The sequence below is a fragment of the Drosophila willistoni genome, chromosome 3R (assembly GCF_018902025.1).
Source record: "Drosophila willistoni isolate 14030-0811.24 chromosome 3R, UCI_dwil_1.1, whole genome shotgun sequence".
NCBI classification, from domain to species: domain Eukaryota; kingdom Metazoa; phylum Arthropoda; class Insecta; order Diptera; family Drosophilidae; genus Drosophila; species Drosophila willistoni.
The window spans coordinates 14726814-14798086 of NC_061086.1; the positions used below are offsets into that span (position 1 = coordinate 14726814).

Sequence of the window (71273 nt, forward strand, 5' to 3'; positions counted from 1 at the left end):
TACAAGGCAAAAGGAATACGCAGTTAAGATTTCTTCTGGGTATTGACTGATGGGGAGAGGGGAGTAACTAGGATTGTGCGTAGCAAGGATAAGCAGAGAGATGACAATCGAAAATAGAGAATGCGTAATTATTATTTTTTCGTCTTGGGGTTGCGCGGTTTTTCCTCGGTCTATAGAAATTGAGCTCGAGGACAAGAACTCACAGTGAATGAAGGTATGTTACCCAGGTAGGAGGAATGAGGACGGCTGCATGCCAGGACATGATTGTCTAAAGTGAAAGAAAGTGGAACACACACACACACACCGAGAAAGAGACACACACATTCCCAAACAAGAGGGGTGAAATTATGAAATAATAATCAAGTAAGCACATAATAATAATGCCATAACCTTGAGGCAAAGTAAACAATAATTTAAAAAAAAACTAGGGCTAGGCCAATGCCTAGGGAGTGGTGGATAGCTATCCATATCCTGATCACCGATCACGTGTTGCTTCAACAAAAGCCAGAGACGGGATGCTTGGGTTGAGCTAATCTGCTGACGCATTCGATGTTCGGGACATTTGTTAAATTGCTGGCAGCTGTGACTTAAGGGCAGCTGCTGGAATAACTTTGTCGATTTTCAAGTCCTCGTTTCTTGTCGTTAAACACACGTGCCAAGGTGAGTCAGCAGCAAAAGCTGTGGCCAAAGCTATTATCCTTTTTAAGAAGTAAACACATTTTGCAGGCATCTTAACCCATTGAAGTATTGACGATCTATAGATCTAGTCCCCAAGACAAACGTGAAGTAAATAAATTAAAAAATGTATAAAATTATCAATATTCATGTTAAATTTTTTAATATCTGATGAATTCTAGACTCTAACTGAGCCAGAATCTTAGTTTGATCGTTTAATATTATTAAATGCCATTAAAAACTTGGCAACACAGTTTTGGCACCATTTTTGGAAACTTTTCAGTTGAGTTTTCTAGAGTTAAATGACAATATATAGTTCATTAATTGGGAAGAAAGTTTAGACATGGCTTTAGAAAAACTTAAAAAAAATTTACGAAATTAGAGACTCGCAAAGCTGAGGTTTTAAATAACATTTTGTTGGCTCAAATTAAAATCTTTATATCAACATGATCTTGTTATTTCGAAGTTTACCAAACTCATAAGGTAATAATTGGTATATTGTTAATTTTAGAATAATATGTTAGTATTTTTTATTGTAAGAATTGTTTCATTTGTTAAATGATAAAAAGACAAGGCTAATTTGTTTATATTTTGACCCCTTAGTGTCACATGGGTTAAGTTAAAAAAGAGGTTTAAAGGATGAAGAGGAGCAGCAGCTGCAGTGCCATGCCTTGATCATGACATTTATCTGTGCGGTTGGTTGGCCAGGAATGGAAGCAGAAGCCATCAACCATCAGCCTATCACTACAGGACAATTGGATGTGGACAGGCAACCAGTTTGCGCCCTAAGCTTCGAGTCCTTTTCTTTTGGCTGTTGCTGGTGTTGTTGTTCCTGTGTCGAGTCCTTTCAAGAAAGCTGCCAAACAACAGATGTGTTTTTATTTCATCTTGTTTCGTTTTGTGTTATTTGAAATTTTTTCTCTGCATGCCGCAACGTAGAGAACGTGTTTCCGAACATGATTTATGGCTCGGCTACTACTCCTCAGTTCCTCCAGCTTAGAGACACCAGAGGGAGACAGAGACACGGGGAGAGAGAGAGAGAGAGAGCAAAAGAAAAAGAAAGAGCCAAGATCATTGTTAACCATTGACCAGCTGCCGACAACTCAGAACTGAAGCAAACCCAAAAACCCAAACCCAAAACCAACCGAGGGCAGGGCGTCGTCGTCTTAGATCCAGGAGAAACAGAACCGGTCCCATATCTTTTGCTTTTGTGTCGTTTTTATGGCGTGTTATGATTTCGTATTACAATTAGGCCGGCACAAAAGGCACGTTGTCAATTGTTTGCCATCTATGAGGGAAATATATATAATAAAATAGATATGCGGAACGACAGGGGGCAACGGGGCAAGGGCAGGATCAACATAAAGTAAATTCCTTTTTCTTTTTTTTGTCGAAGCATTAAACTTGTCAAAATTGTGCAGTTAAGTAGACATTAGTTGCCTTTTTTTCGAGTGCTGACCACTTTATTAGGCCTGCGTTCCTCCCTCCAGGTGCTTATTGCGTACATATCTCCACAAACGAATCTCCATCAGAATTGGAACACCTCCCGGCAGCACTTTAGACAAATAACTTACACACCTATCGACAGACAGCAGCAGCAGCAGCAGTTCATTCCTGTCTTCCAGACGCATTTTCAATTAGTTTTAAATCAGAACTAATTGAATTCATTTATGATGATCGGCAGGAGCTTCGGCATCGGCAATCGCCATCGCCATCGACAGCGTCATCGCCATCTAGGCAATCTTATCTAAAACAGTTATGACGTCCAGCTCCAGCTTCAGTTCCTGTTCCCTAGCTTGGGCATGTTTTGGCATTGCCAGCCGAAAATTTATTGACAAAAATTTGCAACACAGATTGCTGAAGATGCAGAAGCAAAAGCCTGCATGACCAGTAGCCCAGTCGCCATCGGCATCCAAAAGCATGTAAGCGAAAATCTATGATATGAGCTCCCTCTACTGTCCATAAATAAATGGAGCACACGACTCAATGGCAGCAACGGCTTATGCAAAAAAAAAAATAAAACTATAGAAATATGAATAAAAAAAATGAAGCTGAATTCTAAAAGACAGGCGAAAGGCAATGCCTAGAACAAGTGGCGCTGCCTCTTAATACCAAGAAGTTAAAAAAAAAAAAACTGCAAGCAGACACAACTTTAATGGCTATAAGGAAGTTCATTCGACATTTGTGACTTTTTATTATCTCGAAAAGGAAATTATTTATTCGTCTAGATCATATTTACTCTGGTTGTAATAAGCGTGTGTTCAATAGCTGGTTATTTATCTCTTTAATATTCATGGTGATCCTCCCCCTTTAAACTAATCACCCTAAAGAAAAATCCTTGAAGCTTTTCTTATATATCTGGCGATTTGTTTTAGTTATGTGGTTTTCCCAAACTCCATTGCTTTTCTAGATATCTAAAAAATAAACAAAAAATCCTGTTGAATACTTAATTCACTTAAAACATGCAAAATATTTAGAAATATTTCAAATCCTGACATATAAAAGAAATCTTTTTATTGTTTTATTTTCAATTGCCTTCAGTTTAAATTCAAATATTGCCGCCAAGACTGATTGACGAAATCGTTATCGTTCAATGTCGATTAATTTCGATGATAAGTTATTGTTATCGCCCTTAAGTAAAAATTCTTGAGGGTAGAGTATTCATCAGGAAGTTTGACTATTTGAGGCAATTATTATTATTAATATTATTATTTATTATTATTATCATTTAGTACAATGACTATTTTTTAGGCGACAACTTCAGACATGCCCTGGCTGCGATTTGAAGATTGCTTAGCCTCTTTTGTTATTATCTTACCATGTAATTAGGTAATTGCTTATTTAGTTTCTTAACTAAATATTGAGTGTCAGGTTCTTCTTCGTCTGCCATATGTCGGCCCAACAAAAAAATATTACTCCAAATATGTGGTGTGGTACGCGTGTGTGTGGGAAACGGAAGAGTATCCAGCAGTCACTAATGGACGCAGCTACGTAGTTCTCCTGATTGTTACGTATTTATTTACGTGCGTGTGGGTCTTTACGTATTTGCAGGGATGGTGGAGGCGTAACGGGTACTTTATTAAAATCAATTAAAATCAATCAAACGGCACCAAGCCAATTCTTGAGGAAAATACTTGACGCGGAACAGGTGATAACGAATTCAGCTGTGTCAGTGATAACAGCTTTTGCGAAATCATTGAAAAGGAGGCATAGCATCAACATTGGAAAATTACGCGCGGCTTAAAAGGGATAAGAATTTTAGCGGTGTCATTTGTGAGATAAGGATTTTGAGAATACTATAAAACAAAATGTGGCGAACGGTGCGACTCAGTGCACAAATAACCATGTCCAGCATAAGGAACTTTTCCGCCTTAGTGCAAAACAAGGCACTCATAAATGGCAGTTGGGTGGACTCCAGCACCTGCGCCACATTCGACGTTAAGAATCCAGCCAGCGGGGAGGTGATTACAAGCGTTCCCGACATGACTGTGGAGGATGCACAAAAGGCTATCAAAGCGGCCAAAGATGCCTTTGAGTCCAAAGAGTGGCGCTCATTGACAGGCAAGGATAGATCCAATTTGCTTAAGGTGAGAGAGACTTCAAATTTAAAGCGAGGGCTGTTTTCTTTTTTTGCTGAAATAAATACCCTATCATCATGTTAGACTAACAAAACAGTGCTCGTACTCTTCTTTATCTATATATATGAATATAAACATACAAATATTTTTTTCAGAAATGGCACAAACTAATCGAGCAACACACAGAAGAGATAGCTGAGATAATGACCGCCGAATCCGGCAAACCAATCGCCGAGTCCAAAGGCGAAATTATCTATGGCAATTCGTTTGTTGAGTGGTTCGCCGAGGAGGCTCGACGCATATACGGCGAAGTGATACCCAGTGCTGTGAATAATCGTGAGATTATTGTGATGAAACAGCCCATTGGAGTGGCTGCATTGATTACGCCATGGAATTTCCCTTTGGCCATGGTAACACGCAAGGCGGCATCTGCTTTGGCCGCAGGATGCACTGTGGTGGTGAAGCCATCTGAAGATACCCCACTGACTGCATTGGCAGTGGCCAAATTGGCTGAGGATGCTGGCATTCCGAAGGGTGTTATCAATGTGGTGACCACTGCTAAAGCAGCCCCCATTGGCGATCTCCTGTGCAAGAGTCCTGATGTACGAGGCATCTCCTTTACGGGCTCCACAGAAGTAGGAAAACTTCTGTTTCGCAACTCTGCCGATGGAATCAAACGAGTGGGCCTTGAGCTGGGCGGAAATGCTCCATTTATTGTCTTCGATTCGGCAAACATTGAAAAGGCCATAGATGGGGCAATGGCATCCAAATTCCGTAATTGTGGACAGACATGTGTGTCGGCGAATCGTTTCTTTGTCCAGGAAGGCGTCTACGATAAATTCGTTAGCCAATTGAAGCAGCGTGTTGAATCCTTGAAGATTGGCAACGGCAAGTCGTGTGATGTACAAATTGGACCACTGATCAATGAGATGCAGTTCAATAAGGTCAGCGGATTCGTCGAGGATGCACGCAGCAAGAATGCCAACATTGTTACCGGAGGCAAAGGGTTATCCTCTTTGGGTTCCCTCTTCTATGCTCCCACAATTGTTACAGATGTTCCACCCACGGCTAAAATCTATACCGAGGAGGTGTTTGGACCCGTTGCCTCCATTATCAAATTTAAAGACGAAGCGGAGGCTGTGCAAAAAGCCAATGATACGCGTCGGGGCTTGGCTGGCTATTTCTACAGCGAGAATTTGCAACAAGTATTCCGAGTGGCCAAGCGTTTGGAAGTAGGTATGGTTGGAGTAAATGAGGGCATCATCTCAGCGGCCGAGGCTCCATTTGGCGGCGTCAAAGAGTCGGGAGTCGGTCGTGAAGGTTCACATCATGGAATCGATGAATATGTGGACATTAAATATATTTGCATGGGCAATCTCAAATACGATTGAATAGCACCTAAGATTAGCCCAATGCCGCAATTGCTTTCCTTGCAAGTCTTCCACTAGTTAAAGTAAAAAGTATATTTATGTTGTTTGTTGTTTAATATGTAAAAAAAAAGTCAGTCACGCGCTGCTTTAGAATAATAAATGTGCACAAATATTAAAAGCAGTTTAAATTTGGCGCCTACTTTTGATTGTGGTAGTTTACAAAATCGATAAAAGTCGATAATTATCGTGTGTAATATTCCCATCACTAATTCTTGTTTCTTCTGATGGATTTTTCGGAATAACAACATCTGGCAACATTAGCGCTGTGCAAGTAAGACACATAATTATAGCCGCAATGCCCATGTCTGATAAAATTGTAAGTAATTTGTTAATAATAGTGAAATGTGTTAATCTGTGAAACGCGTAGTAAGCCCAAGACGTTGCCCAGTGTGTGTGTAATGGGGCCATTTGTGTATGTTAATTGATCGAGTTGAAAAGCCGGCAACAAACTTTCACGTCCCATGTTGTTGTTGTTTCTATAGTAGGACAGACCACTGTCTATTTGGGGTCTATTTCAGCTAATATAATGAGTTTGTGGTAATGTTTTTTACCATTTGATAATCAGACATCAACAATAAAGAGCCACGGAACGATATGTTGCCAAAGGCAACCCAAACAAGAGAGCCAAAAGGCGGAAAACAAAATAGAAATTCAGCAATGACTTGTAGATTTTTGTGAAGAGACAGAGCGAGAGCGAGGGCGGGAAAGCAGCGAGAGAGCAAACGTACTTATAGATGAGAGCGTGTTCGTGAAAATCGGAATATTTACAAGAGTCGGGAGCAGGGTAAGAAAAGAGGGGTCTGAAAACTGAACCGTTATCAATGGATGCACCGATTAGTCAAAGATGCTAATAGGAAAATGTGCCCTATAACTGCGTGACATGTCCATTTTCCTGTTGGATTTTGTCCTGGACTCTTTGTTTCAAAAAAAGTAAACAATCTTGCATTGATTATGTCTGTGTCATGTTTTTGGAATTCAAACTGATATGCAATTTTCTAAGATTATTTATTTATTACATGCATACATTTATTCTGCCTAATGCTCCAACCCTAAAAAAGAGAGGTTATACTGCGATGGAATCATTAGTTGTCTTCCTTCTCAATTTGGCACAAATTCTAATTACAATTAATGTAATTGTATTTTGCTTATTTTTTAAGCGTTGCCAAAAACGTGGGTTTTTTGTTTTCAAATTTACAGTCAATTTTGTGTCCTCATGTGGTACAGTTGGAAACGCTAAATCTCTTACCAACATCAAGCCTTTACGGCTTTTAAATAGCTAGCTTATTCTAAGCTACGCTAAAAACATCCAACATCCTTATAAGCAGCACAAACAACATCCAAGATTATGGCCAGCGCTCCATTGCTGCTAGAGAACATCATTTACAAGAAGCGCAATTATGTATTTGCCTTTGTGCGCCATCGTCTCTTTGTGTTATGCAAACAATCGGTAGAAATAAATACACATATACATATTTGTTTATATTTAATTGTAAATAACACTTAATAAATGTACATTTTATTATTTATTTCTCAGCTTGTACGCGTTCAATCTGCGGAGGGCATAAAACGTATTGAGATCTCGCCAAAATCCAATCTGAAGCAGCTGTATGATAGCGTGCAGACAACTCTAAGAGTTGATGGTTTTGGCCTCTTTAAAGACCGCACTTTTCTCACAGAACTCCATGCCAATGGGTCTCAATTGGTGGGCACAACATTGAAACATGGCGATATGATCTACTTAAAACAAATGGCTGGCACGTCAACACGCGTGAGTGCATTTCTAGAAACTTCCAAACCAATTAATATAAACCATTCTCTATTGCAGCGAACTAGTACCACGGTTTTGGAGAATCCGGCATTCAGTAAGGCTGTATCCATTGATGATCACAGTAATAGCAGTAGCTCTGCCGCCCGTCCATCACAGGAAGTCGTCGAGGATGCGGTCGATCAACTGTTGGCCAAAGCAGATGGTAGCATCAAGCGGGAACGGGATACTAAGCTGTAAGTCTTTAAAATATGTGGTATTAGGAAAGATTTTAGTTGGGATTATCGTTTCGATTTTGCAGTTGTCATCATAATGCCAATGGACGTTGTGTTCACTGCTCAGCATTGGAACCATACGATGAATCTTATCTAAAAGAGCACAATATCAAACACTTGTCATTTCATTCGTATATACGAAAACAAACATCGGGCATGAGTCAGGGGAAATATTTCGTATTCGATGACATCAATTGCCGTATTCGTCCCGGTTGCCGTGAGCATCCGCCATGGCCCAAAGGAATCTGTTCCAAATGCCAGCCATCGGCTATAACGCTAAATCGTCAAACCTATCGACATGTGGATAATGTCATGTTTGAGAATACCAAAATTGTGGAACGTTTTCTAAATTATTGGCGGACCACAGGACACCAACGTATGGGCTATTTGTATGGCACTTATGAACAGCATACAGACGTACCGCTTGGCATAAGAGCCAGAGTTGCTGCTATTTATGAACCGCCACAGGAATCGTCACGAGATTCGCTTAATATATTGCCGGATGAGGGGTCTGCCGATGTAGAAGCTGTGGCAGCTGCTTTAGGGCTGAAAAAAGTAAGATATATTAAATTCCATCTGTGATACTTGCTAAATGATTTGTATTGATTGCAGATTGGTTGGATTTTCACGGATCTAATAACGGCCGATGCCACCGTTGGCACTGTAAAACAAATTCGTGGCATTGATACCCATTTTCTGACCGCCCAGGAATGCATAACGGCTGGTGAGCTTCAAAATCGTCATCCCAATCCATGCAAATATGCCACAAATGGCGTTTTTGGATCAAAATTTGTGACTATTTGTGTAACAGGTGAGTACTTTTCTCTCATAGCAATATGGATTAATCTATTGCAATTGGAATTTATATTGTGCAGGCGATCAAACGAAACAAGTTCATATGGAAGGTTATGCTGTCTCTGCTCAATGCATGGCTCTGGTCCGTGATAATTGCCTTTTACCCACCAAGGATGCTCCCGAATTAGGCTATGTACGTGAATCGACGGACAAACAATATGTTCCAGATGTTTTCTATAAGGTAAGTAGCAGTTTTTTTTTTTTTTCTTGGCTTAGTGCCAACATTTATTGAAATCTCATCACATTTAATACAGATAAATTGTAAATAGACATGAATATGCAACATGGTTAATTTTAGACAAATATATATATATAGACACTAATTATTGGAATTTAATTCACAATCTGTTTGACATTAAGATTTTTAATATCAACTAAATTTTAAATCATGTGATCTCTATTTCTAGTCATTCAAATTTCTTTAACCCACTTTCGACCAACTTAAAGTTCAATCTATGCTTGCTTCTTAAAACGATTTAATGTCACAGTTTATCCAATTAGGGTTAATTAATAAATGGGTTGGTTGAATTTAAGAGTTAGGTTAAATATTTCTGTTTTTGGGTTATTTTTTTCTTCTATTTTGTACTAATTTATATCATTGTTTTGATATATTAGTTACTTGTGTAAATATTGACGAAAGTTTTATGGTATATAATATATTTTGGTATCTTATATGCACATAAATATTAATTTTAATATTAATTTCACCTCTTTTTTCACTTTGTTGTTGTAGTTTGTTTGATCTTAAAAGGGCTTCCGCTTAATTTAAGAGTTACACAGTATAGTATAGATTTTGAGTATAGATTTTTAGTTTCCTTAGCTTTCAGCAGGATTTAGAAAAGAATTTTAGATTTATGTCTAAGTTTCTTAACCTATTTTATTCTCCAGGTAACTTGTAGCGCCATTTTAACACTGAATTAAAACAGTGTCAAAACAAAAAAAAAAAACAACAACAAACAGAACATACTAATTATTGTTCTAAGGGTTAACCAAAATAAAGAGTTTCTTAAATACTGATCTCATATAATATGTATTAGAAATTATAATTTGGATTACATTTGGACGTTTGTTTCATTTTGTTGTTTGTTAGGTATAATTAATTTGTAATTTTTTCTTTTGGTTGTTGTAGAGTATATAAATTATGTTTCTCCAAAAATAAACAGCCTCCAAAAAGGTGGTGTAAAAAAAGTCTATCAAAAAGTTCTCAAGAAACGGGTGAGAAATGCAAGAAATTTTGACTCAGTACAATTAATTTAGATTTAACATGTATGTTTTTCGCTCTATTTGACGACAAAGATTCACTGCGGTCGATATATTCCACAATTTTTGATAATAGATCGTACCACTGGGCGTCCATGGGCATCTCCGGTTGCGGCAAGTCGTTCAACCAATTCGATTCCAGATATAACGCGACCAAATATGGCCGTAAATGGACAATATTCATTTAGGATCAAACGAAATTGACTTCCCACAAAACTGTTGTTATCGTATACCCTATGTCCACGTCGCATGCCAACTGCCCCACGCTGTGGTGCCAATTGTGTGTTGTCCGGCAAAAAGAATTGATCTTCCACGAGAGCAGCATGACCTCCGCGTCCATTGTGCCATTCAAAATCGCCCGTGCTAATACCCTTATTGGACCAGGCCTGAAATATGGAACAACCTCGGTAGCCATAGCCACGTTCATGTAGAATGAGTTTATGGAAATTCTCGGCCATGCGTGGAGCCACATCGTTTCGCACCTCAATCAAAATGCGTCCAGCAGGATTTCTAGCGATTTCTATATCTAAAAAGTATATAGGAAAGCGTTGAGCAGTAGTAGGATTTGAAGGGATAGAGGGAAGGATGGTCAGATTTTCGATGGCTGAAGCAGTAGCCTCATCATCAGAAACCTCAACATCAGCAACATCAGCAACAGCAGCAGGAGCAACAAGGGTCGAGTTGGGGGTTTCTTCTTCAGCCTGTGGGTTTGGGTCCAGAACGGTATTCAATGACTGTTGGACAAAAAAACCCCAATAGGGTGATGTCAAAACTTCATATGGAATGCTGCCTCGCTGTGGCAATTGCTGATCCAAGTTTAAGCAATTATAACTGTTATCCTCGAACAATTGAGCTGCTGGATTCGTGCAAGTAGACGAGGATGTTGTAGAAGCACATGGACTGCCTCGGCCGTTGCTGCTTCCGCCACTGCCATGCGATATCTGATCTGTATTGAAGTCCTCCCAATATGTATAGTAACGTGTGTGCTGTTGCAATTGACGCTCAATGTATTGTTGCTCCTGCGCCATTTGACGCATAGCCTCGCGTTCTCGTTGACGTTGGTTGAAGTTTGGCAGGACCACAGCCTGACGATATTGAGGAACTAGTTCCGTATTCATTCGATTGATTCGTGTAGTTGGTGGTGTAAATTGGGATTGCAATTCCTTCCAATACGAGTAGATGCAATAATTCGTCAAGACCAGAGCCGGCGGCGGTTCAACGCCCAAGGTTATGTCATTCATTTGGTTTTGTGGTTGTCGCAATTCCAAAACGCGTTGATTCAGTTGCTTAAAATCCAATATGTCCAAGCCATTGTCATAGAGCAAAGCCTTTAGTTGGCATTGAAATTGTATTTCATTTAATTGATCTTGAAATGTTGCCTTCTGTTCATTCAGTTGTCTCAAAAGCCGTAACATTTCCGTGGTACCCAGCTGAGCATCGCCAACTACGAGATCACGTTCCGTTCTCTGACGCCAGCCACGCATCTGGCAGGCAATAAGAGTCGGCTTATGCTCCAGAATCTCACGCTTAATATGCAACTGCACCAGGGAGCAAGTCTCGCAAAGTTGATGCCAGATACTTATCTCACGGGTGGCAAACTGGTTTGTCTTATCGCATATTTTGTCAATTTTGGCCAACTCATTGGAGAAGAGTTGCCGCAACAGTTCATCAAAGTCCAATTGACGAGTGAGACGATGCCCAGTATGATATTGCAACTCTGCACACGCTCGACATATAATAATCTGGCAATTGTGACACCAAATCGTATGGGGCATAGCATGGATGGGGCAATGTTCACTGCCGCTTCGCATTAGGAAATTCTCAACAGAGACCTCATCTATCCAATTGGTGGGCCGCGAATTACTGTCTCTGCGCCCGCTACTTACTCTTAGAGATCTCCTCCCACTGCTGGAGGGCTGACTACTACGACTAGACGGCGGCTGAGACGTCCTCTCTTCAGCGGCGGTATTGTTCATCAGCATGGCTCTGCCCAATTTGAGGGCTGGCATTTGTGCCAATAGAAACATCAAAGACTCCGGTTGTTGCCCCATTCTAGAGTGTTTCTCACAGATTGGACAGATCACATGATCCATCGATTGAGTTCTCACCAATCTCCCCTCAGTGCAATCAACACAAAACACATGTTTGCACTCCAACATTTTGGGCAATAAACGCAACAAGTCATAGTCCCGTCCACACAGGCTGCAGCTCAGCAGCGTCTTTAGCTCTTGGGGCGTATCCATTTCGTCTAGCTCGGGACTATCAAAAAGAAATAATAGAAATTTTATTATAAGTAAATATTCAGCGAGTGGGCAAACAACTGAAAATTGGAATGGAAACTCAAAGTAATTAGATGAGACAGAGAGAGAGAGAATGAAAACAAAAACCAAATATTGCCTTTTCAACTAACTTTCACGACAAATCAAACAGATTCTAATACCTTAATAAGCGAGTTCCTCAAACCATAAATAGTTTTAAAATTACCTCGTTATATTTAAATCCGCTTCCATTGCAAAAATATGTACACAACTGCCAACTTTAAAAAACACAATCCGTTTAAGAAATAATTTTTCTTGGTAAGAATAATAAAAAAAAAAACAAAAATCGGTTGCTGCTACACTTCTCAATATTATTCTCTAGAATCGTTTGCTTTTCTTTTAAAGTAGAATGTCTACCAATTGTGACATTTTTCTCAATCGCATTCTATCTCTCAGTCCTTTTTGTTTGTCTCATTCAAGTCAAAGGTGTGTCCATGACAGCCGGATCTAAGGAAGCTAGAAAGTACACATCAAACATCAACAAGGGCATTTCAGTCTACAAAAATAAACATTGAAGCTGAATTTAAATTACACAGGCAAAGGACATTTATCTATTGGGCCAAAAAATCACACACTTTGAACGTAAAGGGAAAACAATAAATAATGTTCTAGTTCTTTGTCGATTTTAATCCATGATCTTGTGCTTGTTGGTCCTTTTAAGCAATTCAAACAAAATTAAAGATGTTTCACAAGACTAGAAGTTGGTATATCTTTTGAATTTACTTGGCCATGACCAGAAATGTCAGAAAAACAAATGACTAAATTTTAATTCATATTAGAGTTTTTTGTAAGCCATTTGCTTCCTTTTGTAGTATGTTCTTTAATGCGTTGCGTTTTCGTGTTGTTTTATGCAAATGTTTTGGGAATTATTCAATTTTGGCAGCAATTATCTGAAAACTTTATGCATGCTCTTGCAAATGGAAATTCTGTGGCACAGCCAAAAAAAGCTTAAAATACACACACATATACACACATACATGTGTCCTTGTTGCAATGCAGCACCCATTTCAAGTTTTGTGTCTATTTTTAAAAATGAGAGATATTTTCAGAAGATATTACTTCATATAATTTGTGTTTTATTTAAAATTTATAAGTGACTTTATGATTGCGAGGTTATAAGATTTTCAATGATAAGATTTCTGGGTGAATATTGAATTTTCCAAACATAAATTCAGATTTATGTCTGTGATTTTTGAGTCAGCTGTTTTGTTTTGTTTGAGCTTGTTATACCAATTCGATTTTCAATTTTTCATTAACTTTTCGTTTACTGGAGATAATAAATTATCAGATTGTAGGCAGTCAGCATTATTTAACCCACACAGATGCCGTGCCTCCCACACACACACACACATACACATAACCACAAATGCGCCTACATCGAACCACACATAAACACGCACACGCATACACACCTGTGAAATTTACCAAATGCCATTGCATACATTTGGGATTACCTTTTGCTTTTGTCGGCATTTTGATTTGGTTTGTTTCTTTGTTTAATTGTTGCGTACATGCCTGCATATTAATTAGCAGGACATTTTCATCTACATCTACACTGACATAGGTCAGATAACACATATTTAACAAGTTATCTAGAAACTTGTTGCACGTGCCCCACGCAGTAATTGCAAAGCGCAAATAAGCTCTGATAATTATCTTTCAACAGTGTGGAAACTTTTGATTGATATGAAATGTGCTGCGGAAGCTCCTGTATATTTCCGTTTATATCTTCTCAACCAACCTCTAATCCTTCTTAGTGTTGTTAGCTCTAGTTTTCCTAGTTCCTAGGACACTTGATGGAATTCAATCTCTTGAATGTGCAATGCAAAGATGACTAACATCATTGACATGGCTTATATTTTTTTTTAAAGCGCAAATCATTAGCACAAAAAAAGGATAAAAAGTGGATTTACAGCATGGGCCACTTGTTGAATGTACAAACGATGATAGCTAACCGGGCTATGGTATTTTTGTTTATGATTTTTCTCGAATTCGATTTTTTAAATGAATAGAAACTTTTATTCTTAAATACTTAATCAAATCTGTAGCCATTCAGCTAATAAAATATGTATCTGTCTACTGAGTCATGGTGACGTTGATCTCGTCCTTTGCTTGATATACAAAAAGATGACCTACTTTTGCTTAACTTTCAATGTCCTTGCTGCAGGGAACAGTTATTGCTGGGACTTATTTTATGAGTGAAGCAATAAAACCACAAATTTATTAACCATGTGTCTCATCTCACGAGACCATGCAAACAAATTGGGGAAAAATAAAATATATTTGAATTACTATGGAAAAGTGCAACGAATCTTTGGCCCGAAACCGCAAAACCAAAATAGTTATCTCCTGTATGTGACAACTTTCGTTGAAGGCAAAATTATAGTTTTAATTAACTCCGCAAAACACACACACACACACATCACACTCTCCCCACCTGGAGAGAGAGACAGAGAGTTAGCCGGTTTGGCAAAAATATTAACAGAAATGCTAATCAAGACAAACATCCCTTCAAATTTAAATGACATAACGAATTCATCCGTCTTGTAAAATCTGCAATATTTTTGACATATTGAAATTTAATTTGCATTATTTGTTGGTGTAGTCAAGCAGCTTTAAGCCAGGCATCAATCATAAAAGGCAAACTGCCCGCAAAAGTATGCTAATTATTTTACACTTCACGCATCCAACTGATCACCTTTTACTGTAGGGTATACAGCTCTTTTATAAGCACTTGGGTTGATTTTTAAAAGTATATAAAATCGAATTATAGATAAAATATCAAAGCACATATTTTGTTTTTTCAATTTCTTTAACACTGGGAAGATAAACTGTGTTGAAAAACAATAATGGGAACAAATAGGAAATTGCTTCCGTGAAAAACATTAAAACTTTAAAAACCAAACGTAAAACAGAATCAAATAAATCTCACTATGTGCTGGTAGATTTGTTTTGTAAAAATTCTAGATGTGTGTCTTAAATTTTGTATAAGACTAAAAAATAGACCTCTACGACTTAATAGAAAAAATAGACCTCTACGACTTAATAGAATAATCAAGTATTTGTTAAATATTAAAGACCCAAGCTGCACATATGTGCACTTTTTTTTTAATTGGTCTTTTAGCCACATAGCCTCATTTTCCTTAGTAAAGCTTAAGAATATGAAGGTATTTCTAAAAGGTGCGGGCGCAAGTGGTGGAGAGTGATCCAGGTGTTTTGGATGCGGAATTTTAAGAGAATAGTCGTCAGTTTTTGTTTTTTTTCTAAATTGCACAAAAATGTATAGATCCGATTTGAATCATTTTAAGGTTAAATGGAAGCTGGCCAGTTCCAACGGTAATTTGGAAAAACTTCAATGATAAATAACCCGATTTCTGCATTCACGGAGAAGCATATAAGAAAACAAGGTCGGCTATTTAAAGCGGTGAGGAATCATATACAGTTGCTAGCAGCTACAGAGATCCGCCAAGAAAAACAGTAGAATCACTCATTTGTAAGACACATCTTCCGTATGAAAATGGAAGCTTAGATCCATTGAATTGATCCATTTGAGCCTAGCGAAATACATTAAAAAGCAATTGTCGAATTTTATGGCCGATGTAAGCAAGTTGCCTGCTTTAAGTGTCTATATTACAAATGATGATGCTAAAATGGGCTAATTTTAGGAACATTTTCTAGATATTTTTTCATAAATCTTAACCTTTTAATTAAAAAAAGTATCAAACATCGCAACGATTGTATAAAAAGTACTATGTATGACGTAATTTAGCATACTTATTTGGGCAAAATACGATTTTCCGAAAGTGAGGGCGAAAAACATTTGCAAAATATATTTATTACTTTACGAAGTACAATGAGAGAAAAAATTAATGTTAAAACTGTTTTTTTTTTTAAATGCTCACAAAATGGCTGCACACCCCATAGTGACCTTTAAAGAAGTGAAATTTTTGTTTTCACGGGAATTTTGCTACTACATCATTAATTATTTTTTTTTTTTAAATGAATTCAGCACCATTTGCATTTTAATTTGCAGTTGACATTGACATTCAAATGGGTTAGTCAGTTAGTGTGCAAGAAATTTAGATTTTCTAGTCAAGCACAGAAATGGCAACAGTTCACAAAACATTTATTTGTTTTATTGAAATGAATTTGATTTCACATTTGCTAGACCCCCACACAAAAGTACTTAGTATAAAATTCTTACCGTTTCTTATTGTAATTCGAAAAACGTTTCACTTAATACTCTTAAGTTTTTGTTTGTTTAATTTATGAATTATTGTTTTTTTTTGATTTTGTTTGTTTATTTGTTTTTCTTTGTGTCTCTTTTTTATTATTTTTATTTTTATTTTGTTCAGCTGTGCTCTAGTTTAACTCTTTTTGCTCTCTCTGTGTGCATTTGCATGAGGTAAAAGCTTTCAATATTTTACTTTCACTTTTTGGACTGATTTTCTTTTTATTGTTATTGAGGGGCTTTTGTTTTTGTTCTTTCTTCTTGTCGTCGACACCAATATTATCCACTTGGTGCTGGTGTTGGTGCTGGTGCTGGTTCTGATGATGAATATGGTGATGGAGATGATGATGCTCCTCGTCTACTTGCTCCAACTCCATTTGCATTTGCAATTGGAATTGCTGCTTTTGCTGACGCGTTTTAAATGCTGCATGGCTAATCTGCCAGCTGTTTGTTTTGGCCAACGTTGAGGAGCGTGGGAACGGTTTAATATGCTGCTGCTGATAGTTGGGCGACGCACTGGCCATGGCCGCTGCATGCTCGGAGCCAGCAGCTGATGTTGAAGCTAACGTGGATGATGCGACTGCCGTCCAAAACATTGTGATTTGAGTTATTTAAAATACTGCAAGTACTGCTATTGCTACTGCAACTATAATGATGATTTCCACTTGTTTGATGCTTGAAATTAACTAATGTTTTTCTTCGGCTAACCATGGTTTTTTTTTTTTTTTTTGTTTTTTGTTATTGCCTACAGTTTGATTTTCGATTAAATTATATTTTGAAAATGAAATTCAAGCGCGTGCTGCGTAGCCTTTTCGAGTTCCGTGTTGCAAATGCAACCTGAGGCCAAAGCGACTCAGGCTTTTTATACGCATCCTGCAAGAGAGTGAGACAGAGAGCATTTGTACATTGCATGGAGCTTTTTTAGAAAGCTTTTACTCTCTTTAGCTAGTTAACTAGCAATGTCAATGTCGGAGAATTCCCTTCTAGCAGTTCTATTTACGTTTGGTTGAAAGGAAATTTGATAACCACAAATTGCGGTTCCGCAAATAGGCCCCAAAGAAGTTAATTTACGAACGGAACAGCGAAAATCACACAGAATTTATAGACAAGTTGAACAAGTTTAAGGTTCTAGAATCCTTTTTCTGTATTATTTTAAGTTAAACCTTTCCTTACTCCAATAAAGATTTTACATAAATCTAATAATCTTTGTTAATGTTTTAAGGAACCATTTGTCTTTGCTTAAGTTAAGTTATACCCTTGCGAAAAGGGTATATAAATATTGATCAAAAGTGTTCAAGGCATAGAAGGAAGCATCCCTGACCCTTTAAAGTATATATATTCTTGATTATTAACGTGATCGTAATTTAAGTTACTATTTGACAGCTTGATATGTATTTTAAATGCTCCAAATTTACATAGTTACATGTGCCGGCGTAAAATTGCCTAAATCGACGCGGCCTAAGTTAGCCCCGGCCCTCTGATGTTTTTTACTTTCAAGAGCCTATTATACATATGATATACCTACCATATTTCGACATTTGCTAAGTCAATTTGTACCATAATTGTAATTGTAAGAGCTTATATAGCTTTTACAAAGATTTCATTATACCTTACCTCTCTTAAAATATATATATTTTGGTGAATTTTGCTTCAAATGAACAAACATTTATCTATATAAGGTTCACATATCCTTTGATGTTATATTACCTGGAAAACATAAGCCATTAAGGCATCGCATCACATTCAGTGGTGTGTCGGTTGCCATGCCTTTAGTCCTTTTTGATATTCTTTTGGTCGCACAATGCACTTAATTGCACGTTGTTTATTATGTTTGTGCAAGCCATTGATTAAGTTCAACAGGTTGCCGCCCTAAAACCAAACGGATTTTATGAAACCGTGTGGCTGTCGCCCCCACATCCATTTTGTGACTCACAAAAACCCCTTTGTATTAAAAGGGACACTCGAAAAGTTTTAAGGGATTGAAATTGAATTATTTTAGCCAATTGTTGACTGCGTCAATGAAAGTCAAGCTATATATTTTTATCAGGTAATTTGATTATGCGAGGAGTAGCCTATCGTTGGCTGTGTGCGCTTTTATGGCTGACCAGAATTCAATTATTTGGCACAGACAAAGTTGCCTAATGCAAGCGGCGCATCCTTGCTGGCCATTGCACAAACCAAAGAGCGCGCACAGTATAACCATATCGCGCGCTCATATTTGTTTTGTGTGTGTGCCTTAATCCCCCGTGCGAAATACTCTTTATTGTTCGAGACTATTGGTGACGTAGGCAAGATAGAAACTGGGTGACTTTGACCTAGTAACCGTGACATCCATATTCCGTCAGAACCCCTGCGCACCCCCAATGACAAATGTCTGTCTGATGGCTTAAAGAAGGCCAAACAAAGAATTAAATGTTTGTCTGTGCTTTATTTGTGTTGGTTAAGAATGAAATTAATGACAATATATACATTTAATTTTGATTTGTTTGCAGGAGAAAGACCAATACGGCAATGAGGTACAGCGTCTGGGACGTCCGCTGCCCGTAGAGTATCTTCTGGTGGATGTGCCCGCCTCAACGCCGCTGCAGCCGCAATACACTTTCACCAAGTACGACCAGCGTCAACCATTCCCTGTTGAGAATCGCTACATCGATGGCCATCTGCAGGATTTTAATGCCCTGAGCAATTATCTATCCGCCTGGGGCGATGAAGAGTTCCTCGAAGCTATTTCGGACTTCCATTTGCTGATCTTTTTGTACAAAATGGACATGTTGCCACTGCGCCAGCACATGGCTCCCCTTATGGAGGCAGTGCGCACTAAGAATCCAAATCAGGCGGCCGAATTCAAGGGTACAGAAGTCTGGAAACTACTGGAGTCCCTGATCCAGGCCAGCTCTGGCAGCACTGGGTACGTACTGGTTGGCCCTCAATCCATCTAAACTCTAAATTTAACAAATATTTATATTCTTGCAGTGGTACAACCAATTATTCCAGTGACATTGGACCGACTGCCAATGCTGGTGGCTCATCTGGCTCAGAAGCCATGGATCTGGATGCAAATACCTGGACATGTAATCACTGCACCTTCATCAATCGCGGCGAACTTACTTCCTGTGAAATATGCTCATTGCCCAGATAAGAGAGTCAAACGAGCGGGGGGAATCACAGCTAAGCAAAAGATAGATATATATACATATATAAATAAATAAACCATTCAAAATTCTGGTGTGAACGAAACTAAAGATTCAATCATAACACTAAATATAACGAACAGCATCAGCAGCAGCAGCAGCGCGACACTCGTTCGATAGCTTCAATAGGAAATATGTCGAGCGTTCTCTACATAAGATGAGTACATGTGAACACATTGTGTAAGAATTTTATAAAATAAACAAAAAAAAAAAAACAAAACAAAAGAAAAAAATAATAATTTATTTTTAAATAAATTAAAAATTGTTGAGTATACAAAAGGCAGCAGAGACATTTGTGTTTTAATGCTACAAGAAAAATACATTTCTTTTTTAAAGTCAATTTATGTATCTAGAAAAACTAAAGCAACCCTATTCAAAATCAAATTTATTCCGCCTATACTCCCAGTATACATCTTTTCTTGGAATGTCCTTGACGATCTTTTACGAATCACTTCAGAAAAAGTATCATATCGCATAGATCCTTTTTCAAAAGGATAGTTTCTAAAATTTCTGGTATTAGTAGTAAGGCCATTAACATATTTTTTTATGGGAAACAACCAAAACCTTAAAATTTGACTCCAGATCGATAGTTCTGATCTTGGAGGAACCAAAAAAAGTATGTTCTGCTCCGAGTAAATCAAAGATTTGAATCCTGCCAAAGGACAGCCAAATTGTCCTTAACTTGAACTTGTAAATTTCTTCATTTTGACTTGTAATTTTCTTTCAAATCGAACCAAGTGGCCATAAAAAAAAAGAAAATCATAAAAGCCTGCTCATCTCGACTCTCTACTGGACTATAGAACCAAAGATGGTTCTTGATGATTAGAGTTTTTCGATCCCACTCTCGTTTTGAACCTTCAAAAGGCCCGTGGAATATTTCTCTAAATGAAAACGACAAGCTGATCGTCCTTAAAAATGGCTGAGTTATAAAGAAGACATTCATTTTATTTTGCTACTTTTTCAACATTTTTCTGACCCTTTTATTTTTACTTAGGATATTATAATTCCTTGATTGCAGATCGATTGTCTTTATCCTGGAGTATCGAAATAATACGTCCTGCGGCGAAGTAACCTAAAGAAATTTATTCTTTTGTTGTTTCTATGCTCAAAGATATATGTCCTTAACGATCTCTAAAGATTGACATTAAAAAAGGTGATGGTAAATTAAATCAATGCGTACTAATCAGATTAAAAAATTCTATATATGTATGTACATATATCTAGTCAGTTTTCCGAATGACTTCAACATTATATGTAGTTCAAAAATAAACATCCTGGCTCTGTTTAAAATTTAACACACATTTTGTTGTATTTAAATTTCGGAATATTTTGGAAATTGTAGGCAAAATTAAAGTTTCTCGAACAAACAATGGCATTATCTATACTGGTTGGAGCTTTAAAGACACCTGCGATTCTACAACCCATTAAAAAGGTTTGACTAGCTACAAATTTGAAACATTTTTTCCAATTCTAATAGATCATCTTGACCAATATTTAGACCATATTGACACGTCGTACACCAATTCGTAATGGCTGCATTTTTTGTAGTAAGTTATTGTCGCCTATTAATCGCAATAAGGATTTTAACCAATTATTTATATCTAGGACCGGTTGTCGACTTTCTGGAAAAACCAAGTGTCATATTCTCGAAAGATGCCATTTCTCATCATTGGGGGGTAAGTCTTCAAGTGTTCGTAGTAGCTTTAGTTTCCCTTTCAATAGTTATAAATATTTACAATTCTAATTACTTTGGTTTAGAAATGAGTGAGGTGATTAGAAGCTACAATGTTCAGTTTATCCATGATATATATATAGCCGTAGTATTTAATTTACGTTGCGTGCGCTGAGAGACGTTTCTAAAACTATAGATCAATCAAAAATTTACTGTGTTTTTAGGTGTATATAGAAATAAATTATACATATACATACATAGAGAAGTATGTGTGATAGTATGTGTCTTAAGTCTAGCTACAAAACTAAAGAAATAAATAAATAAAAATTTATTTATACAAATGTAAATGCATAGAAAAAGGAAAAAGAAAAAAGTAAGAGATAGTTCACTTTCAAAAACTACAGTAAAAATATTTTATGTGAAACATTTATTGTGATATATATATATATATACTAAATATATATATATATACATATGTATATATATTATTTATAATTATTACACTGCGACAATTAAGATGATTTCTGGGGGATTCTGTTCTGTTTACACAATACCAACATATTCTATTTATTAATGTTGTTCTAAATGAGTGTGTCTGTGTGTGTGTGTACTAATTACTTTCTAATTATCTATGAATACTTTTATATAATTTGTATATATATATATATATGGGTCAATGTGTATAATATAATTAAGTATAAGAAGCTATAATAAGTTAACCAACTGTTGAACCATTTTTATCAATTATTTCAAATTATTTTCAAAGGTTCATTTGTTTGTTTCATTTGCAACTAACAGTTTTCATTACTGCTGCTTTTGGTTATTTATAATGAAAAGGTAGAGAGAGTATAATTATATATGCAACGGAAAACTACAATAATCATATTTCAATGTTATTATAATACTTTTTTTATATGTATGTATATGCGATATAAGTATATATGTTTATCAATATATGTAATGGGCTGTTGTTCCAACATAACTACACACAAAATTTGTGAACAACTCTATGGATATATATATATATATATATTTGTGTGTGTACATACTATATTTAGTATATATTTAATATAATTAGATTCTCATTTTAACGTTTTTACCAAATACATATAGAGTAATCTATGCATGTTGTATGTGTATTTGTGTGTGAGTGTGTGTGTGTGTGTGTATTAAATTGGTTCATCTTTCAACACATTGCACTTAAAATACTAATGTTAGCTTTTCGTTTTCATTTTCATTTCCATTGCCTTTTCTCTTTGTTTTGTCAAATTCATGCAATCAATTTTTTGTTTTCTTTATCGTCAATATATGTTGTATATATATATAGATATCTGTATATTGCTTAAATGTTCTTTAGTTCCATTTCTCTTTTATACCATATGGTTATATCTTTCGATTCGTAACACACGCAATTAGAGTTAGAGGGTATTGTCCACATAGTTGTTGTTATATATTTGTTATATAATTCATTCAGTTGGAAAATACATAATTGTAATCTGCAATGTTGTTTGAACCAAGCGTAAAATATATATAGCAGCTGATGTCTATAATCAAAAAATATATAAAATTCGTAAAATCAAGGCAAACTAGAAAAAAATAATTGTATTTTTGGACTATATCTATATGTTACAATAGAAAAAAAGGAGAGAGAGATGACAAAATGAAAGAGGAAATAATACTAAATCAGGTTCTATATAGATTGTTAAGATGTGCTACCAAAATTATTAAATTAACCCTTTGTGGTGTTGTTGTTGGGCTTTTACTTGTTACCGAATGTGTGTTTAATTGGGTTTATAGGATTATACATTATAAATATATTCTATATACCAGAGAATGTGAGATTTTACTCTTATTAATACCAAAAGTACAATACATTTTACAAAGTCTAAAATGACGGTGGTTTCTAGGTCAGCTATGAACTATGTATTTACATATATATATACATATATATATATATATATATATATGTATTATGTACTTAATTCTTTATTTATACTAAATGTTTAATTTCATCTGCCGACTGTGTGTGTGAATTTCTGTGTGTTTGTGTGTGTCTGTGTGAAAACTGATATTCAAACAAATATAAATTATAATTTTAGGTATTTTGGCGTGCATTACTATTATTTACTTTATAATTACTGTTTGCTGGAATTCTAATTAATTAATTTTTACAATTTGAAATTGAAATCAAATGCCATTTTTTTTATTTTTGCAAATTCATTTTCATTTTGCTTTTCACATTTCACTTTTTATTTAATTCAATTCAAAAATGTTCTGCCAAGAGTTAACCTCGATCGAAAAGTTAGCCAAGTTTCACAAATTCTTGTATTTGTTGGGATCAAGGGTAGGTAGAGGGGGAGTATTATATATTTGTGTAGGGGGGTCGTCTTAGCTAAAAGAGTATATCAGGATTACATAACTCTCTTTTCATTTCTTTTCTCTTGTATATATAGAAAGAGTTGTTGTTGTTGTTGTATATATATTGTGTATAAGCTTGTTCTAAACATCGCTACAAGTATAGAGCGAAAAGTATATATGTATATATATATGTAGAGAGAGCCAGCGACTGTTACAATTACAATTACAGAGAGAGAGGGGAGTGTCATTTGTTGTGTATATATCTTCTATATAAGTTCTTGTTACAATGCTAAATAAATAATAACCATTTCTTCATACATACACACGTTTCTTGTGTATATATATGTGTGTGTTGGCTGACAAATTTTACAATAAATATAAATATATGTATATATATAGATGTATCCAATATATATACGAATACGAGCCATTATATATAATATATACTCTCCAAAAAAAGTAACTAAAAGGCAAAACAATATATCGTCTAATAAATAAGGAATCAATTCAACTGGTTTTATACGATTTTTGGTTTGCTTATGGCCTAATAAATATATATATATATACGTGAAAACTTATTTCTAAAAACTTGTCAATCTGTTTTTTTTTCTTTTTTGTTTTTGTTTTATGTTTCTTACATTTACTTTTCGTTTTCTCTCAATATAATGCACTTGCTTATCATTAAGATAGTTTTTTTTTTTTTGCTTATCATTAAGATAGTTTTTTTTTTTTTGAGAAACTAATTTACAACATTAAGTAGGTTTTTCTTTTTTTTATCGTTAAACCTTTTGTTTTTAGCCAAAGATAGTAGAGAGGGGGAGAAGTAAAAGGACAAAACTATGTAGAAACATTTTCAACACAACTAAAACAAAAAAAATAAAAACTTTCTAACAATTATTTCAAACATTATGTATGTGTGTGTGTGTTCTCTTTATTAAAAAGAGATTTTGAAAATTCCTCGTTGCAAAAATTGTACTTGTTAATTGGGGGATTCACATGTCATTTAAATGTCTTTCTAACAACAATTTGTTAATTCAACTCTTTTACTTTTATAACTCACTCTATGAGCGCAAATAAATTAAAAAAGGTAAACCAAAGACTTAAGGAAAATTATACACCTTTTAAAGAATTTTCATCATGTCAATTAGTTGCTGGAAGACGACGAGTCTAAGTTATGTTTTTTTTTGTATGTTTGAAAAGTCATTGTGTAGACTTTCCTTGTATCCTTTTTATATATCCTTGCAGTTGAATATACATTTTTGTCTAGATAGTAGTAGAAAGAAGAAAATGAAGTCTCAAATTCATAATCCTTTTTTTTATCGGCTTCAATTCAACTTCAAAAATAAACAGTTTTCACTTGAACTCTTAAAATTTTGATACCACTGGGATGTGAAATGCAAAAAAGAAAAGTTTCCTTCTGAAGTTTTCGAAATTTTTTTGTTTTGTAAAATAAAAAAAGAACTCTTGAAAAGATTTACCAAAAGATCTATTTTTAACAATAAATTCTATGGGCATCTTTAGGATTTTAAATTTTACATCCCTCAATGAATTGACTGCAAGACTTTCTGTTGCCTACATCTAGGCGCTCCAATTACTGCAAGGCTATAGAAAAATTTGGCTAGCCAAAGTTAATTGTCAGTTGTTTAGCTCTGCTGCTGTTTAATTTACTCACCTCTTACAGTGTCAGGGTTTCATTTTCAATTATTTGTTTACAATTCTTTTTGAAATTTTCCTTTAATGCATAAAAATTGAACTTGCTGTTTGAATTCGTTCGATTCTTTTTTTTTTGTGTTATGATAAGTGTGTAATACATACATTTATAGCTCACAATCAGTATAATTGATATGTTACGAGAGCTATTTTATTTGAAAGACGAAAACATGTGTGTGTTTCTCCATTTAATTTTCATCATGATGCGTATATAGTTTTCATATATATATATTAATATTTCTTAACACTTAAATTAGTTTTTTAGCTTTTTATTTTATATGTGACATTTGTTTTTTGTCTTTGATTCTTGTTAAGCATTTGCTTTGCTTCTTGTTGTTGGTTGTCTTGGAAATGATTGGAAATTAGCACCTCCCAAAAAATGACTTTTGTTTTGTTTAATGCAATACCAATGCTCAATAAATAATTAGCTGCTTTGCTCCTTCATCATGGTAAAGGAGAGAAAGAGATAGAAGAAAGACTTATTGTTTAAGGCTTAATAATTAATTTTGCAAATATTTGTTAAATTAGATCTTTAACTATTTTGTGTGTAGCATATTTTCATTCTTTTTTTGTTTTTTCTTTTGTATTTTCCCATGAAAATAATTGCTTTTAGTTTGCTTGTTTTTATTGTGTACGTTTATCGTTTTTTTAGTAGCTTTCTCTTTTGTTTTGTTTTCCCTTTTTTTACTGTTTATATATGTATATATATATATAGTAGTACTTACTGATTAAATTGTTTAAATTGTAATTGTTAGAGTTACGTGTGTGTGTGTGTGTGTGTCTCGTGTGAGTTTCTTTGTGACCTATGCACATCAATTGACTAGCTTTTGCTGAGAGTAGTAGTGTCTGTGTGTGTGTGTGTGTGGGTGTCTGTTACTGTGGTATGTTCCTTTTTTTTAATAACAAAAATAGAAATTTCATAAAAATATAAATAAAAAACTAAATTATAAGCAAGAAGCCAACAAAAAAGAATGTCTAGTTATAAGGGTAGATTAGATGGAAAAAACCTCTATCATTTGATAGGGTTAAGCCTTTTCTTTGAATCGATTTCTATCCAAGTACATTTCCACACTTTGAATTTTCATTTTAAACTTTTTGTCACAGCTTGTTTAATAAAGTGAGTTTAGACAGTTTGGCAGAATAGAGAAGTGCCGTTGCCGAACCTACACGAACATTTACAGTGTATGTGAGACGGCAGCGCTGCGGCAGAGCTAGGCCCTTGTCTGGGGAATGGGTTGTGTGGACCACGGGTTTAAACAGTTTAGATTATTTTTTTGATATGGGAGAGTTTTAGCTTCAAATGTAAAATCAACGAACATTTGGGACATTCTTTTAATAGGAGACCTCTGACTGAGTCTATTTTGAGCTCATGTGTTGATTAGCGAATCAAAATTTTAAAATTGGATAAAAAGAATGACTGACATGTTTTTGAAATATGATTTATACAAGGACTATTGTCTTGATTTTTTTTAAACAATTGACTTTCAAAGAAGGTGTAGCTAGGAAACGGTTTTCTGCCAACCTAAAAGTCATTTATGATGAGATAACTAGCTCATTTATGACTATTTTTATTTAATCAGAAAGAGTATTCGAAAAAGATTCGTATATTTTATAAACTGCTGGAACATACAGTAGCCAGCTTAAATTTTTGCATGGTGTTCATGTCCTACGGAATCGAATATCTTATTTGCTCTGAAAAGAAGCCATCAGCAGGACATTCAATTGTTCAAGGGACACTGGTATATAGAAAGAACTGAAAAAAGACAAATAAGACATTGTCTGCAACATTTGTGTCTTTAGATTTGTCAGGAGTTGTCTCTATCGATATCCTAATCTGATCACAGTGGAGCACCATTATCATGAGAAGATAATGGAATGTCGGGAATTCGTCAACTCTCTATCGAGATTCCAATCTTATCACCATTCACATGAGAAGAGTTTCTGAAGGATATTTTTAGCAGTTTAAATGTATCTTTAGTCACACTCTAAACGCCTCTCTTTAATTTTTTTTACTCCATTTGAAGCAAGCTGTAACAAAGTTTTGTTTTATCATAATTTATTTTTGATTTTTTTTAAATTAATTATTGGTAATTTTTGTTTTGAATTTTGCTAAAATTTTTCATTAATTTTGTTTTTGGGTTGTAGGGTTGGTCCTCATTAGTATATCTGATTATTATTTGTTTTTTTATCAACTCTATAAATATCAATTTGAAAAAATCGTTGTCTTTGCTTTTAGTTGCTCTTTTTGTTTTGGCAAGTTATTTATGAAATTTTCATGTTTTTTTATTTTTTATTTAAACTTCAAAGTGATATGCGTTTTTTGTTTTTGGTTTTTTTTTATTACTCACAACAACAGTTTTGTTTTTAGTTTTTTTTTGACTATAAATCTATGAAATGTTTCGTTTGTTTTTGATCCAAAAAAGAACTACACTTAAGTAAGAATTTTGCCACATTTTTGTTTGGAGATATAGGTATATATATATATATATATTTATTCATCTAAGTTGTATGGTATGTATGTATATATAAGTAGGTTTTACTAATTGAATATATCACGGTCTTGCTAAATACATATATATATATTTATATGTGTATATATAGCTGTATTCTGTATGTATGTAAATATCTATAAAGAACATTATGATCATTATCATCGTCATCATCATTATTATTCATAGTTAAAATGTTGTTGTTTTTGCTGTTGTTGCTCTCTTTTAACTAACTCCTCGATATTTATTCTCAGTTTAGTTGTTGTTGTTGTTAGGTAATTTGGTTTACGAATACTGACACTTTTGAATGCTTTTTGAAACACAGTTGATCTTATTGTCATATGATGTAATGTATATGTATGTAGTTATGTATGTATGTATATGTATTAGTATGTTAAAGGTATGTATGCCATAATAGAGGAAGGGAAAGAGTGTATAAATTCTCTATACTTGTGAAGATGATATGAATTTTATGTTTGTATATATATTTTGCCATTGAAACTGCATTGTTGTATATATATATATATCTATATATATATAATAGGTATATAGTTAAGGGTTTGTTTTTTAAAAAACTGTTTTGTTTTGGTTTTTTTTACTCAATTGACTACGAAAAAACATGTCTCATCATGCTTTCTATATATAAGTTTATATATATATTTTGTTATGTAGATAGTAGTTGTAGTAGTAGTAGTATTACAAATACATACATCATAAGTATGTATAGCTAAATATATATATATTTGATGTGGTGTTTATGTATATGTAAAACCTACGAAAAATAAAATGAAACTCACGATTTTACAGTATATGTAGCTATATCTATATATAATAGCCAGTTATCCAATTGGGATCTTTCATTATATATAGACGAGATACATACACAATTGTATCATGGATATAAAATCAAGTTTTGGTGTTATCTATGGTATGAAACGACTCTACGACGTAGAAAACAAGACCAATGGACAAAATTACAAATGTAAGTATGTATATATATGTATATATGTAGTCCGATATATACATATATATATATATATATATAGATATGGAAGAGCGCTGTACAAATTCTTTAAACTATATATGTATAAGTATATATGTATATATATATATCTATATATGAAAAAAAAATGAGCAAGCTTCTACTTGAGTTTACTTCGATTCTGCATTTTTTTTTGATTTGGATTGTTTTCAAAACATTTCATGATATAGTTTTACTGTTATTTTATCTGCTTGTTGCTGTTGTTGATTCTGTTGATCGAATTGACAAACAAAATTTTTGCAATTTTCAACTGCTACCAAAGTACAAAAACTAATTTAATAAATATCACTTTGAATAGAATATTTTTTAAAAGCAGAGAGAACAAACAATTTAATTAGTGTAATTTTTTTTTTGATCGACTTCTTGCTTTTCAAAAATAAATTCATAACGGAAATGCATATTAAAATATGTATGTAATTTAATATAAATATAAATAATTTATTAATAAAATTCAATTTACAAAGTGGGTAAGGTATATTATATATAATATGTATTTTGTTTGTGTGTAAATTATGTTGGCATAAAAAAAAAGTGTTCTTTGGCAGGTCCAAAAAAGTGAAGGGCGGGGAGGGGGTGATAGAAAAAACTTAAAGTATAAATAATTCTGAGATCTTTTAACAATCTGATAGAGCATCCAAAGGAGGGGAAGAGAGATTCGTTTTATCTCGGGAAGGGAATCAAATTAATTATTATTAAAGAAAAAATGGCACCATAACTTTGTTTGTTTTTGTTTTTTTCTATTTTATTTTGTGTGTTTTTTTTGTTTGTTTTGGAATGTGTGTTATACTTAAGAATAAAACAATAAATAAATTAAATTAGTGTTCATTATAATATAAGTTTGTAAGTACAAAGAATTGAGAAAGTCAAAAGCATTTTTGATTATTACGAGTGTGTGAGGAATATTCAGCCCAGCAAAAGAAAAGTTGAAATTTTCTAAATGATCTTTGGTATATTATGTTTTAGTTTCGTTTTGCTTGTTTCTAGATGTGTGTGTTGGTGTGTGTAATAGAGATATAGAGAGAAATATTTAATATATTATATAAGTGGAAGAAATTTTTATACTCACCTCCAGGCAAAAAATACAAAGTACAAACAGTTTCAAATATAAAATCAACTAATCAAATGCAAATCAAAGAGCAAGGCTACATTTTTCAGAAATTATTCGCTTTATGAATCTACTTATATAATGATATTTGGGACTTTTATCCCTTATATCTTATATATATTTGTTGGAATTGAAATGTAAATAAAAATTTGTCTGCTTAATAACACGCTTTCATAATTCATTTTCAAATTTTAAAGAGATTAGCAAATAGAAACCGTTTTATGTTTGAAAAAGATTCGAAAAGAAGAACAAAGATCAATATTGTGTGAGTCTATTCTTTGATTTTTTAAATAATACTTTAAACTAGATAAAGTAACTCTTCTTATTTAACAATATTTCAATCCAGTATTAAAAATATAAATTTCAAGTTCAGTTTATGCAAAGTCTAAAATAATATTTGACAAAAATTTAGCTTCACCCTTTGATTTGGTATGTTGTGGATAAGACAGAGAGAAAAGGATATAGAATGGGTACAAAAATCAAACAAAATACTGTAAATACATACGTGAGAGTGTGTGTGTGTGGGTATAGGATTTGGTTTGGTGTTTGTGTGTGTGTGTGAAATACGAGAATCGAATAGAATAAAAACTATATACAAATAAATAAACACAATATGATTTTTTTTTTGCTTGTTTCATTAGCAATTATTTTTTTTTGTTTGGTTTTTATTAAACACAAAATATTACTTCAAATTATATAATATATATATATATATATATACATATATATATATAAGTATGTATGTATGGGGTTTTTATGTATATAAACTAATATATTTACATACGAGCAAAGTATTACTTTCAAAAATAAATGATGGAGAACTAAAAATTTCAATTTAAACTTCATGCAAAGGTCGAAGTATATATATACATATATATACTCTATATATGTATAGGCAAATGCTACAAATCAATATTACATACTTAATTAAAACTAAAGGGTATTTTTTTTTTTTGCTCTGCTTTGTGTGTTTTTTTTTAACGACTACTGAATAATAATTATAATAGTTATTGCTAAATAATGTTATGCAAAAATGAGAAAATTATAAAAAAATTTCAATTTATATAGATACGAAAATAAAATAGATTCAGATTCAAAGATAGTTAATGGCCAAGTTGTTTGGGTTTGTTGAGGATGACGTTTTTGAGGGGGATTATAGATTAGAGTTCAAAAGGGTTAGGAATTTCATTTTAACTTTCAAATGAATTTTTGAGCATTTTATTCTTTGAAATTTTCAGTTTTACTTATGTACTAAAAAAAAATAGTGTAACTAACTAACAAAAAGTAACTAAGCATAAATGTGTATGTGTGATATAAATGAGAAGAAATCAAGTTAATGGTAAAAAAGAACACACAACACAATACAAAAGGAAATGGTAAAAATTCAAGAAAGTTTTCATTTTTATTAAGTACAAATATATATATATAGAGAGAGCGAGAGACAGATGTTATATATGTATAGAGAGAGGAGAGAGAGAGAGAGACAAGAAAGAGGGTAAGAAAGAGGTGTAGTTTGAAGTTAGTTAAGCAAAAGTTGTGTGTGTTTTGGTGTGTGTGTGTAAAAGAAAGCACATTTTTGTGCTTCTTTCTCTGTCTAAATGTTTTTCTATGCTGGGATGAATTAAATTCGAGCTCGATAATTACAAAAAAAAATTAAGTTTTTTTTTTAACTAATAAATGTTAATTAACAAAAACAAAAATTTAACACGTTGTGTCAGTTGTTGTTTCAGTTTTTGAGCAAAAATATGTTATTTTCTTTTACTTTTTTCTTTTCTTCTTCTCTCATTTAATACTTCAAAGGGCGCTCCTTAAGCTTTTCTTTCTACCTTTTTCTGAGTTCCTTTTCAATTTTTGTTGAGTTGTTGTTTTCGTTTTTCAATTATATAGTTGAGCTCCTTATTTGGTTTTTTTTTAAGAGTTTTAAGAATTTTTATAAATACGATTTTTGTTTGTTTGTCGATAATTTTTAATTTTAAGCACTAAAAATTATATAAACTGCTATATTTAAACGCAATCACAATCGGTGGTTTTTCTTTTTTTTTATGTGTTTTTTTCTTCTTTTCTATTCTCTCAATTATCAATGTTTATAATCTTCCCCCTGGTTTTTTTTTGTTAGTTTTTGGTTTAGATTTTTTTTAATCCTTTTTTTTTGCTTATATTGCTTATCTTTTTTGCAGTTAGTTGTTGTTGTTGTTTTTATATAGTGTTATTATTATAATTATTGTTATTATTATTATTATTGAACGCCTATAATACTTATAATGCTTTTCTGTGGTTTTCCTCAAAACTCAAAAAGAAAATTATGTAACTTCTCTGAGTATATGTGTGTGTGTTTGTGTGAGAAAGTGTTTGTGTGTGGGTGTTTGTGTGTGTGTAATTATAGTTCATTGAAATTACCAACAAATATTTGATTCTGTCTTAAGGGCAAGAGTAGGAGGTGGAAGTGGGGATGTGGGGGGATGTTGATGTGTGGGATAGCTAGCAGCGCCTTAGACATACATCCCCATGCCGTACATGGTACTCCAATCGACACCCTGGAAACTGGACATATCCACATTGGCCAATGCATAATTTGAGTAAGCGGCCGCTGCAGCTGGATTGCCGGCTGCGGCAGCAGCAGCAGCGGCGGCTGCATTCAGGGGATTTCCCGCAACGAGAGCTGCCTGCTGGGCAGCCGCCAAATGCTGTTGATGGGCGGCGGCGGCATGGGCACCGTTAGCTCCGTTGGCCGCATTCGCTGCCAGGGCGGCTGCCGCTGCTGCCGAATGAGCCTGGGAGGCGGTATTGGCGGCAGCCACCACATGTGACGGATGTTGCTGCTGATGCTGGGCCACCACATGGGCATTGGCATTGGCGGCGGCGGCGGCCGAGTGATGTTGCTGCTGCTGGTGCTGATGGGCAGCGGCGGCCGCATTCTGAGCCTGATGGGCCTGCATTAGAGCGGCATTGGCAGTGGCAGCGCTGGCGGGGATGCTGTAGGGGGCATATCTAACGAACAGAAACACACAAATAGGACAAATTGTCTTTGTAGCCAAATTGGGTCGTATCGAACTTACCTGACACTGTGAAGCGCCGTCTGTGGATATGTGGTTAATAGCTTGCCAAATCCTCCTGGATTGGCGGCAGCCATTGAGGCAGCAGCTGCTGCATTTTGTACTTGAAATGGATTCTGTGATATCAATGCCGCCTGTTGGGCAGCTGCTGCTGCAGCAGCCGGCGACTGTAGCAATTGGGTTGGTGTCTGAAGCATGGCCAGGGGATTCATGGTGGTGACACCGGTGGGACCGCGTGTTCCAATCAATTGGCCAGGTGCTGTCGGCAACTGGACACCCAGTGTCCCGAGCATAATGCGTTTCTGTAGCAACTGGGCAGCCGGGGTGACGGCCTCCTTGGGCTGGGCCTTTTTGCATTCGACCTTCTTGTTCTTGATGGTATGGAAATGGATTTCACACACACGATCCACGACATCTTCATTCTCGAAGGTAACGAATCCGAAACCACGATGACGTTTCGTTTGCTGATCCATCAGCATAACCGTCTCTTCGACGGGTCCGAATTGACTGAAATAGGCCTTAACCTCGTCGGCCGATGTGTCCTGCGAGACGCCGCCAACAAAGATCTTTTTGGTCTTGTTGGCCTGACGTGGTCGATTCTTTGGAGTGGCATGCTTTGGGTCGATCTTCTTGCCATCCAGTGTGTGAATGGGCACCTTTAGCACCTTGTCAACGGTGCAGGGTTCTTGGAATGTGATGAAACCAAAGCCGCGACTGCGCTGCAGTTCCAAAGAGTAGAATCGAAAGGGAAAAGTAAAAGTTAGCATTTTAATGTTCAAAAATCGGCAACAAAAACATTAAGTGTTTAAGGCAAATATATAGATATAGATATATAGAGAGAGAAACTGGGTTAGAGGCGGTCTAAAATGCAATCAAATTTGATTTAATAACTAAGTTAATAATTTGTAACTTTCCTACGAGAAACGTTAGCAAAAGTTGACAAAATTATATATTAAGTATAGTAAGTATAGAGTTAAGTAATATATATATATATATAATGATTGATGTGTAACACAGATACAGTTTGTACTTTATATATGTATATATATAAGTATATATATATATATATAATCCATGTACTTGGTGTAATATTAATCGATATGCTTGTAGGCGTGACCTTATTACGCTTTTCTTTTTTTAATGTTTTCTTTTACTTCTTTTTTTTTTTCGTTGTTTCGAAGTGGCAAAACAAAACAAAATAAAGGACCAACAAACAAACACAAAAATAACTAATGATTTATATTCAACTAAAAACTAAAATCTCTTTACTAAATACTTTTTGCCGCTAAGGAAAACATAAATCCATCAATTCGAAAATCCCGACTATTATATTAAGAGCCTAAAATATTTACACAACATTTTGCTTGTACTTCTGCGATAAAAAATTTTTAACTCAAATATACAAATATTATTATATGGATATTGCAGTATATATATATATATATATATATTATATTCATTTATATATATATATTTATAAATACACTTTCAATACAGCAGTTAAGTTATACGGATATATTGTAAAAATTCGAGTTTCGATATACATACATATTAACTAGATTTTTTCTTTCAGTTATAGTTTACATATTAACATAATTACTATACGTATATATGTGTGTGTGTGTGGTGTGTGTGTGTATATATTTATGTACTTATATATTATTTCATAATATTTTCTTTTATTTTTACAAATGAGCTTCGAATGCGTTTTCTCCTTGTGCTTTTGTTAACGGGAATCATTTGGCGACTTTTTAAAATTTACTAAATTACGGCTAAAAGTCAGTTTTAATTGACCTTTTATTAATTTTTTCAGTGCTAATCGATCGATATACAGTGTTGGAAGAAATAATAGATATTTGAGGGCAACTTAAACTGAAATTCTTTATGAAGGCTTTAATTTTAAGGGATGAGAAGCGTTTTCAACCAACAATATTATTTTTTTTTCTATCTTTTACAACAGAATAATGGACTTTTGCATAATTTTTAGATCGAACATCGAAAGTGCTTTTAAAAAACATCAAGAATTCTATAATATATAACTTTAAAATTGTATCTGTTTTAATTTTTTCCTTATGAATAGAATAATATCAATTTAAAAAGAATTGAAAAAATCTAATCTAAAATATATTTAACAGAATTTTTAAAAATGTGTACCGATTTTTAACTCCGTCAAACCTTTAAAAACAATTGAAAAATTCGAATCTAATCTAATCTAATTTGTTCAAAATTATACCTATTTTTAGCTCCGTTAAACCTTTTAAAGTAACCCATCCAGCATTTTAAAGATGGTTTTATCAGAAATCATCTGTAGGAGTTTTTTTTTTTGCATTCAATATGTTTATTTTCATAATTCATTAAAAGAAGCCTCACAAATAACATTTCCATATTCTCTAAATCGATAATAACCTTCCATGAATAAAACTATAACTTTAAAAGTTCTAAAATTCAAAACTAATTAAAAGAAGGGGTCATAAGCATCTGATTTAGAGATACCTTGTCTAGGGTACCAATTCCTTTCGACAGTAACGGAGTTTATGATTGAAAAATGAGTTAAAGAATATTTCAATCAGAAGAAACATTTTAAATAGATTTGTCGCAAATCATCAGAAAGCAAAAATGTTCCAAACTTGGCTTCAATTGACAGTTTATTCAAAATTGAGAAAGCAGTTAGTTCGAATATTCAAGGATTTTAAACTTTAAACAATATTAGGAGAAAATATATTCCTAGTATTGCTCTCGAAACAGAATCGGAAGGGTCTGTAAACATATTATTAGCATATATTTTTTTGAAATATCAATACTCAATAATCAAATACTTTTTCGCTCACAATATACTAATCTCTAATTAACTACTGCTACTGAATACTACTTTTTGTTGTATCTAGTGAAATTCCTTATTATCGCCAAATGTCCCATTAACATAAGCATATTAAGAAGGAGTATGTATGATCAGTTTTTGGCTTAAGATTAAATTTAAATACGTAGTACAGATATATAGAGAGATATATATATGATACAATCTTCAATCACTTAAGTCTAGGACATAGTTTTTGCTGGTTGTTCCAGAGATGACTGAACACACTATATAATAATAGAGATAGCATCAGTATTATCGGGGAGTTTCTGAGAAACAAACGAATAAACTAATTAAACGGGGGGAGGGGTGGTGTGTATATCATGGAGTGGGGGGATAAAAGGGAGGATTAAGAAAACCTAGAATTCTGTTTGCTAGTTAAACATGATATCCTAAGGTTTCAAAAAAGAATTTCTATAATTTCTCGTTTCTTTTTTTTTTTGTGGTTAAGCATTTTTAACTCTAGTTTAAACTTATTGAAATTGTCTATTTTTTAATATATTTAAGAAAAAATAAACACATTTCTTTTTGTTTCTTTAAACCTTTGCCAATTAAAAATTAAAAAAATATAACACAAAATATTAACTACAAAACGATAAAGTTAATTTTTTTTTTTTTTGTTTTTTTTTTGCCAAAAATAAATTTAAAAGCCAACAACAAATAAAAATCAAATTGTGTGCTATTAATAATATTTTGTTTTAAATTCAAATTTAAAACTATAGAACTATAGATATTCATTTTGTTTTTTGTTTTTTAAACTTACTACTAGAAAAGTGGGGGAGGAGAACAGAGAAGGGGGGAGGGTTGGTGTTGGTTGTTGACCAGGTTCAAACACATTTGTCTAACTAGAGTCGAATTCGTTAAAAGGATGTTTTGTTTTTTCTTTGCTCAACAGAGAAATTTATTAAGAGAATGCATGGATCGATCTTTGTTGTATTTTTTTTTAGTTTTCAACATTGTTCTTTGATTCTTTTGATGGGTGAAAAAACGCTAAAGGATTTCAAGTACACAATACGAGTACAAGTACGAGTACATTTAATTAAAATACGATTACAATTATATATATAATATATATGTATAAATATATATGATATAATAAGTATATTATTGCTCAGAGTTACACGAGAAATACAAGTTACACGATGCGTCAGAAGTGACATTACACTAAACTTTTCTTGGTATGTAGTTTTTGTTTTTGGTTTATACAAAAGTAGTTAAGTATTTTTGGCGTTGAATGAAATATACCTAAAACCAGAGATTCTGTCCAGAGTGTTGTACACGGTTTATCGCCTCGGGATTACCTGCTCATCTCATCTCGTAAAGGAAGTCCATTGGATTGCTGATTTGCTGCCGTCATATTTTATTTTGGATTATAATTAGGTTGTCTTTGTTTTTATTTTTGCTTGATTTGGTCTTAGTAGAAGTTCTCATATTGCATTTGTTCTTGTAATTTGAACTCTACAGACATACGTAATATATAATAAGATAATGGTCTAGCTATTGCTTATAAACTAGTTTCAATCAAAGGAGATAATAACCTTAATTCGTTCACACAAGGAACTAGATGATATATATATGTATGTATGTGTATTGTATATGTGTGCCAAGTTGTTGTACCCAGACAGACAGTTGGCAAACCAGTTTTCATTCTCTCTTCTTTAGTTTCTTTCTGTTATATTTTTCTTTTTTTCTTTTGTTTGTATCAAATACATATAGATATACATTCTTAAGAGGGGGGAAAAACAAAAGGTGTGTGCTGTATGTGTGTGTGTGTAGAAAGGGAGAGAGAGACAGATGGAAAAGGACATTTCTTACTTGCATTTGTTGGTAAGGACACACAACCCCGTTAGTCAAGCGGCACAACAGTGATCAGTCGCCTTTTATTTGCTTGGCGAATAATTCCCTCAACTTCAACTCACTTTGTAATTGCGCAATTGCTAAGCAGCAGCAGCAGCAGGCCAACATTGGCGGCGAAGATAAACTACCCTGAGGCAAACAAAAACCGAAACAGGAACCACCAAGGGCCAACCTTTTGTCCTGTGCCACACAATAACAGGAACAGCTGCTATTTCAGTTCGTGGTCCTGCAGGACTCTTGCTCTACAAGCGGCAGCTGCTATTTTATTACTACTAAAATGCAGAGAGCGCGCGCGCGTTCAACTACAACTGTAAGAACAAGGAAACTGTTGGATTTTTTTGGGGGGAAAGAAGCAGTTTCAAGGCCTAAAAGGGGGGAAAGCAATAAGATGGAGGACGTCTCCACATGTCCATTTAATAGGCGGACAAATTGCATTAATGCATTACGAAATGCAATTTCCGGTGAATTTTCAGATAAATTTGTTGCAACTCGAGCAAGTCATTTGAAAAGAGAATGCTTATTTCGGTTAAATTGTTGTTTGGCATATTGAAAATAAATTCAAAATTCTATTTAATTTTGGAGAAAAATCCCGTAAAAATAATTAACTGGCGTTCCTAGAATTCAAATTTATTTGATGACTTCATTGCTTTTGGCTATAGTATTGTTTAACAAACATTTCTGGAAAAGTTATTCAGTTATTTCATCTGATTCATGACAATTTCGCTGGATTTTAAGCATATATTCCCATATTCTTCATTAAAGGTGATAACTTTCTTGCATTGAGCTTAGGGAAATTCTCCTGCGGGGCTAATTATAAAGTGAATAGTATTTCTCTTTAGCTTTTAAGTAGCATTACCATATAATTGCGCTTCAATTAAAAATAGTTATATTTGGAATATTAAGACCCTTGAGAAAGATTCTCCAGTAGTGGCTTATCAGACTGTTGAAACCTGCTTAATTGCCCTGCCTTTTGTTTGGCACGTAGCGTAAAACTGTAATTCTAAACCTCTCCCTCGCTATCTCTCATGGACTGAGGAGAGAGGATGACGATGAAAAAGTAAATACTAAAAGGGAAATTGCAAAAATATTTAGCACATATAAGAGAGAGAGGGAGAGGGACAGCGTAATCTGCCTTTATGCCATTGCTGCAGCTGCTGTTCCAAACGATTTGAGGGCTAAGCTGGAATTCGGTTTAGCTGTAAAAACTTCATGCGAAAATCAAATGCAAGTAAACAGGTCGCAAAAGAGTGTATAGGAGAAGGAGAAGGAAAGGGAAGGGGATGCGTATGATGGATGTGTCTATGTGTGTGTGTTTATTTGTTAAATGCAAATATATGTGAAACTAAAAATAGAAATAGCAAAATAGACTACAATCTGCTTACCTGAGTGACGGGATCCTTCATGATGAGGACATCGGTGACAGTGCCAAACATATTAAAGTATTCCTTGAGCTTCTCCGATGATGTCTGCCAGCTGAGACCGCCGACAAAGAGTTTGCCGGGAGCGGGATCTGATCCACTGCCGCCGCTATTGCTGGGCGTCGAGCGACCCGATGAGCTGCTCTTGATGCTTATATTGGCCGCTGGTCCAACTCCGCCAACACCATTCTGTCCAGCTGCAGCAGCTGCTGCTGCTGCGGCAGCGGCATTCACATTCTCCACCTTTAGGAGAGCCAAGGCAGCCTGCTGGGCTACTGTCTGCTGCTGTTGTGGAGGACTCTGTGTGACCTGCTGATTGAGATCTTGTCCAGGTGAGGTCACCGATTGCTGCTGTTGTTGTGGCTGTGAAACAGCCGAGCCTTGTGTTTGCTGTTGGGATTGTTGCTGCTGTTGCTGCACTGCAGCAGCACTTTTCAATACCGCCGCTGTGGTCAGAGTTCCATTGATGGCAGCCACATTGCTATTGGCTATGGAGGCGACCAGCGCATTGTGTAAATCGCGATTGTCCATTAAACCGGCCGCAGCGGCGGCGGCAGCAGCGGCAGCTGCATTATCAATGGGATTGCTGTGGGCATAAAAGAAATTATCAGCTGTAAGTAAATCCTCGCGAGGCTGTGGAGGCGGCGGTGGCTGCTGCTGGTGATGATGCAGCATGGTGGCGCCTTCCTTAAGCGCGTGCATTTCTTGCTTGATCTGAATTTTGAAGGCCGTTTCGCGACTGACGAAGACGAAGACGAAAACACGGCAAAGTTAACACGTATTAGAGAGAAGTGCTGTGCTGATGACTTGCTACTTTTGTTTGTTTGTTTCTTGTGTCTATATCTCTAAGCGAATGAGCGTTGGTTTGGCTACGACCTTAGGGTTCGCGTTCTTGATATTAGTTGCCAAGGAGTTTTTATGTATTTCAATTCAACAATCACATAAATTAATGCAAATATGTAATCTTCTTCTTCTTCGGTATTTTCTATTTCACAAAAAATCACATATACACAAATAGAAAATGTTCTCTCAACACGACAAGAATATGTTTATTTCTGCCTGAATTTGTTTTTTTTTTCTACCAAAATGTCTTTCACTCCGTTGCGACTGCGCAGCTCGAATGATTGTTGAACTCTGAATGCCACGCAGGATGTTTCCCTTACAAAGAAGGGTCTAAAATTTCACATACGAATCAACGTGCGCAGAGGAATTCGATAACCACCACACACTCACACACACATACTCACACATACACACAGAGGAAAAGAATATGCAGAAAGAAAAAGAGACAGAGAGAGAGCGTAAAGGCGACACAGCTGTCATTTGTTGGTTTTTCTTTCCTTTTACTGAGTTTGTTTTTGGTAAACGAAACGAAAAAAAAGAGGGTTGTCAGGTAGATTGACAGGATATTGCTGGGCTCTAGTGTTGGCTAATGTCTGCGTGTGTGCGTGTGTGTCAGGTGTTGGAAGTGCCTTGAAAAGTCTCGAAATATTTGATGATATTCTTTTGCTTGATGTCTTTAATAGGAAGAAAAGGGTGGTTGAGGTTGAGATTGATTCATGTCCTTTATATGTTCTTTTTGCAGGCATTGCCCATGATAATCATTTGCGGAATTGGATTCACATTGGAAGTTCTCGCTTGGATACGAATAGCAGCAACTAGGGATGACGTTTGGTACACCAAAGGTGCAGCTAATTGCGAAGTTGTTGAGACCCGTAAGGGGTATCCCCCACCAATTCGTAAGGTAAATATACATGACCAATTTCTAAACTCAATTTGTCATTTCCCTCTTTCTCTTTCAATCAGTTCAAAGTATACAATCAGAAATATGAGACTCCAGCGGGTCTGCTTGAAGCCCTGCAAGGTGATACGCTAGGTCCCTCATGTAAGTTTTTATGTAATATGTCAAAAAATACAAATTCAGCGCTTCCTTGGTAATTTTGATATTTCCTCCAACACTCTCTTATGATTATTTCTCTGGAGGCGTTGAAAATTTTCATATTATGAATACAAATTATCAGAAAAATGTGTAATTGAAAATTTTCTATGCTTCCAGACAACGCCGGGAAACCAAGCTCGTCCAGGCCAAATGCATCTGACATAGCCGTTCATACCGCAGTAACGGCTGGAGCCGTTGGCCTGGCTATGGTAATGCTTTAGCCGGCGCGCACAACGAGAGAAATAAATTTATGTGTTTTGTGAGGAAATGTCAAAATTGAATGCAAAAGTCTCCATAAAAATAAATCTTTAGCTTCAGTAACCCCCAACTCATTTGTCCTTAATACAGCCAAGGATCAAAATAAAAAGAAGTAAATGATGCTCAGATCAAACCAAATGCGGGCAGGCGCTGTTAGCCAGAAGAAGCTACCCACATTGAAGGATCAAATTGAACGGAAGATGCAAATACGAGAGAACTTAAGAAATTGATATATTTTACACATTTCTAGAATAATAAATTCCAGTTTAACAGCCAGGAAGAAAGTGGACAACCAGCTTAGTTGGTTTTTTTCTGACGGGTAATTTGATTCCAATTTAGGGGGAAGCCACAAGAATGTGAAACAGGAAGGAAATGAAACCATCACATTGGAGTGAGGTGTTGGTAACAAGTGAATTTAACTATGTAGTCTTATATAGAAAGTGGGTCAAAGTGTGCAGGATATATAGAAAATAAAGAAATGGAGAAGCTTGAAGAAGGACGTCTATAATAAAGTTTTGGAAACTAAAGTTTTACTTTCTAAGCATTGAAATATATTTGATAATGAAAAACTAGGCCTCACACATGTCATATAAACAGTGTATTAAGTGGAGCCACTGTGTTTGATTGTGGCGCCAACAGTTTAACGAGAACGAAACTCGAATTTGAAATGTAGAAAGCGCCACTGTGAACTTTTTTTGCAGTTTGACTTCAAATTTGAATAACTTGTTATATTCAAACGAAGTCTTGTCGTCTGTAAAGTCCAAAAGGGGTTCCTTCTGTTCCTTCTAAGCGCGTACAAAGGACTCTACATAATTTAAAAAAAATTTCCAATGCGTCTGCGCTTTGAGCGTCATTCAAGGGGTAGAAAATATCCCACGAAAACATTTCGTTTGCTTGGGACCAAATTTCAAGTAGTTCTTTTTCTTTTTTCCCCATGGAATATCTGTATGTGTATATGTATATACACATATATATGTATATATATAGATATAGATATATCTAGATATGTGTGTTATCAAAAACAAATCGAGCTGACGATGTTGATGTTAACGTCGACGTCGACGCTTACCTAGCTAAGGGAGTAGGAGTAGTTGATAAAAGGTGGGGTGGGGGGAGTCGTAGAGAAGGGAAGGGAAGGCGAAAGGCAACAAATGCGTTATGTGCGTTATTGATTTTTGACACAGGAAATGGGAAATAATGCCAAAGGATATGAAATTTATTAAAATAGATTGCAAAATAATTCAATGAAGCTGTTGAAAGGTAACTTAAAGCAGCCGTCATCATGATTGAAATAAGTCAAAATTTCGTTTCGCGGGAGGCGATGATAAAAACGGTTATTGAACTCCAGTGTATACAGTGTATGTGTGTGTGTGTGGGTGGGTCATCAGAATTTGGGGCTTGGTAAAGACGTCTGTCAATTTTATGGCTACTGACCCAGAAATATTGACATCATATTAAAAAAAGAAGGAGAATAAAGCTTTTTATTTAGAGAGAGAAAAAAAGGAAGAAATTGCAGAGGCTGGGACACCACAGGAAAAAGGTTACTGCTAGAGAGATGAAATATGAGAAGAGTGGGCGGGCGTTTGAGTAATTTGTCAGGTGACCAATACAATTACAAGTTATGTATGTACATGGATTTTCCAACGAGAAATGACATCAGCAACAGCAACAGCGAACTCACAAGTGCCGGCGGTGAAAGTAATTCGATTTGCTCTCGCCATGGATATAGGAGACGTCACAGGACTCCAAAGCACTCAGTGCATGATGCCTGTGTATGAGGGATAGGGGCCACCGATATATTGGCCCACAGGATACAGATATTTGCAATTGCTTCAACTAAACCCAGCTGGATATGTGTCTGGTATAAATATTTGGTGACATTTCAAGAAATATGTCAAATTAACTACAACGTTCTAATAATATTTATGTAAAGGACTTAAACAAGGAGGCACAATAAAACGAGAAACATTATTGGCTAATCTAAAATTTGCAGATTATTCGAACTCATTTAGTGTATGTACCTCACATCCATCTAGATTTGAGCCTACATTATATCTCAAAACTTATATTGAAGAGCAACATATAAATTTTCAAGAATTCTCGAGTGAATTATCCACATTCTATACATGGTATAAAAAGGAATTACTTTAGATGTCTAGCATGTAATTAAAGGGTTGGTAGATTGGCAAATGAAGAACTTATTTCTAGATTCTTTCAAAGTACATCATCTAAACTATTTCTTCTAGTAATTACTGGGTACATTTTAAACTACTTTAGTTAAATATTGGTCATCAACTTTTGCTGAATTTGAGACAATTTAAAGAATTTAATTCTGGTCTGACCACTGACCACTCCCTTCTAATAGATTATTTATGACAATGTTTGGCTAATCCACACATGGTATGCGCTTCGGTGAATCAAATGCAACAATCTGACATCATTCCCTTACCCTAGAATACACCAGAACAAATTGCACAATGAACAATTTCCAATGGTCACTGAAGTCCAACAACATGGAACAAATTGCAAGGATTTGCCTGTTCACCTGTCTTCTCACCAAAGAGCTAAGCATTTAGCCCTTCTCTCTCCACTCTTCATTTTGTTACCAAATTTATGTATTTAGATACAAAAGGAAAAAAGTGCATTTCAGATGTAGATAGAACTAGAAACAACGAAGGAAAAGGCTCGAAGGAGAGTGAGCGAAAGAGAGGGAGAGAGAGAATAGAGAGCAAACTTAGCCAAAAATTGTGCCGGGGACAAGACAGACAACTTTATTTTACTGCTACTCTGACATTTTCATTGAGAAAAATGCCACAAAATGAAAATGAGATGAGGCGCAATTGCAACCCCTTAATGTGCCTTTGCCTTTTGCCATGTTGTGTTGTCCTGGAGCATATGGAGTAAGTTTATTGTTTTTACATTTGATTTTCTGAAGGAAACGGTGGAGAAACGGAGAGAGATGAAAGAGGGGGTTGGGCAAAGTGCACAGGAACACCGCATAAATTCAACATGATGTCCGTGTCGCTTGGAAATGTCTATATATCATATATGTACACATACACATACTCACAGACACGCACACACATAGGGTAAAAGCGTGAGAGTGACCGTGCCTGTGTGTGTGTTTGTGTGTGTGTGTGGGGGAGGGGTTGGTTGATTCTACGTTGAGAACGACAATTGACTGGAAACCACCCTCAAAATTGCATACATACAAGATACACAGGGAAAAATCTGCTCATAGAATTTTCACTAGCGCAAAAACGCAGAGCGCAGAGATAGCCCAAAAAAGAAGACAGTGAGCAAGAGAGTTTGCCAGAGAGATAGATAGAGAGAGAGAGAGAGGAGCAACCCTTAGTTCACTAACACGGGATCCGCGCCATATACGGGGGAGAGTTTTATGTTTTCATTTTATTTCGCAATTGGAATGCGCGCGCAACCCTCGAAAAATGACGGCAGCGACAGCGACGACGACGTTCGCTTCCCTGGGTTGCCTTTCAGTCAACTTTGGGTTTTCGTACGTGCAATTTCTCCCGGCTCAATGACGGATCTAAAAACTGGACTCTATTCTATGGACTAACACATTTTAATGGTCCAAATGAAGAACTCATATATGCACATGCAAAAAGTTATTGTTAATAAGAAAGAGAGCCTCTTGAGTGTGGTTCAATAGTGTTAAACATTCCCAACTTCGTCCTGCTATCCATCTAACAAAAGAGAGCTTGCCAGTGATATTGTCCTGTCACAGCAGTATAGTAACATATTCATTTCGTACTGCTGAGCCGGGGCATTAACATTGTTGAGCGTCTGTGGCAACGAGCGGAAAACTCTACTTCTGATGATGATAATAATGATTCAAGTCAAAAGGGAACGAAAAAAAATTCATCACCTCCTTCATATACTCGAAAAATTTTCCGGCTTAAGGCGAACAAAAACACATACACACAAGCCGACCCACACAAACGCAGGCACTCACTTACACACACACACACACTCTCATGCACAGTTATAAGTATAATTCTACTTATAAAGATGTGTATGTAAATGAGTGTGTGTGTATGTGTGTGTATATATGAGCAACCGGAAAAATCAATTTTCCATTTTTAATTCAAAGCTCAAAGCAACGGCAAACTACAAAACGCACACAAGCTTGTGTATGTGTGTGTGTATGAGTGTGCGTATATCTGTGTGTGTATTTGATATCAGGCAAAGGGATAAGCAGGATGCTGCAAATTCACGAGAGAGTAACAGAGAGATAGCGAAAGAGAGAGACAGAGAGAGAGAGTGAGCCAGAGATGAAGAATAGAGAGAACAAGAGAACCCATTGTATAGATAAAACCTGATGAAATGTTTCGGCAAATGAAATACGAAAAGTTTAAAAAAATAACTCATTAAGAAACTTAATTAAACTTTAGCAAACTTTTCCGCCAAGAGAAAGCAATAATTAAAAAAAAGAAAAAACACATCCGACACAACCTTTTCTTTGACTAAAAGTACTTTGCCGTGTAAGCGCAGTTTTATATTTCGTGAACTTTAGGCCTAACTTTTTCGATGGAAATAAGGGCAGATCGGCCACTCCCTGTTTATAGAGGGTGGCAGGCAGGCCGCAAGGCAGCAAGCCGCACTGGCGCGATGGGCTTGGTGGGGGTGGCAAAAAGAAGCTGCTACTGGCCACCAGCAGCAGCAACAACAACAACAGCAGCAGCAGCAGCAGCAGCCGAAATGTTGCCAGGCCAAATACCGGATACATGGGTCCTGGGCTTATGCCTGGGATGCTGCAGTTTTCTCGCACCCGAAAAAAAAATAAGTCACCCCTAAAAATATGCTACAAACCACGATGATGCAGAGTTAAGGGGCGTGAGGCGGGGGAAGAAGGCGTATTCGAGAAATGAGAAAAAATAAACAGATGACAAAGATTTTTCAACAAAGATGAGATTTAATGCAGTGCAGCAGGAACTCCCTACGTTTTTTTTGAGTTTGTTTAAGGGTTGCAATTTCCTCCACCTTATGTTTCTCATTTTCATTTCTCTTGCCGCCGGCGGCATAGATTTTTCGCTCTCAGATGATGCACATGCTGCTAATATCCTTTTTATGTGTGTATGTGTTTGTGTGTGTGTGTGTGGACTTAAATACTTCGAAATTGATTAAGCGTTTGTTGTGTTCCATTTCAATTTGACTATGCTTAACTATGCTTGAGGTAGCCTCTAATTGCTTCCCTTCTATATATGCACATTGTAATCCAGCCCACCCACTGCGGTTTAACGTATACTCGGAGAAAGGGGTGGGTTGATGTTGTTGCAATATAATATGCATTAGAAGTGAATGAGTCTCACATGACCATCAAATGTGTCACATGATAAAGGAGAATAATGCAAAAAAAACCCTTTTACCCCGTTTTCCCCTACAATTTCAGTGAAAAGCAAACTTGTGAATAACAACAAAATGTTAATGCAAATAGTGCTCCCATTATCTGAACTATATCGGGGATGCAAAAACTAACAATTATATTTCCTACGAAATTCTATTTAAAAGACATTTGAAGCAGTTTTCCCTTCATTTTTACAATATTGTTTAGCTACTAAGTTTAAATAATTAGTATGTAAGGAATTCATGAATCTGAAATCTGAAATGTTTAATCAATTCATTTTTATAGAGAAAGGTTAAAGCTTTACTATTTTCATGATATTGAAATTTAATTGTAATTTGTTTTAAAAACTTCTGAATGTTTGAAATAAAGTTTTCTTAATTTGATTACAAGGTCAACAAAATTGATTAATTGATTGGGATAACTTGACTGGACTTTAATTTAAAAAGTCCTAATATTGCAGTTACTGAGTTTGTTATAAAATAGTTTAAGCGCCTAAACACAACCATACAAATATACGCCCATTTATGCCCAAAAGGGGCATGAATAAAATGTTAGTTCCTATCGTTAATTCAAAACCTTTCAATAAAATTATCGCCTCATTGACTTGGCCAATAAACCAGCTAATCAGCTAGATAGATGTTAGCACATACACACTCGTAATTTAAGCTGTAAAACTTTACTTCAATTCGAGATGTTGGCATATTTACAATATGACCCCCTTTTTGTGCGGACTTTATTAACTCATTTTTATTTTATCGCCATTAACAACTCATAAGCTGATGATGATGATGATAAAATTTGCGGAAATTACTTTGACCTAAAAATAAAAACGCCAAACGATATGTTGCCGGCTCACACACACACAAACAGAAACATTTACCCCCCACGTTTATACACTCAAAGACACACACACACACACAGAGAAATGGAAGAAAAAGGTAAGCGCAGAGACATGACGCAAATGCCAATGGGTGGGGTTAGGCATCAAAAGGGCTATAGGGGACGGATGGCAGACAAACGGGTGTAAATGCGTGTAAAACTCAAGGGTTAAGGTAAGTGGTCCGGCTCCAGCACATGCAAATTGTCGGTGCTTTTGTCGAGCTTATTAAGTGCTTGAAAGTGCATATAAAAAAAGGACGACAGGATAACACGAACAACAACAACAGTAAGCACAAAAAAAAAAGAGAAGAGCACCAACGACACTATAGAAAAATGGGAGCAGGAGGAAAGCGGTCTGGTTAATGGAAGGGTTCTTGCATTTGGGTTTGGGGGTGCAGCAGCAGCAACAGAAAATACTTTCAACTCAGCCACTTGGAAATGAGAAGCAAGTCCTTCAAAATGACAGCCATGAAATGAACAAATGCTCTCAAGCAGGAGGAAAAGCGGGTAAAAGACAACCGACCGGGACCAGGAGCGGGAGGATACACCACAGCAGCACGTCATATTGCTTACAAAAAGGATTGCCAAGAGACACAGAGGAGAACAAGAGTCAAGCCAAGTTTTGTGGTTTGATTGCTACTGGTGGCTCTGGTTTATGGGTCCAAGTAATTTCCTTAATTAAAAGGTGTGACAAAACGTTCAATCTACATATGCCCTAGACTGTGAGTGTGTGCACACAAATTTCCCAAGCAAACAACGCATCCTGTTTGCTGAGTGTGTGTGTGTGTGTGTGTGTGTGTGTGTGTGACAGGAAACTGTCTCATTTGCATACAAATCGACAGAAGATGCTTAGACAGAAAGACAAGTGGCAGGCAGAGAGCTGCTTAAGGACCAAGAAGGACCGGAAATCCCATGGAGACAGACAGTTTCACTCACTAAGTTAACTCACATTTTATTTATAAAGTACCATTGACTGATGGCTCGTGACCTTTTTAAAGCTTTTAACGACATGTAATTGTAATTGAATTTATTATGGGGTTGAAAAAAACTTTTGTTTTTTATTGCTATATACCGAAAAAAAAGGGGTTGTTGATGCCTATGAAAACCAAAAAAAAACCTCTTTACTAATGTTGTCATTTAGTCACTAAAGTTGGTTGATATGGGTCGGCAGATTGATTGACATGTGTAACACATTTATCCATTCATACATACATACATTTGCTAGGCAATTATAACCGCCAAGGACTAAAAGCTTTTTTGAATTTGTAAGCTTTTAGTTTGATCAGCTGTCTATCAAGCAAAAGCACACTGCATTTTAGTCCTGTTCAAGTCTAAGCTAAATCTGTACATGTTGTGCATAAAGCTTTTATGGGAAAAGCTCTAAAGTCCTGTGAAAAGGATTCTGAATTGCAAAAAGCTCCCATAATCTTAACAGAACTATAAAATTTACATACTCGTCTGTGAGTTTAAAAGAGAAAAGGATGCTTTCTTCTCAGTCGACGATTTGAATAAAAGGTTTCTTTCTCACTTCCTTAGTGTCTTCCAAAATGTGTTTGGACATCCTCAATTTTCACTTTCTCTTGCAAATCAACATTCAACTAATACAATATAAACTAAATATTGGAAATTTGGGAAAAGAAAGACTCAAAGTTTCACGAATTTAGTAATTCGAATTTAGTAATTCGAAGTAATTAGTAACGAATTCTGGCAACAGTTAAGTTAGAAACAATTTCGAAAGCTTAATGGAATTAGTTGTTGAATTTAAGCACTTAATAAGAATGATTTGTGTGCATATTTTGTTTCTCTTTTGTTATTGTAGATTAGACGCGAAGCTAAGATACACTTCAATAACTTTAATATAGTATCATTTCATTAGGTATCAATCTATTATGTCTATTGTATCCGATTGTTGAGACCACCGAATTTTTTTTTTGAGTTAAATAAATTCCATTTCTATATATTTAACCAAACTCTTTTCCGAAGTAGATTCTGACAAGGAGTTTTAAAGCCCTTTCAATTTAAATTAGCCTGCAGTTTCATTTGACTCCAACCAAGACCTCCAATTGTAAGATATTCCATTCACCGCGAGTTGCATCTCGTGAAAAGATTGAATTTATGCTTATTATTATGCGAAGATTGCTTTTCAATCTAGCTTAATCCTGCTTAAATATCATGTTCCACCATTTTCCATCTTATTGTTTACAATTGAGAGGGAGAGATCTGACTCAGCATGCCTGAGTGGCGCAAGAGGTTATGAAAGGAAACGGGGAAAGCGTTCAAACGGATGCAGGGGAGGAGGGATACTAAGCATAATGCGGCGGCATGCGTTCTGCTTAAGTTTGCAGGATGCAAAAGTGAAGTAGCTCTTGAGTAAAAATGTCTAGTAAATATGCTGACACCAAAGACTAAACTCAAGTATTTTGCGGGCAAATAGTCCTCCTCAATGTATTCTCCAACCCAACCTAGACGGACTGCTTCTTGTCTCTGTAATAAAAGTCACTTGAGTGACATTTTTGAGCTTGCAGCTATACAAAAAGCAAAAAAAAAGAAATATAAAAAATAGAAGGACAAAAAAAAAGGCAAACAAAGCCAAGAGACTTTGTTAGTAAAGGGAGGAGCAGAGGCCCTTTTGCAGCAGCCTTTTTTTTTTTTTTAATCGATTATTGTTTCGCGTTATATTGTTTGCCCGCAAATCCTGTCTGAGTGTTGCATTTGCACAATGACGACAACAACAAGTAAAATGCAAATGTATAAATGTCTCTGATAAAACATTGTACATTGAACTTGCTTCTGTCCTATCATCGTCATCAACACATTTGATGGTGTGGAGTGGCGGGGGAAGAAAATTAAAATCTCCCCACATGGCTTAAAGCGATAGCCGTCAGCGTGGTCGTGTTTGTGATACCTAGTACTAGGTAGAGACATGTCTTAACTTTTCAAGTTTCAAGTATTCTATTTACATGACTCTGACTTTGAAATAAAGATTTATCTTCTAAATATCGGATGACCATAAAGGTATTCCAAGCCATTCTGTAGAAGAGATTAGGATAGATGACGGACTTGTCCGAAAATGCTTCCTTCATTTAGCAATATACCCTATTACAGGATATCCACTGGGTATAAAATTGAAACAAAATGTTTACTCCTGCTTCCTGTTTTTCTTGCTGTGACATCAGATTCAATAAATTTTCAGTTCTGCGCTATCTCTGTGCAACAAAAAAAAAAAATTGTCAAGAGCTATGCTCAGATCCTTCGTACTCATGCCCCCTACCCCACCCCTATGAATTTTTTGTCCTGTTTGGGGGCATTCAAGAGTTCATTTCTCAACCACGCAGCATATACGAGAGATAAGGGGTTTTCCTCTGCTTGCTTCATCAGCATGTTCATCTTCATTTTGGTTAGCGTTACCTTTGGGCGGTTTTACACTCTGGTTTGTGTTTCACTTGCTTTTTGTTTTCGTCACGTTTTTCGATTGCAGATTGAAGATATGATTTGCTCTATATACAAAATGCTAGCCAGAAATGCACGCGCACCGGATGTCATAAAAGAATAGCCATTTTTTCCTTTTATGCCGCTGATATTTGAGCCAGAATCGGTGGGTAACTTACCTGAAAAAAACGAAAAAAGGAAACAAAAGGCACACAAAATTTGATTAGAAAATTTCACATAAATGTTGAGTGCTTATGAGAGGTTATTTAAAAGATTTTTAGATAGTGTTACATAACATTTTCTTAACAAACAAATATAATAACAAAACACATAAAAAAGTATTAACTAATACAAGATTTTTTGCCAATTTAAAGAAAATGCATGAAAAGAATTCACTTTGCATTTAGTTGGATAATTCGCAGTTTCTTAAATTTTATTTAAATGGATTAAATATTTAGGAATTAGATTTCGCCAAGGCCTCTTACTCAAAAACTTCTCCATTCCCAACCTACCTTATTTAGTTTAGTAATTAAAGATGTTTCATTTATATACTCTTTTTTTCCGAGTGTAAGAATTTAAAAACAAGTGAAAGTTCTGTTACACATACATTAACATGTCTCACACTAGTGCAATGACCTGTTGCACAAAGGTAAAGAAAACGTGCCAAGTGCTAACTAATTTGTTCAGTAATAATAATGAATATGAAATCTTGGTCACTGGAACACGGCAATAAGTTTCGGTTAGTTAAACTTCCCCCCATCAAAAAATGTGTTTATTGACTCAACAGATTAGCAGCTAATGAGGTGTACAATGTGACAAGAAGAGAATACTACAAAATGTTAATATTTTTTTCATCTTCTTTCGGTAATAAATAAATATCGTTTGTTAAGCTACCTCAATAAAGAGAAGGCTAAAGTAAAAAAAAAAGAAAAAGAAAAGTGCGAAGTGCTGCATATTAATAAACCCACAGAGAAAGAGAGAGAGAGCAAGTAAGTCAGGCAGGTGATAAAATGCATGAGAAGATTCAGTCGGTTGTTAATCTCAGTTCGAACTGGCAGGCAAAGAAAGAATCTAACGCAAGGGAGAAAAAAAAAATTCCAAATATAAAGTACAATGGGAATATATCTTAGGTTGTTGTTCATTTACCAGGCAGGTGAATATCTCATCATCATCATCATCTCATCATCATGGCCATCATTAGTGTCCTCATTTACGGTTTGAATTTGGATTTTGATCTAGTTTCATGTGTCTCTAATGCACTTTCATTTTGTCAGTTTGTTTGTGGCTTGCTGCAGCAAAATTGGAGGCAAATTCAAAAGAGCACGAAACGGGGGCGACAAAAGTGGAGAACAACTTTGCTGATTATAGTGCTCAGAATGAGGCTTTGGCCCAGAAGGTCGATGCAGAAAACAATCAATTGCAGGAGCTACAACTGCTGGTAAGACCCGCAGAGCAAGTAAAAGTGACAAATGAAGTGGAAAGTGCCATTGAGATGACACAACTAACGATGCAGCAGCAGCATCAGAAGCAAAGCAACGATGTGTCTAAAACAGGCACACAAAATGCGACTGCCATGCACCACTCTGCCGCCTACACAACTTTAATGAGCCCCTACACGTTGCCAATATCGGAAAGGCATAACTTTGGCAACCCCATCCGCCTAATGGACAACAGCAACGACAACAAAGATGACGATAATGATAACGAGGAGAATGATGTTGATGACGATGAGCAATTACTACGACTGCAGAACTACAATTTGCTGTACAATGCCGAACGTCAGACCTACTTCCAGTTGCACACCAGCAATCATCCGCATAGTAATCCGCCTCCGTCTGGGTCCGAGCATCAAAATCAACTCAATCCCTCCGCCGTGCAGCATCATCGTCTATTACAGCATGTTGTGGGCAATACATTGACAGCTGCCTTTGGCCTTAATCTGATGGATAATGCCAGTAAGGATATTATGCTAATGACCACAGAGAATATCAAACTTTATGATTCCAACTCCTTGCGGCACTCGCGATTTAATCCGTTCAATCCAACACGGTAACGTTTTCTAGCCCAAATTCCGATATACAAAACAGTTATCGAATGTATAATAAATCCCTTTTCTTTTTTTTTCTTTAGCATTATTATCCATGGTTGGCTGGGTAATGCCCATGCCAATATATACAATACTTTGCTTCCGGCCTATATGAATCTAAGTACTGGAAATTATAATGTATTCACTGTGGATTGGGGACGTGGAGCCATTGCAGATTATATAACAGCAAGTTATCGAGTTAAGCCTGTTGGCCAAGTTGTGGCCAAATTCGTGGACTTTCTGCATCAGGAGGCCGGCATGAGATTCGAAGATCTACAATTGATTGGCTTCAGTATGGGTGCCCATGTGGCTGGATTGGCTGGCAAATATGTCCAAACTGGACGTTTGAAGGTGATACGAGCTCTTGATCCGGCATTGCCTTTCTTTCGCTATGCCCAAGAGAAAGAGCGCCTGACAATGGACGATGCCGACTATGTAGAAGTATTGCATACAAGTGTGGGCAGCTATGGCTTCGATCGTCCTTTGGGACATGTGGATTTCTATGCGAATTGGGGCAGCCAGCAGCCAGGATGCTTTTGGCATGAATGCAGCCATTGGCGTGCATTTATACTATTCGGCGAGAGTCTGCAATTGCCGTTGTTCGAGCAGATTGAGGGCAAAGGTTGTGTGACCAGCGAATGGCAGCAATTGACCAAATCCCGGCACTGTGCACAGGAAACGGATAACATGCTCAGCATGGCTGGTGATTTAATGGAACTGTCAATGGACCAGCTAGCCAGACGAAGGGGAGTCTATTATTTTCAAACTAATGACATGCCGCCATATATGGCCAGAATAGTTAACAAAAAAGAAAGAGGAACTTAAAAAAAATGAAGAAAAATACTCATGTATATAATGAGCAAATGCAATGCGCGTTTTTATTTCTAATTAGTAAGTGCAAATGTGTGTGTGTGTGCGACTGAGTGTTTGTGTGTGTTTTGGCTATGCGTATGTGTATGTTCATTTTTGTAAAAGCTGCCTGGCAAAATTAAAAAATGCTGCCATGTGTAAAATGCTTTTCATGCTCCCATCACAAGGCTAACAGCAAGTGCAACTGCAACAGGACAACCAGCACAAAAATCCACCATGAGGATAGAAGGGGTAAAAGTGGAAAGAGGATAGTAAAAGCATTATACCAACTAGGGCTAGCTCTAAAACAGACACACACAAAAATGCTGGCAAATATAGAGAAAAATACCAAAAAACAAATAATCTATTCAAAAAAGAAAAACCCTATAACCATTTTCGAAAATAGAATTTTCATAATTTGATTGCGTTATTCTGCCAAACAGTTTTGCCAATATTTTCAGTAAGTAAGCAATTGGTAGAATCTAGGATTTATGTTTGGTCAGCTTTAATTGCACAACTTGGATAAACTTTAAGCAAACGAAAATGATTCACGAAACGGAACAGAGAACAACCCAAAACGCTAATGTGATTTTTACGCATCATTTGAGTGAGCAAGCAAATTGGCTAAGGGCCATTGGCAAAAAGAAACAAAAAAAAACAACAACAACAAAAAAGCAAAAAGCAATGTGAAATTACGTGAACAAATATTGGGCAAAGTAAGCAGGTTTCATCTGTTTTTTTTTTCTCTTGGCAATAGGTAGAAAGAGTCTCTGCCAAAGGCAATTCCCACATCAGATTCTTCTTAGCCATTTGTCGTGGCATTTAAATGGAAAATGCTGCATACTTCTAGGGGCCCACAGAAATTGTTTATGAATTTCTGGTTAATTAAGTTATGAAAGTTCTACGTGGTTTGTTTTGTTTCGCTTTCTGTGGTTGTTCTTGTTGTTTCTGAACTTTCCATAATCTGACCAGCAATGTGTGACTAGAGCAAAAAGTGGATGGCTGAAAGTTTATGTCAACAAATTTAATGCCATTAAAAAAATGGAAAAAGTTAATAAAGTGCAAAGCATTAAATCTACTTAAAATGTAAAATAATTTTTAATTTTAATTTTTTTCCACATTATTAGAAAAGTGTAAGAGTTCGACGGAAACGGAAATGACACTGCTTGGAGACACTGCCATTCGATAAGGCACTGCTTGAGTGAAATGATATTCAAAGTGCGAAATAGAAAGTAAACACTTTGTTAAGGAGAGTGAGTTATTCGCTTTTGGGATTAAACTAATTTATGTATATGTTAACATTATCTTTTTGATAAAGACTTCTCTCTAAATAGAACTAGTTCTATATGTCTTACCATAACATAGATTCTAAGTAGTTCATTTTGATTTTTTCACTTTCAATTGCTTTTCAATTTTTACCCTCAATTAATGAATTCGTTTTAAATAGTTGCACTTTTTCACTTTCACAATTATTCACTGAGAATCATAACGAATTCCATTCCGCTAACTGTTGCCGGTCGCACACTGAGAAGCAAACTGAAATTGTCAGAAAAAAAATAACTGAAACGCTAATTTGTTGCCGTCATTCGCAAGAAAGAAGCCTTTCAAATGTGCAACAAACACTTGAACCAAAAAGAGTTGACAACAACTGACTACTACTACCACTGCGACAAAAGAATAGAAACCGAACTGCAACTGATTCGCCTCTTTATGTCTTTCGTCATGCCTTCTCCTTTTATACAGACAATGCATTCCTAATTCCTGTCAAGGGGACACAGAAAAAGAGAGACAGAGAGAGAATGGCAAGTGAGATGGGCTTGAGAAGAGGGTTAAAGAGTCGTTGCCATTGCCGTTTTGGCTTGGTTCCTAGCTTGAAGCTTGTCATTTGCCGGTTACAGCGAGATGAAGAGTTGGAGGTGGCCATTCCAACTGTCAGAAAGTGTCGCGGCTTGTGTTTCCGTTACCTGTTCACCACGCATTCAGTTCCTACCCATGTGGCTGGCTGACTGTCTTCGTGCTTAACCCGCAATGGCTTCCGGCGCACGCACTGACAACAGTCACCTGGAGGTGGTGGGAGAAGATGAAACACACAAGCCCGAAACGCGCGACATGTTCATAAGTTTGCCTTTTATCGCAAAAAAGTGCATATTACTTTGCCCACTTATCCGTTTTGCCTCTTGATTCAGAAGGATTAGCCTTTAAGTGCTGCTGCAGCCTTCAGCAAGACTGAAGCAACTGTCAATGCCATTCATTTACCTAAAAACAAAAAAGCACGAGAAACGGAATAGAAAATGTCATTGTAAAACAAAAGGAAACCTGGAAACATGTTTGTTGACAATACCCAGAGACGATGCAGACTAGGCACACACAGGGTAACCAATGTTTGAGTTTTCTTCACTCGCTGCGGGTGCGAAAAGTGGCAACAAAGTATCAGCAGGTTGCCGAGACCAGACCGGCCAGGCCAAACCATTGCCTGGCCTTGGTCAATAGCCCAAAGCTTAGCACACAGCTGGACACAAGCTACGAAATAGCAGGTAAAAGGCCAAACAGAATGTGACGACCGAAATCGAGCGACCAGAGGGGTCTTGTTTAATTGAAAGTTTACCTGCTGTTGGCGAACAAGTGAAGACGAGGACCATAGCAAATTTGGCAAGATGATTAAAATGTAAAAAATTCAATGAGAATTCCAAGCAACTAGTGTGTGCAAAATCAAAGCCAGACAAGACTCTTCTATTTAGAGTTTTCGTGCAGTTTGTGAGTTTCCTCGGAATATACATAAAGGTACGATAATATTCACTTTGGTTCTTCAATTCAGTTGGGCAAATATTTGGTGGTAAAATGTGTGTTCAATTTCATAAATAACTCGATACACATTTGTGATTTCTTTAAACTCAATTAGTTATAGGCAACTGGCAAACGGTTATTAAAAGTAATTGTTTGAACTCATTTTGAATGGGTGAAAAATAATGTTTCAAGACTCTTGAACTTGGTCTATTAAATTTCCCTTTTGATGTGACTCACTGCTAGCTGAACTTCATCACTCTTATGCCATAAATGCCAGCTGTGAGTTTGTTTTTTTCACTGCAACACATGGCGTATGCGTAATTCTCATTTGCTTAACCTCATTAAAATATACGAGTGCACACACACACACACACACACCCGCACCCGGAAAGTAAGTCGAGCAATGTAAACATAAACTTTAATTAAACTGCGTTTGTGATTGGCCTTTAAAGTTTCAAGCCTTCAAGTTGTTGCTGGCATAAAGAATATTTTCGTATGGCCCTGATTCAAGACTCCAGTCAAGCCATGCCTTGAAGGGCAATTAAAATTCACCAAGTGGCGCTGTTTTTGCGCTGACTTTGTTATTTTTGAGGCAAGAGTTTTCTATCAACACACACACACACACACACCCGGACACATTGCCTTAAATTATTTAGCAACCAATTGCCACCTAAAGGGTTAATTGTTTTGCCAAGTCAGCAAAAAACAAAAAAAAAACAAATCAAACATACATTTAACTAAAAGTAGTCCTTGGTCCTTTTATGCATAAAGTTTATTGATTTTGTCTGAGAAACATCTAAACATTTTCTAAACATCTTATGCCATTGCCTCTTTTGGGGTCTCCCTTTCTTTTTGCTTCACACTTTACTTTAACGCCTCTTGCCCCCTCCTCTTCACACTTTCAGCATTCTTGACTGTTTGTTTGCCAGTTTGTTGCTGCGGGCCACTTCTCTCTATACCACCCCCCTCTCTGCCATTATAAAGAAAAGACTGACCTTTCATATTCTGAAATTGAAATTAAAAATAACTACCCACATGCTGCGGGCCTTTTGCAGGAGTTTAAGCTCTTCAAACACACACACATATAATAAATTAAATCAATCTCAACGCTTGACAAAAGGTTTTTGAAACATGCTTTAGCAGCAGAGATGAGCAAAACTGTGATTTAACAATGCATCGTGACAGGGATTGCAATGGGGGGCAGTAATAATTGATTAAATGGACTATTTGGTTAACCTAAACAATCATTAGTAAACATAGATTAACAAGGGACTGTGGGCCATTTGACAAGATGTGCACTTATGACACTTTGGAACCCTTTAAATGTTAAATAACATACGAAAAAGGTAATTAAGTATTCTAGAAACTATATTTAGAGGGTTTCTTAACTAAAGATTGTCATTTTATTAATTTTGATTGGATCAGGTTATTAAGTTGTGTTTTCCAAGACTTTATCGAAACTTCATTAAATGCAAAAAGTCTATATCCTATCTTAACAAGCAACTGAATATTGATTGAGCTAAATTTTCAGCGGTGTCGAAACCACATCTCTATTTCAAAATCCCTCTTTTGACAATTTTCAATAGTTTTTCTCTGCTGGTGTAGCGAAGATAATAGGTGTTTGTATACTTGTCAATTGAGTTTTAATTTGTATGTATTGGCTTAACTTACACTGGCTCTGGCTCTGGGCAAACAAAAAGCAACGAAAATCGAAAACCGAAACGAAAACCACGAGGGAAAACTATTGTTGGGGTTGGTGATTTTTTTTTGTTGGTTTTTTTCAAAAGAAACCAAATCAAACTGCTCATAAAACTTGTTCCCTTGGCCGCTTTACAATAAGCTGTCCCTCACCTCATTCCAGGGCCCCGGGCCCCTTCCTTCTGCCCTTCTCTTCTTCGACCTGATGCCTGATGTTATACCCTCTGCCTTTGCACCTGTTCTCGTTTTGGGGGCAAACACGTAATCGAATAATCCAATTTGTTTGCGCAAAAACTGAAACTTTTTCATAGGGCTTCAGTTGACGACAATGCCGTCACCTACCTCTCTCTCTCGGTCTCTTTCTACCTTTGGCTCAACCTCAACTTGGTTTGCTCTTCTCTTCTCGAGATTTTCCCGCCTCTCTCCCTCCCTCTTTCACTCTCTTTACCGCTACAACTAATTGTTTGAGTGCCTGTGTGTGTGTGTGTGTGTGTGTGTGTTTGACTATGAAATTTATTCAAAGTGGTTTTATTTATTTATTTTTTTTGTGACTTAAGTGCAGATATAATAACATCGTCCTGAAAGGGACTTGCCAAATTTGATATTATTGGTCACATTTCTGTAATGGTAGTTAGCTGAAATTTGGCTGAGAGAGATCAAGTTGTAATCAAAAAAGTTTTCAATTTGTTATTTCACTTGATTTGAATTTGATTATTAAAGAAATTTTGAAAAAATCTTTTATTCTTTTACATAAAGTCATTTTGCAACTGTCTGTAGATTGAGTCTAACTTTTATTATCCTTTCTGGCCATTTTGCTGATTCTTTTCTCTCAACTCAAACATATGTGGAGGGTCGAGACTGGGGCGTTAGCTCCCCGGCACATTCTTTGATTTTTCCTATGCCATTTTCTACGTATTATGCAAATGCCCCCAATATGGTAAAACCAAGCATGCAGCCTTGCCCATCTAGATGCCGCAATACAAATTGTACAAAATTGTACGACATTATAATTCATGGCACAGAACACACACGTCGAGTATTTCTCTCTCTCTCTCTCTCTCTCTCTCCCAGTGTGGAAGGATGAGTCAAACAGGCAATTTTTGGCATTCCTTTAATATAAATGTACGGATTTAACATTTAACAACACAATGACATTCACCTCGATTTACCCACGGTCAACCAAGCACCACCCAACAAACAGCAAGAATAACTTCAGATTGGTCCTTTGGGCACATACACACACACACACACATACATACACACGTACATATACTATCTGCAACAGAAGTAACAAGCAGAATTCAGCTGCTAGCCTGAGAATATGTCCACTATTGCATTTTTTTTTCATGGCTTGTTGGCATTTCTGTAGTTTTCATCTTTCCTCCTTCAACCAACACCCTCACTGTGAAATTGTTTCTCTTTTGGCTCTTTACATATATATTTACTTAAATTTTAAAACATGAGTTTGTATTGGAGCTTTTTGCTACGCACTAACCAAACAATTTGCAAAAAGAAAAAAAAACGAGTATGAAGCAATTTAAATTCCAATTTTATGAGCTTTTTTTGTATTGAACAATTTATGCTAGTTAATTGCATGCAATTGTTTGTTACTAAATGAGGTTTTAAATGCAGATTTTCTGCCTATTAATTGAAATTTCAGATTTTTATTTTTTTTACGTTTATTTTTGTTCTCTTTAAATATTACTCTTATCCAAACTAGGGGAAAACTCAATGTAAACTCAACTTTTTGCCAACCAATTAGAAAACCAACGAAAAAAAAAGTCATAATCATCTAAAAGCTGAAGGCTTTTTCTATCATACCCTGTAAGCATCTAGTTCTGAAAAGGTATACAAGAGTCGGCGACGAATTCTGAAGAGAATATAGCGTGAAAACTTTATTTTTGCGCCTCTATAACATAACCACACAAATCTAGATTGACTCACTAAATCATGTAAATAATAACCTTCAGCAATTAACAGGGCATTTAAGAATCGGGTTTCAACAATTTCAATAAATTTTTTGTGAATCTTGGTAGTTAAATTTAATTTAAATCGTGGAGGGAAATATTTTAAAAATGGCTAGAGAATATTTCATAAAATATGCACTGATCAGGTTACACAGTTTCCTTTTATGCTTCCTGTATTTATCGATTAATTAATGCTTAATTAATGCTCTCTTGTTGCAGAGGAGGAGAAACACGGAAAGGTTGGATTTATTTGCACCATAAAATTATATCAAATAATCTTCTTACCCCAAATAGTTGGATGTTTGATTCGCATGATTTTTAGATACTAACCTGTAAAAAGGAGAAGAAATGTTAATTTTAGTTAGACTTTAATTGATATCATGACTTTAATGATTAAGGAGAATTATGGAAGAAAGAAAATTCAAAATCTAAAACACATCAACTAAACTACATTTACTAGGAAATTAAGTTCTATTTTGTTGTTGTTGTTGTTATATATATAGTCACAGGCAAAGTCAATTTTGTTTGTTGTTTTGCTTTGTGCGCAAATTGCATTTCCCTTTGGGGGGACAACGACGACGACGAGAACGATGACGATGATGATGATAATGATGATTATGCCCAAGAGTGGAAAATTGTTGCCAGTGGGAGACTACTGGATAAGCACAGCAAAGGAAAAGGAGTCTATAAAAAAACGTAAAAAAGCGCAACAAAACAACAAGCAAAGAATCAAATGAAAAGCGGAAGTTGAAGTGTCATTAAAACGAGAAGACATGGACATGGAGACTAGCAACTGCAACTGCAATGGTGGCAGGAAAACGGCGACAAAAAATCGAATCAAATGCCAAAGTTAAATTCCCAGAAGTGAAAAAAGGACTAACAAAATAAATGTTATTTCAAATATAACTCTGATATTTCAAATAAACTTTTCTTTACCAAAAGAAAGTGTGCATGGATGTTAAAGCCTTCGTAAGAACTGAAGAGAATTTAATCTCAATACTTTGCCAAATAAGTTAGTACTTAGTTTTTAGGCCAAGCTGACTTCAAGCAAACTTTATCACACTTTCCAAACAGAACAGTGGGGCTGCAATGGCAATTTTGTAGTAAGACTATTAAGCTTTTAACTAGTTTGTCTCGAAGCCTTTGGAAATCGAAATGGAACTATGACTATTTAGTTTGATTCTAATCAGGCAGCTTTATGAGCCAAATTTTCGAAACATTTGATTGTCAATCAATGATTTGATTTGATCAATGATTTTGTTGACTTATCCCATTGTATCTTAGCTTGAGGCTAGCTGACAATCAATAACAGCATTTGGACGTAAGTTTTATTAAAGATAAGAACATATGGGTTCCTGAAGAGAGCAGCGGTTAAGGCGTGAGAAAGCAGAGGCATGGCACGTGACGTTAGACGAATTTCAACCAACTGTTTGAAGGCTTTTGTAATTAAAAAAAAAAAAATAACAAAAAAAAAATGGAACCAAAAATCTTCAGCCTCCTTCATTTTCCTTGTTTTTTGCATTTCGCTTTTGCTCTTTCGCTTTTATGAGGATGAGTACATGTACGTGTGTGTATGCATGTGTGTTGAATGCTTAAGGATACTTCTGCAAGATTTATGATGTGTTAGTTTTTCGAGTGGAGTTTCCTTCAACATATGCATTTTGCAAGTGCTTAAAGCAAGTGCACGGGACATGCAATTTTTTGTTCCGTTTTTGAGCCCAAATGGCGCTCATTTTTTAATGAGAGCGCGGAAATGCGGCGACGGGCCGCAGCAATGGGGGAAAAGGGGTGAAGCGTCACTTTGATTTATGAACATTGCCCAGCATCCGACAGATTTTGTTTCATTTCTCACTGAATACATGTGTGTGTGTGTGTGTGTGTGTGTGTGCGTTTGAGTGAGTTTGGAGTGTGTGTATGCTTTTAGGCTAGCGCAAAAATTATTATTTTTAATGGCAAGTATATGAAGTGGGGAAACCTTCTTCTTCTATACATTCGCGGTCTTCTCTCGGCTCACTTATCGATACAGATGTAAGCCCTTGGTTGAGTACAAAAATCTTGACTGCCAAAGCACTTAAATTGTATTTACGCACATGCGTCCATTAATCAAACAATTTATCAAACATGTCACACAGTCCTCCCTAAACCAGAGAGCAAGAGAGTGAAACAGATTTTATACACGCTGTGTGTAATTTGAGCAACACTATATGACATTTTGAAGCAACGCCACAGAGGACTCGCCGTTTAAACAATGTACGAATAAAAATGGAAGTGAGCCTAAATTGACTTCGATGGGATATCAAATGGCTTGCCATGTATGTAAGTTACTTTATAGCCGATGTGCCACTTGGTATGTCAATCATTCAAAGCATGATATCTGCTTAATGCACAAATTGAGAATCCAGGATTGGGGGGGCCAATTATGTTCATACATGCACACACACAAGTGAGTACAAACAAAATGTTGCCTTTGCCCTCGGCTTATAGCTCAAGATGTATGCTACAATATTGACATACATATTGCAAAACACACACACACACACACTTACGCATACACATACTTAGAAATAAGCATACAAGCAGCTAAAAGGCTTATCAAGTACAAAGCCAGTTAAAATGAGGTTAATAACTACACACACAAAGACTAGGAGATAAAAGAAAAGGCAACTCAAAGATTGATTTTTGTTTGCTCTCTTTTTTTGCTTAAAAGGATGTTGAGCACTTTGATAGTATGACCTAAGAAACTAAAAACAAATGACTGCAATTCAAAGAAATGCGAAGGCACAATTTTAATTAATGGATTTCCATTGAATTAAGCTTTTACATACTTTTTATTACATTTTGGGTGGTATTCTCTAGTTGTAGGTAAAGTTGTGGATTGCACAAGGACATTTCCGAGAAATTAAATGTCTTCGTTTGCATTTTGTTACACTCTTGTATTCTGGTGCTTCTGTGCTTCGGCTTCTTTTGCTCTATTCCTCATGTTTTTCTATGCAAGCCTTCTCCACAAAAACACAGAACACGCGCATCCGTTTTGCATACATATTAAAGCATACTTCAAGGCGCTTGAGTTGCTTGCTAAGAGTTTTCCTGCATTTTGGCAATTCTTGTATCCCCCATTTTCTGCTCAAGTTTTATGCATGAGCATCCTGTGTCAAGTATGCGCACACACACACGCGCGTAAACACTTCTATGTATGTGCATGTGTGTCAAAGCCACATTAAATTGTGGCATACTTTTCAGCGACTCACTCCTTTCATGCCCGTTTTCGTTTTTTATCTGGTTTCTTTCACAATAATTGAATTTTTATGACTTGCAAGCAAGGCGTTGACAACAACAAGAAGAATAAAAAGAACCCAAAAAAAAGAAGAGCCATAAAATTGGCCATAAATCCAATTTAAAGCGCGCCTAGGCCAAATTTTTATTAGCTGCCATAATCGAAGTTCGCTCGTTCATTGTTGAGCTTCTTTCTTTTTTTGTTTTCTGTTTTATCCTTCTTGCACCATTCTCTGCACCGTTGTGCACATCGGTTTATCCCTTTGCATATGTCCGTTTACTGCGTTTGAACATGCGACAATTGCAATACCGTATGTCTAACGAAAACTTTTCCAGGCTCTACTACACTCGCAGAGTCAGCCAGACCCAAGTCAATGGCATTTCCGGGCAATAAAACTCTAGCGCGTTTTGCAATTTGTATTTGCCAGTGCAATGAACCGCGTCTGGGTAGGGAAATGCGAATACCACAAGCTACAAAAAAAGGACGAGAAAAAATACACGAAAAACTTTTATACATGGGCGTGATTTTGAGCCTATTTACTACTACTACAACAAAGAGCAGACGTCTCAGTTGTTTGATAAGCCATAGACAAAAGGTATAAATGACAGAGAGCGGCGGAAGAGAGCAGCGAGTAAAGAATGACCATAAAAAGTACGTTTTTTTTATTCTGTTATTTTTACACAAAATTTTCTCTCTCTCTCTTTCTCTTTAAAAATAACTTCGGGGGAGTTGGAAATTATTCTTTTTCGTAGAGAGTTGAAAACTTTGTTGCCAAGTACGTACAAAAATTTATTACACGTTGAATATTTTGTTATGTTGCTGTTGTTTAATGTTCAAGAACTAACTCTATGTCTGTTTGTTTCTTTCCACAAATGTATGTGTGTGTCTATGTGTGTGAATGTGTATCTATGTGTGCGTTATGCTCTAAAAGTTGTTTCAAGTATGTGTGCCAAGTGCGTCTGTGTGTGTGTGTATGGATGAGTCCGTTTCATGCAGCTTGTTAAATATTTATCCGCCCTTTTTGTATACCCTAACACTCGTGTCCTGCCTGGCTAAGGTTATTAAAAATATATTTACTTTCGTCGGCATAGAAAAAAGTTGAAACACGCAAATCTTAAGTAATCAAAGAAAAAGTTGAAAAGGTTTTCATGTAGGAAAAACTCAATAAATTCTCTATCAAAAATGCAATAAAATAATATTAATTCTTTCAATTTCATTCGTCTGCTATGTAAGTGTATATTGACATGACTGTCATACAGAATCGTTCCACATTTCATTGGTTGAATTTCATTCTGGTTTCTGTTTGCCATTTTAAGTTCTCTCATACATATTCGTTGCTCCACATTTTAGTTAATGCGTTTTCTTTACCTTCGCTTTTTTCTGTTTTTAATTAGATGAAATTAAAAATGTAAATGGCCATCCAGTCTCTTCTAGTACAGCTCGCATAATGACCAAAAAGTTGCTTAAAGCTTTCAAGCCAAGCCTTAGACGTCTGTCTGTACATATTTTCTTTATGCTCATAACTTTTGTAACTAAATTTTGTTCCGCCTGCCAACAACAAGACAACAATCAATTAAGGAAGACAAATTTCAGGCGAAAAAACAACGAACTGGAAGCAGCGGAAAACTTTTTGTCCAAAGTTTTTTTTTTGTTTTATTAAATTTTCATTTTATTTTTATCACAATGCCTTTTTGTTTCTCTTTCTTTTTTTGTTTTTTGTTAAACTAATTGCAGTTTTTGAATTTCCAATTATAGTAAGTTAAATATTTATTTAAAAAGCTGCACAAAATGTGAAACAGCTAACCGCTGCAAATGTGAAACGTGGCCAACGTGACTTGATATTTGTATAACAGGACACAAACGTGGGAGGAGAGACTGACCGAGAGAGTGGCAGAAAGTTTTGGACTCTAATGTTATACAACGAAGCCAAAAGGCGGCCTGAGGTATCGTGGATGTGGGGGAATACTTAAAAATTTGACATCAACAAAAGTTTAATTAAATTTCCCTCACCTGACCACCAGAAGGCCAATGCTCCCCACATGGTATCTCTTGCAGTGATGGAATATTAAATGTTATAACGAGACTGGACTCAATCGATTAGTTACAAGCCTTTGTCCATTTACAGAGCACTTTTGAGTTATTTTAGTCCACAACTCTGATTTGAAATGGCTTTTTAATTTGTCTGAAAATAAGCTCTTTATGGATCTTAAGTATCTCTCTTTCTTGTCATAAGTCTTGGAGGTTTTATCTTTGCTTATGTTGAGCTATTGAAAATAGAGCTAAAATGTACATATATTATGAAGAAATAAGATTTAAATGTCAGTCCTCAGTAGATGAGTTGTCTAAGTGGCCCAGTCATTTAGTCGACTGAACAACCAGTGCCAGTTGCCAGTGCTTGTAAAATATAGTTAGATTGATAGTCTACAACTATATCCTATGCTTTAACAATAATAAAAAGATTTAAATGGAACTAATGTTGTCTATCCTTGGATTATTTGGTCAGAATGGCTATACTGATTGACTGAGATACGAATCCTTTCAACATCTTTGCTATCACTACCTTGAGTATTGTGCAGTAAATTTATTTTCCAACATTGCGAAATTGCATTGAGGTATTTTAAATGTGCCAGACCTAGTTTAAATCATGCTGATAAACTATTAAAAAAAGTCACTTGGCATTGACATGAATAAATATGATATTCACAGGATTATTTGTTGCATAAAGGCACTTAAAGCATACCGAATACTGAACTCTACACATAAATAAATGTAGATGTCCTTATACGTATGCTAACCAATTGTTTAGAAATTAAATATGCCTCTGGGTCAATGCGTCTCATCGTGCATAAGGAGGAGACAAAGAGGAGACGCATGTGAGAGGAGGTTGTTGGTGGTTATAAACGAGGTTTCGCAATCAATGGGTCCACATACAAATTTGTAAGCCATGACGCTCTCAACGTGGCGTGCATATTAAGCACTTGATATGTATATAAATAGATGAATTTCTGATGCGCGTGTGTGTGTCTGTGTCTGTGTGTGTGTGCATGGTTTGGGGCGGTTGCAACGTAAATATATTCATAGCTTCCGCTTTTTGACTCATTATCTTCGACTTGCCAGCAGGCAGGCGAACGTCAAGAGTTTGCGTCTATCTGTGTGCAGATATCACTTAACAGTATCTATTAGATACATCTCATGTGAATTGGTATTAACTATGGCCTCTATCTATAAACCAACGTCCTTGAGGCGCTTGTGATTTGGGCCATTGGTTCGATTTAAATGCGAGAAATGTGAGAAGATTGTGCAAATTTATGAAAGTTTACATCTTTAAGTCGGCATTAAACTTGTCTCGTTGCTCCAGTTAGATAAGTGCATTGAAATTGCTAGCAAAAGTAAACTTTGGCCAACCACCAGCAGAGCATCAGTGTGGAGAGACCAAAATTTATGTTGACAACGTGCTGGGCCAGTTGCCAGTAACCCCGCAACGGGGACACAGCCAACACCAACGCACCCAACCATGCACCTTGGTTGCCTGTTTCTCATGCGCTTAGACGCAAATTTCGTGCACTTATTAATGGGTCATGTGTGCCATAAAATCAAGTAAAACTATCTTTTGCTTCTTGCTGTTGCCGGTGGCGGCTGCTGCTGCTGCTGCTGCTTTTCCACTGGGCTTTAAAACTTGCTAAATGAAAAGTTTCGGTTCTAAAAGTAGCGGATGAATTTACACTATCGTTCAGTTTTGGCAATTTCCCCTTTTTAGCCAAAGCAAATTATGAGCCGAATTTGCATACACAGAGAGCACGATGGAGAACGAGAGACAGAAAGAGAGAGAGAGAGACAGAAAGAGAGAGAGGGAAGAACGGAGTGAGAAAACAAAAGGGATAGGTCAAAATTGAAAACGCGAATTCGGCAAATTTACATAAAACACTTAACGCCAAAGGCGTTTGCTTTGTCCAAATGCATAAATCATTATCACCATCAGCCCCATCATCGCGTTGGCGAACATCATAATCATCATCAGGAATGGAACAATCACATATTTTGGCATAACCCTCGGGTGATATTTCACAATGTTCGTTCCATCAAAATTGAAAACTCAATGTATTGTAGTGGCTCTCGCCAGGCATACCGACAGTTAGGCTGGCACGCAGGCAGTCAGTTAGCAAACACTTAATTCTCTTTGTCGTGAGGGCAAGGAAATTAGAGGCACATTGCGTATACGCCGAGTAGGAAATTAAGTGGTCCCACACTGATGAATGATTAGGAATTCTGACAAAACTTAACAGAGCAAAACATTTTTGTTTAATACCGAAAAAAGCAAGAACAAAATAAATGGAAAACTTGCTGCCCTTTAACCCAAAATGTAGTCAAGTGCAAAACAAGAGGCAGATAGAAAAAAAGAGCTGGAGGAGCAGGAGAGAGAAAAAAAATGTCAAAACTGATTTGGCCCTGGGCTTAATTAAAGCTGCTGTCCCTGGCTAAAAACAAAACGAAAAATCCTGTTAAAATGCGTCACTCTGTCTCGTTTTTTCTTCCGCAACAATACACTTCCTGCTAAATGGCGCAAAGCAAAAGAATGGAAAATTAAAACTGTCACAGCCAAAGCAGAGCGAAACCCAAAACGCATCTGAAAACACGACTAAACAAAAAGGAAAAAAAGAACAAAATTGGCGCATCAGGTGATAGGGTTACCTATAATTGGAGCTATGCAGGCCGCCACATTTCGGTAGTGTTCTAGAAACATTTGACCAAGCTGCTCGGGCTTAATAGCACAGAGCACTTAGATTGAAAATGATAAAACCAGCTAAACAAATTTTGCTTTAAAATCGTTTTTCGTTTCAGTTTGCTGCTATTGCAATCTCTTGTTTGGATTTGGGGAAAAAAAAAAACTGATTTAAAGACAAATTAAGATACCATCTCGGTTGATTACCTGGTGTTGCGATGACCCATTGACATTCTATGATGCAAAATGATTTCGCAGTTTGATATTTCTTTGGTTTGGTTTTCGCTTAGGGAAGATGGCATAAAAACTTTAAAATTATTTGCCAAATATTTAAAGATTTGCAATATTGCGATAAAATAAGGTTAAGCCCTTTGAAAACGGTTGCACGAGATACTGCCAGCCTGATATTCAAAAAATAATCCAAAATAATGTTAAAAGTTTTCCAAAACCATAATTTTGATCATTTTCTTTACGGATATCTTTTGAGTCGCATTGAAAATAAAGTTTTTACTCATTTTTAAAAGGTTTTCAGAAATCAGCGTGTCATGTTTTTTTGAATTTTACACCTACAGTATTTAAAAATGGGTTAAAGCTTTAAAAAGTTGTTTGAATAATGCCCAAAATTTATTTCTTGTGCAATATTACAAAAAGTGTCATGGAAAAATCGTTAATAATTTATAATATTTAATTTAAGATCTATTCTAAGCTAGCTTTTAGTCAGATAATATAATTTAAAGACCTTATTCAGACATTTAAGTACAATTACGCCATTATATATGGAAAAAAAATTTGTTTGAAACTTTATAGTCTACTTTTGAGCGCAGCGGCTGCTGTGCCCGTTCTGCCAACCGCAACAAGAGTCAAACGTGTAGTTTTAATTTCTAAAACATAAATTTGCAATGCAATTAAAATTGTTTCGCGTAGTTTGCATGTTTCATGGCATTTTGTTCATTTTCACTTCAAATATTTTAGCACCTTTACACCAAAAACACCTCCCCACACCCTTCTCGCTCGTTAGCTATTCGGTATGCTCCTTTTGGTTTCACATGGCATATCAGTTCGGTTTAGCAATGTGATGGCTGCAAATGTGTTAGACACACGCACTACACAACTAGAACATGCGATTTGCATGCGATATTTATCGTTGATTTTTTCTAAGGATTGTTTGGTAAAATTGCACCCACAAATAATGCAACATTTATGCAACAACAACAACAACAATAAAGCAAACTGGCAATCATTTTTTTCTTTCTTATTGCTTTCAACATTATAAATAGCAAACAACAAAATTGTTTATAATTACACATTAGCAGATAAATAATGGCAAGCAGGCAGTCCGCCAAAGAGGGTGGCAATTTGTTGCTGTTGTTGGCCATTGCCATGCATTTAGCCAGGAGCGGTTAAACGGCAAACAAAACTAAAGCGGGCAGCTAGTTGGAAAGAATTCGAAGGCAGTCTTAGTACTGGAAAGTTTATTTCTGCTAATCTAATAAATATATTTAATCTAATATTGGTAAAAACTATTGTATACCAAATGAATTAACTGATATTTTGATTCTTTCTAACATAAGAAACCCATACATATACTTAAAAGAAGTTACCCTGATATGGGCGCCCTGTAGGTTTTTAGTTTCGTCCCTGATCCTGTGTCTATGCTTTGCAAGTGTAAATGTTGGCAGCCTTTACTCAACATGGCGCGCGCCTCATGTAATTGATGTTGTGGTTGTTTCCTCATACATACATACACACACACACACACACGCGCATACTATTACTGCCGCTCGTCCTCTGTCTCTCTCTTTATAGGCATGTGTGCGTGTGTTTTTATGATGTGTAATATGGCGCTAAAGTGTTGTCATTATAACCGATTACGATTGTGATTATACAATTATATATTTAGTGTGTGTGCGCAAGCAATTTGAAATTATATGGCAAGTTTTTTCTTACAACATATGCAAGTTGCATATCCGTTTAAAAAGTTATTAAACCAATTCATAGCTCCTTTCAAATTGAATCGATTATTAAAAGCATTTGCAATTAAACAACTGCAGCAGCATTCAGGTCAATTCACAGTCGCATCACTTTTTGCCATGGGTCCATGTGGCTTGAGGCTCTGTCAAGTGCAACAATAATAACCAAATGTGCAACAAATATATCCATTGGCTTTAAGACGAGAGCGAGAGAGGGAGAGAGAGAGAGAGATAGCGATGCAGAAGGGGTAAGAAAGATATATTCGGCATTAAACACCTGAAGCTGAAACGTGCCCTGACCATAACAAACACACGCACACACACGCACTGACACACACCGAGGCCTTTTAGCCTTAAACACGTTCGGCCCATTTATGAAACATTAAAATGGCTTTTGTTGGATTGAAACAGAGCAATCGTTAAGATTGTTTACCTGACTATATGCCCGGTTGGCCGTCCCTTTGCACATGTTGCTTTCACTTTCTCCTGCCTCTTTCTTCTGCTCCTTTGCTTCGGCTCTGTTTCGCATGTCTAACAAATTGTTGGAGCCACATACAATGAAATTATAGCCAACAGGACATAATAATTGCAACATTTACACAGCAGGTTACCCATTTGGGGCGTCTCCCATTGCAGTAACAAGAGCAAGCAACAGCTACAAAATCTCTCGCATTTTACTTCAGTTATTGTTTTTATTGGCCACAATGCACACATAATAACTGTTTTGTTATTATGTTGTGTTTAGTCTTGGCATTAAAGTAAATACCAAGGCGTATACGTAATATCAATAATTGCCAATATCTAATTGAGAATCTTTTCCAGTTGTACACTTTAGTGACTTTTTGAGTTTTTTCTTTATTATTGTTAATATAAAACCGTTTTCGTTGTTTTAATTGTCAATTGATTTAAGCATATACAA

The 71273-nt window shown here is 35.9% G+C and overlaps 7 protein-coding genes across 9 annotated transcripts; 4 read left to right on the forward strand and 3 right to left on the reverse strand.

Moving 5' to 3' along the window:
• The first annotated feature begins 3730 nt into the window (after positions 1-3730).
• Positions 3731-5811, forward strand: LOC6650414 (succinate-semialdehyde dehydrogenase [NADP(+)] GabD). The gene is made up of 2 exons (XM_002073946.4): positions 3731-4262; positions 4409-5811. Exons 1-2 carry the CDS (start codon positions 3984-3986, stop codon positions 5642-5644), a joined length of 1515 nt encoding a protein of 504 aa, XP_002073982.1. The 5' UTR covers positions 3731-3983; the 3' UTR covers positions 5645-5811.
• A 114-nt stretch (positions 5812-5925) lies between these two features.
• Positions 5926-19629, forward strand: LOC6650415 (nuclear protein localization protein 4 homolog). Of its 2 annotated transcripts, none has more exons than XM_015176771.3 (8): positions 5926-5999; positions 7218-7451; positions 7509-7684; positions 7750-8278; positions 8336-8534; positions 8599-8759; positions 18880-19295; positions 19361-19629. In XM_015176771.3, the coding sequence occupies exons 1-8, from the start codon at positions 5979-5981 to the stop codon at positions 19524-19526; spliced, it is 1902 nt and encodes a 633-aa protein (XP_015032257.1). In that variant the 5' UTR covers positions 5926-5978; the 3' UTR covers positions 19527-19629. The 2 variants fall into 2 exon arrangements, with proteins under 2 accessions (XP_015032257.1, XP_002073983.1); XM_002073947.4 differs by lacking the exon at positions 5926-5999 and adding an exon at positions 6894-7130.
• On the reverse strand, positions 9590-12517 carry LOC6650416. The gene is made up of 2 exons (XM_023180882.2): positions 12323-12517; positions 9590-12097 (listed from the first exon to the last, which is right to left on the reverse strand). The coding sequence occupies exons 1-2, from the start codon at positions 12346-12348 to the stop codon at positions 9877-9879; spliced, it is 2247 nt and encodes a 748-aa protein (XP_023036650.1). The 5' UTR covers positions 12349-12517; the 3' UTR covers positions 9590-9876.
• On the reverse strand, positions 16469-17098 carry LOC6650417 (hybrid signal transduction histidine kinase L). Its single transcript, XM_023180883.2, has one exon. It carries the CDS (start codon positions 16981-16983, stop codon positions 16519-16521), a length of 465 nt encoding a protein of 154 aa, XP_023036651.1. The 5' UTR covers positions 16984-17098; the 3' UTR covers positions 16469-16518.
• Positions 19630-20794: 1165 nt separating the features above from the next.
• On the forward strand, positions 20795-41629 carry LOC6650222. 2 transcript variants are annotated; one of them, XM_023179955.2, is made up of 6 exons: positions 20795-21010; positions 21077-21125; positions 21184-21254; positions 40722-40880; positions 40943-41021; positions 41424-41629. In XM_023179955.2, exons 1-6 carry the CDS (start codon positions 20948-20950, stop codon positions 41447-41449), a joined length of 447 nt encoding a protein of 148 aa, XP_023035723.1. In that variant the 5' UTR covers positions 20795-20947; the 3' UTR covers positions 41450-41629. The 2 variants fall into 2 exon arrangements, with proteins under 2 accessions (XP_023035723.1, XP_023035722.1); XM_023179954.2 differs by lacking the exon at positions 41424-41629 and adding an exon at positions 41193-41403.
• LOC6650221 (CUGBP Elav-like family member 1) lies at positions 32151-40284 on the reverse strand. Its single transcript, XM_002073950.4, has 3 exons — positions 39101-40284; positions 33011-33726; positions 32151-32942 (listed from the first exon to the last, which is right to left on the reverse strand). Exons 1-3 carry the CDS (start codon positions 39836-39838, stop codon positions 32444-32446), a joined length of 1953 nt encoding a protein of 650 aa, XP_002073986.3. The 5' UTR covers positions 39839-40284; the 3' UTR covers positions 32151-32443.
• Positions 41630-52193: 10564 nt separating the features above from the next.
• On the forward strand, positions 52194-53928 carry LOC6650223. Its single transcript, XM_047013578.1, has 3 exons — positions 52194-52221; positions 52281-53055; positions 53137-53928. The coding sequence occupies exons 1-3, from the start codon at positions 52194-52196 to the stop codon at positions 53915-53917; spliced, it is 1584 nt and encodes a 527-aa protein (XP_046869534.1). The 3' UTR covers positions 53918-53928.
• Positions 53929-71273: the final 17345 nt, after the last annotated feature.

Bases quoted from the DNA above. Each gene is read 5' to 3' on its own strand.
- LOC6650414 (XM_002073946.4), top strand. From the start codon at position 3,984: ATGTGGCGAACGGTGCGACTCAGTGCACAAATAACCATGTCCAGCATA. The intron at 4,263-4,408 runs GTGAGAGAGACT...TATTTTTTTCAG, and splicing joins ATAGATCCAATTTGCTTAAG to AAATGGCACAAACTAATCGA.
- LOC6650415 (XM_002073947.4), top strand. From the start codon at position 7,029: ATGGCCAGCGCTCCATTGCTGCTAGAGAACATCATTTACAAGAAGCGC. The intron at 7,685-7,749 runs GTAAGTCTTTAA...TCGATTTTGCAG, and splicing joins CGGGAACGGGATACTAAGCT to TTGTCATCATAATGCCAATG. The intron at 8,279-8,335 runs GTAAGATATATT...TATTGATTGCAG, and splicing joins CTGCTTTAGGGCTGAAAAAA to ATTGGTTGGATTTTCACGGA.
- LOC6650416 (XM_023180882.2), bottom strand. From the start codon at position 12,348: ATGGAAGCGGATTTAAATATAACGAG. The intron at 12,098-12,322 runs GTAATTTTAAAA...TCTTTTTGATAG, and splicing joins GCGGATTTAAATATAACGAG to TCCCGAGCTAGACGAAATGG.
- LOC6650417 (XM_023180883.2), bottom strand. From the start codon at position 16,983: ATGTTTTGGACGGCAGTCGCATCATCCACGTTAGCTTCAACATCAGCT.
- LOC6650222 (XM_023179954.2), top strand. From the start codon at position 20,948: ATGGCATTATCTATACTGGTTGGAGCTTTAAAGACACCTGCGATTCTA. The intron at 21,126-21,183 runs GTAAGTTATTGT...ATTTATATCTAG, and splicing joins TAATGGCTGCATTTTTTGTA to GACCGGTTGTCGACTTTCTG. The intron at 21,255-40,721 runs GTAAGTCTTCAA...TTCTTTTTGCAG, and splicing joins CCATTTCTCATCATTGGGGG to GCATTGCCCATGATAATCAT.
- LOC6650221 (XM_002073950.4), bottom strand. From the start codon at position 39,838: ATGCACGCGCTTAAGGAAGGCGCCACCATGCTGCATCATCACCAGCAG. The intron at 33,727-39,100 runs GTAAGCAGATTG...TTGGAACTGCAG, and splicing joins TGAAGGATCCCGTCACTCAG to CGCAGTCGCGGCTTTGGTTT. The intron at 32,943-33,010 runs GTAAGTTCGATA...TCTGTTCGTTAG, and splicing joins ACGGCGCTTCACAGTGTCAG to ATATGCCCCCTACAGCATCC.
- LOC6650223 (XM_047013578.1), top strand. From the start codon at position 52,194: ATGGCCATCATTAGTGTCCTCATTTACG. The intron at 52,222-52,280 runs GTTTGAATTTGG...TCATTTTGTCAG, and splicing joins CATTAGTGTCCTCATTTACG to TTTGTTTGTGGCTTGCTGCA. The intron at 53,056-53,136 runs GTAACGTTTTCT...TTTTTTCTTTAG, and splicing joins AATCCGTTCAATCCAACACG to CATTATTATCCATGGTTGGC.